The 72,089-nt window shown below is 41.8% G+C and overlaps 1 protein-coding gene and 1 long non-coding RNA gene across 7 annotated transcripts; one reads left to right on the top strand and one right to left on the bottom strand.

Annotated features, from left to right (window-relative positions):
* Positions 1-15,337: 15,337 nt before the first annotated feature.
* Positions 15,338-34,543, bottom strand: LOC140739423 (uncharacterized). The gene is made up of 4 exons (XR_012101630.1): positions 34,431-34,543; positions 28,863-28,992; positions 28,579-28,627; positions 15,338-18,850 (listed from the first exon to the last, which is right to left on the bottom strand). It is a non-coding gene; the product is annotated as an uncharacterized lncRNA (long non-coding RNA).
* bod1 (biorientation of chromosomes in cell division 1) lies at positions 34,444-47,273 on the top strand. 6 transcript variants are annotated; one of them, XR_012101629.1, is made up of 5 exons: positions 34,444-34,700; positions 38,692-38,816; positions 40,072-40,271; positions 43,925-43,996; positions 45,469-47,273. XR_012101629.1 is itself a non-coding variant. In XM_073067710.1 (5 exons), exons 1-4 carry the CDS (start codon positions 34,581-34,583, stop codon positions 43,954-43,956), a joined length of 465 nt encoding a protein of 154 aa, XP_072923811.1. In that variant the 5' UTR covers positions 34,444-34,580; the 3' UTR covers positions 43,957-43,996; positions 45,469-47,273. The 6 variants fall into 6 exon arrangements, 5 of the variants coding, with proteins under 5 accessions (XP_072923811.1, XP_072923814.1, XP_072923810.1 ...); XM_073067710.1 differs by having other exon boundaries at positions 40,072-40,259; XM_073067713.1 differs by lacking the exon at positions 43,925-43,996 and having other exon boundaries at positions 40,072-40,259.
* The last annotated feature ends 24,816 nt before the right edge of the window (positions 47,274-72,089 follow it).

Genomic DNA, 72,089 nt, shown 5'->3' with positions numbered 1-72,089 from the left:
AGGTCTGTCTCTGCGCCGCGGTACCTGAACCTCAACCGGCTGCGCCAAGTCCACGTGGGCTGGTTTGAGTCGGTCCACCGTGAAAACCTCCTCTTTCCCCCCAATGTCCAGAACGTACGTGGACCCGTTGTTGTTGATCATCTTGAACGGTCCCTCGTACGGCCGCTGTAGTGGTGCCCGGTGTCTGCCCCTTTGTACAAACACAAACTTACAGTTCTGCAGGTCTTTGGGTACATGGGTCGGGGTCCGTCCGTGCTGTGAAGTCGGCACGGGGGCCAGGTTGCTGAGCCTTTCGCGTAGCCTGTCCAGGACTGCTGCGGGTTCTTCCTCTTGCCCCCTTGGGGCTGGTATGAACTCTCCCGAGACGGCCAGGGGCGCGCCGTACACCAACTCGGCCGACGAAGCGTGCAGATCCTCTTTGGGCGCTGTGCAAATTCCAAGCAGGACCCAGGGAAGCTCGTCCACCCAGTTAGGTCCTCTCAGGCGGGCCATGAGAGCCGACTTCAAGTGACGGTGGAAGCGTTCTACTAGTCCGCTCGACTGTGGGTGGTAGGCAGTTGTGTGGTGTAGCTGCGTTCCCAACAGGCTGGCCACAGCCGACCACTGGCTGGAGGTGAACTGGGCACCTCTGTCGGAGGTAATGTGGGCTGGTACCCCAAAGCGTGCTACCCAGGTTGCAACCAGTGCTCGGGTGCAGGAATCGGCAGATGTGTCGGTTAGCGGGACTGCCTCTGGCCACCTCATGAACTGGTCTACCGTAGTTAGGAGGTAACGCACTCCTCGGGACACTGGTAGGGGGCCCACGATATCCACATGAATGTGGTCGAACCTCCAGTGGGTGGGTTCGAACTGCTGTGGCGGGGCTTTAGTGTGCCACTGCACCTTGGCTGTTTGGCACTGCGCGCACGTTCTGGCCCATTCACTGACCTGCTTGCAAAGTCCTTGCCACGCGAACTTGCTGGAGACCAGCCGGACGGTTGTCCTGATAGATGGGTGCGCCAAACCGTGTATAGAGTCGAAAACTCACCACCTCCAGGCTGCCGGGACGATGGGGCGAGGTTGGCCAGTAGCCACGTTGCACAGGAGGGTCCTCTCACCTGGGCCTACGAGAAAGTCCTGCAGCTACAAACCTGAGACTGCGGCCCTGTAGCTGGGCATCTCGTCGTCTGCCTGCTGCGCCTCCCCCAGTGCTGCATAGTCCACCCCCAGGGACAGGGCCTGGACAGCTGGTCTGGAGAGTGTGTCCGCCATGACGTTGTCCTTTCCCGAGACATGCTGGATGTCCGTCGTGTACTCGGAGATGTAGGGCAGATGTCGCAGTTGGCAAGCCGACCAGGGATCGGACACCTTCGTGAACGCGAAGGTCAAAGGTTTGTGGTCCGTGAACGCGGTGAACGGCCTGCCTTCGAAGAAGTACCTGAAATGCCAGATTGCCAGATACAGTGCCAACAGCTCCCGGTTGAAAGCACTGTACTTGAGTTCGGGTGGTCGTAGGTGCTTGCTGAAGAACGCCAAGGGTTGCCAGCGCCTCTCGATGAGCTGCTCCAGCACCCCACCGACTGCTGTGTCGGATGCATCCACCATGAGGGTGGTCGGAATGTCCGTTCTGGGGTGCACCAGCATCGCGGCATCTGCCAAGGCTTCCTTGGCTTTAACGAAAGCGGCCACGGCCTCCTCGTCCCAAGTAATGTCCTTGCCTTTACCCGACATCAGGGTGTACAAAGGGCGCATGATACGGGCTGCTGAGGGGAGGAAACGGTGGTAGAAGTTCACCATACCAACGAACTCCTGTAGGCCTTTGACCGTGTTGGGCCGGGCAAAGTGGCAGATCGCGTCTACCTTGGCGGGCAGAGGTGTTGCCCCGTCTTTGGTAATCCTGTGGCCCAGAAAGTCGATGGTATCGAGACCGAACTGGAATTTGGCCGGGTTTTGATCGTGAGGCCGAAATCACTCAGGCGGGAGTAGAGCTGGCGGAGGTGGGACAGATGCTCCTGGCGACTACAGCTGGCTATAAGGATGTCGTCCAAATAGATGAACGCAAAGTCCAGGTCGCGTCCCACTGCATCCGCTGGAACGTCTGTGTGGCACGGGGTAGCAGTCTGGAGTTGTAGCCTCGTTCAGTCTGCGGTAGTCGCCGCATGGTCTCCAACCCCCAGCTGCTTTGGGCACCATGTGCAGGGGGGAGGCCCATGGGCTGTCAGACCTCCGTACAATCCCCAATTCCTCCATCCTCTTGAACTCCTCCTTCGCCAGGTGGAGCTTTTCCGGGGGGAGCCTTCATGCGCAGGCGTGAAGGGGTGGTCTCTGGGTTGGGATGTGGTGCTGAACCCCATGTCTGGGCATGGCTGTCGTGAACTGCGGTGCCAGAATCAATGGAAAGTCCACCAGGATTCTGGTGAATTCGTTGTCCGACAGCGTGATGGAGTCCAGGTGTGGGGCCAGTAACTTGGCTTCACCCAGGGAGAACGTCTGGAAAGTCTCGGCATGTACCAGTCTTTTCCCTTGCAAGTCGACCAGCAGGCCGTGAGCTTGCAAGAAGTCCACCCCCAGGAGTGGTTGGGCCACGGCGGCCAGTGTGAAGTCCCACGTGAACCGGCTGGCGCCGAACTGCAGCTGCACTGTGCGGGTGCCATAGGTCCGTATCGTGCTGCCGTTTGCGGCCCTCGGGGTGGGTCCTGGCTTCCTGTTGCGGGTGTCGTACCCCATCGGGGGCAAGACGCTGATTTCTGCTCCAGTGTTGACCAAGAAGCGGCGTCCTGACTGTTTGTCCCAGAAGTACAAGAGGCTTCTATGGTGGCCAGCCGCCATAGTCATTAGCGGCAGCTGGCCCTGGCCCTGGCCCCTGCAGGGCAGGTGACAACGGCTGGCTTTTGTGCCCCACCGCTGGTGGTAGAAACACCACTGTTCACTGGCCTCCTCACTCCTGCCTCTGTGTTGTCTGCGCCCCCCTGCCAATCCTGGTCTGGTCTGCTGTTGGGCGCGTGGCCTGGTAATCTGACCGACGGACGCCACGCTCTCCCTCTTGGCTTTCCACAGCACGTCTGCCCGGGCCGCCACCTTCCGGGGGTCGCTGAAATCTGCATCGGCCAGCAGCAGATGTATGTCCTCGGGCAGTTGCTCTAGGAACGCATGCTCGAACATGAGACAGGGCTTGTGTCCGTCAGCCAGGGCCAGCATCTCCTTCATCAATGCTGACGGCAGCCTGTCTCCCAAACCGTCCAGGTGAAGCAGGCGGGCACCCCGCTCATGCTGTGAGAGGCCAACGGTCCCAATGAGCAGCACTTTGAATGCTTCATATTTGCCTTCTTCCGAGGGCGACTGTATGAAATCCGCAACCTGGGCGGCCGTCTCCTGGTCAAGGGCGCTCACCACGTGATAATAACACGTGGAATCAGAAGATATTTGCCGAATCTGGAACTGGGCTTCTGCTTGGCTAAACCACACGCGTGGTCACAGCGTCCAGAAAGTTGGCAGTTTTAGCGAAACTGCGTGAACAGATGAAGAGTCGGTCATCTTTGGTCCAAATCTCGTTTGGACCGTCGGGGTCACCAATGTAGCGATGTGCTACACACAGCGCTGAAATAACGATACGCAGTCAGTAAGTCATTTTGAGACTAGTTTATTCAAACTTAGCGGCGCTGGCATTTAATCCCTAGCGCCTGCCCTCTCCAGGCGGAAATGACGTCAGAGGTGCATTACCAAAGTCTCTCCCCACACGCTGGCTATTTGTGAGCCGGTTCGCCTGCGCAGAAAGTGGGTCGCCAAAAAATCATGAATAAACTTGAAGTAAAAACAGAAAATTCTGCAAATACTTCACTAGTCTGTTAACATACGTAACAAGAGAAATATACACAGTGGCCACTTTATTAGGTACACCAGCTCATTAATGCACATACCTAATCTGCCAATCTTGTGTCAGGAACTCAATGCATAAAAGAATGCAGACATGGTTGAGAGATTCAGTTGTTCTTCAGACAAAACGTGGGGAGAATGGAGAGAGATGTGATCTTAGTGACATCGACTGTAGGTTGATTGTTGGTGCCAGACGGGATGGTTTGAGTATCTCAGAAACTGCTGATCCCTTGGGATAGTCATGCACAACGATCTTTAGAGTTTACAGAAGATGGTGCGATGAACAGAAAATATCAAGTGAGTGACAGTTCTGTGGGCAAAGACACCTTGTAACTGAGAGAGGCCAGAGGAGAATGGATGGACTGGTTCAAGCTAACAGGGAGGCCAGTAACTCAAATTACCACAAGTTAAAACAGTAATGTGCAGAAGAGCACTTCTGAATGCACAACGTGTTGAACCATGAAGTGGATGGGCTACAGCAGCAGAAGACCATGAACATCTACTCCGTGGCTACTTTATGAGGTACAGGAGGTACCGAATAAAGTTGCCCCGAGTGTAAATAATGTTTAGGGCAACAACCTTTCATCTGAACTGAGAAAAGTTAGAGATAAACAAAACATTAAGAAAAGTTGAGGGAATGGTGAGTAGGGGGAAATATCTGTAGTAAGATTAAATATTGAAACAAAGGGCAGAGCTATCTATAGCTGCACTGTAGACTCAAGGGTAAAGAAAGCAGCAATTCATCACAAGGATGATAGTCTACTGATAATGTCCTATATTGATCAGGAAGCATAGCAAGGTTTGAGAAGTCCAAGTGGAAAGGGCCAATGGTCTCAGGATGAGCTGTAAAGGATTTGGGAATGCAAAAAGAACTCAAACAAGGAAACTAGCTAGGGCGGCCACCTTTGTCTTGAGTAGGTTTTCACTTAGCTTTGTGGACATTTCCTATGTAATCATCTCATCACATGGACGGTAGCGTAGTGGTTAGCACCACGCTTTACAGTACAGGCGACCCGGGTTCAATTCCTGCAGCTGCCTTACAGCTTGTGTGCTCTTCCTGTGATAGTGTGGGTTTCCTGCCGCAATCCAAAGACTTAATGCTTGAAAGATGAATTGGTCATTGTAAGTTGTAGGGTGACTGGGCTAGGATTAAATCGGGGGTCACTGCGCGGCGTGGCTGGATGGGCTGGAAGGGCCTATCCCATGCTGTATGTCAATAAGTAAGTAATCAGGTGCATTAATTTGTTTATTTCTCCAGCAGCCTTTTTCCTTGTTATAATTAGAACATCCGGATTGGAACAAAGCCTAGATGGATTTGGGTCAAACTCAGACAATGGAAATAACTCAGGTAGACACTTGGGTCAGTTTGCATGAGTTGGGCCAAACGATCTGTTTAACTCTACGTCTCTATGATTCCATAATGAGTCATAGAAGGAGACAATTTATCCCATTCAAGTCCATGTCAAATCCCAGGAGTTCCATTTTACTTTTTCCATTCTGTTTGCAGCTTAGCCACTTCTTGTCCCTTGCACTTGCTCATCAATTCCTCTTTCAGCTTCTTTGCTTTTCATTAACTGACACTAAGGGGCAAACTGAAGTGGGCAGTCGGCCTATCACCATACCTTTGGGATGTGGAGGTAATTGAGGTCTCCCACACAGTCACAGAGAGAATGTGAAACATTGACACAGAGGCACCTGTGTTCAGGATTGAACCTGGACTAACTTCTGAAAGCCTGTCAAGAGTTATACCCAGCCGTGAAAAGAATTGTAACCATGGCAATAATATATCAAAGTACTGGGTGAGTTTTACATATTTGTTGTTTGTTAACAATGTGGCTGAGAATATTTATACACAGTATAAGAAAGAAGAAAGAACTGTTTCTGTCAGAAGTTCCCAAAGTATTGTAGAGTCAGTATTACGTGTTGGACATTTATAACAACAGCAATGTAAAACTGTGAAATTATGAAATTTTTGACAATGTCTTCTTTTGCTTATCACTGAATTGATTTTGATATTTCCACTGTTCCAACACTGGAATTTTTTTTGATGTATAAGTCTTGGAATGCCCTGAGGTTGTGAAAAGCACTAAATAAATTTATGCATGCAACATATAAAAACATATACATTTACTTAGTGCTTTTCACATAAAGTGAAATACAATATACTTCCAAGAGGTCCGCAACCTTGTCATGTTTTGGAGAGCTTTGTTGGCTTTATGCTTTGGCTCTTGGTAGCATCACCCATGGCAATCCAGTCAAAGCATAGAGGACAGACTAAGAGTGGTCCGCCAGTCTGCCAGGTTCGGGGGTTCAGCTCAAGGCTAACGACCCTGACTGGTAAAACAAAGTTGTTATGGAAACAGCAATAAAGAATCGTTCTACATCTGAGTGCAACGGTATTCCTGGGTCTCCACCCGGGTCTTGCATAACTGACAGTAGTGAAAACTGAGAGGAAGCTACTGACATGATGAAGGAAGCCCTGAACACAGCCCGAGATGGAGGCCCTTCATTGCTGCTCTGAACGCCAGTGGTGTAACAGGCAACCTCCACCTTATACAACATATAATGTACGTCAATGGTCAGAATATGCCCATCATAGGCTATTTCACATAATAAATAACATGTTAAAGAAATGACACGTCTATTTGCCGTACTGCATAATTACTTATTTAAGTAAATGTGTGTTTCTATTGAATCAAAAGTGTGTTAACGAAATTTTCCCACAATTTACATTTGTGTGCAATACAATGAAAGTACTGAACTGGTGTACTAGCTGCCATTGTTGTCAGAGTACTCATTTTTTTAATTGGAAATTGAGAACTCTGAATAGCTGAGAGCAGGAAAAGAAGAAAATTTTAGAAATCTTAGAATAGATCATAAAATCTTAGAATGGGTCTTAGAAATTATGGTCAAAAATACATAGTCCAAACATCACAAAGATTAATTTTATTTAAAAACATCCATTTTGATTCATGTAAGGGTTACCATTTTCAAAGTTCAGACTACATTATTAGAGTCACCACATATGTACACCAGTACGTACTCTGAGATTCTTTTTCTGTGGGCATACTTAGCAAATCTATAGAACAGTAACTGTAAACAGGATCTGTAAACTGTAAACATCAAGAACTGTGAACAGTAAACAAACTGCAAATGCAGATATAAATAAATAGAAATAAATAATGAGCATGAAATAACAAGATAAAAGAGTCCTTAAATGAGTGCAGTTTTCCCCTTTCATCCAAGTGGTTAAGTGGTTGTAGCTGTTCTTGAACCTGGTGATGCGAGTCCGGAGGCACTTGTACCTTCTATCTGATGACAGCAGCGAGAAAAGAGCATGGCCTGGGTGGTGAGGATCTTTGATGATGGATGCTGCTTTTCTACATTTCATGTAGATGTGCTCAGTATTTGGGAGTGTCTTACTCATGATGTACTGGGCTGAAACCATTACCTTGTGTGGGATTTTACTGTCAAAGGGATTGGTGTTGTGTTCCCATACCAGGCCGTAATGCAGCCGGTCAGCACAGTTTCCACCTCATATCTATAGAAGTTTGCCAAGGTTTTTGATGACATGCCGAATCTCCGCAGATTCATAAGGAGGAAGAGTTACTGTTGTGCTTTCATTGCTACTATATTTATATGATGGGTCCAGAACAGGTCCTCTGAGATAGTGACACCCAGAAATTTGAAGTTACTGACCCTCTCCACTTCTGATCCTCCGATGATTACTGTCTCACGGACGTCTGATTTCCCTCTTCGTGGTCTTATTAACATTGAGTGAGAGGTTATTGTTATGACACCACTCAGCCAAGCTTTCAATCTCCCTCCTGACTGCTGGTTCATCACCACCTTTGGTACAGCCCACAACAGTGGTGTCATCAGCAAACTTGCATATGGTGTTGGAGCTGTGCTTAGCCACACAGTCGTAGGCGTAAAACAAATAGAGCAGGGGACGAGGTACACATCTCTGTGGTGTTCCTGTGCTGATAGAGAAGGTGGAGATGTTTTTGCCAATCTGATCCAGCTGAGGCCTACAAGAGTTGAAATCCAGGATCGAATTGCACAAGGAGGTACTGAGAGCAGGTGTTGTAGCTTACTGATTAGTTTTGATTATGTTAAAGGCTGCGCTGTAATCAATAAGAGTATCCTGTTGTATGCATTTTGCTGTCCAGATGTTCCAGGGTTGTGTGAAGGAGCAACGAGATAGCATGTACTGTAGACCTGTTGCTTTGGTAGGTGAATTGGAGCAGATCCAAGTCACCATTCAGACAGGAGCTGATATGCTTCAACAACAGCCTCTCAAAACACTTCATTACTGTGGATATAAGTGCCACTAGGTGATTGAGCATTTTGAAAAATACTCAACGTTTCTCAGAATAAATAAGCCTAAGGAAATTCATGGATAACTTGCAAAACATCATACAGACTGGGGTAAATTAAAATACAATAACATCTCTCATTGTAATAAATCAATTGAAATATACTGTTATTGTAATTTATCCAGAACTAGGTTTAAATAAAATGTAATGTCTTGCATTAGAATTTACTAAGATGTGTTGTTAATTTTTTCATATTCTCAAAAAGAAAATCATAAACTTATATGTACACAGGCAGATTAGGTAACAGAGAGATGGAGGTACAATTTATTGCATACGGAAGATTCGGTCCTTTTATAGTTTCTTTCTATCCCTATAGCTTGCTCAGAACTCAATCATTATGAGGCTTTGTCTTTTTTTATGTTTACCTGTTCTTAAGTCCTTTCTGAGATTAGAATAAATTTATGTTGATCTATCAAACCAAGTTGAAAAGAAAGGTATTTTCATTCAACAGTTTCTGTGCACTAAGCCCTTCTAGATAGCTAACTAATCTCTATCATTCTTATGTACGTTAAAAGATTATTGGGTTTCAATATCCAACAGCCTCTTTGTCTTATTGCTACTGATTGTTAGGCCTATGGCTGTTTTGGCAGCAGTTTGAGTTTCCATGGGAACTGAACAATATGTATGTTTTATTTCACTTGAACAAAGCACACAGCTCACCTAAATTAGTGCGCTGTACATAAGTGGGAATTCAACATGAAGAAATATGATTAGAATTTTGAAAAATAAATTATTGTTAACTAATTTTGAAGAAATTAATTTTAACTAATGTAGCCCTTTGAAGTAATTAAATTCTGATTGTAAATATACTACAGTGCAAAATCAGAAGATGTCATTAAGACAAAATGTGATAGTCAAAAGTGAAAAAGAGTATGACATGTTTCAGTAGACTTTATAATTACACAGGTTGGTATACAAGTAATTCTACGGTGCTAATGAAAGAAAGCACGTACCCAGGAATCAAATTTTACCCCTCACCTCACAACCCAATGTTTTGGATTCATTCCCATCTTGGTTATCAAGTCAATGAAGAATAGAAGTAAATATTAAAGCATTGTCACAGAAGTCATAACTTACCTCCCCATGTGATAGGAATCCATTGTAGGATACACAAATATTACAACAGAATGACACAATATTCCATTATAACATTATATTCATTCACTTCTTGGGACATGGACATTATTGGCAGACAACATTTATTGCCCATTCTTCATTTGCCACATGAAGGTGACAATTAGTTGTTTTATTAAACCACAGCAGTCTTTCTGTTGGGGACCTGCATAATGCCATTGTGTGGGGAATTTTGAGAGTTAAACTCAATGATTATGAGAAACCAGTAATATAGAATAATTCTGAGTTATAGGGGAAACTCGAGACAACGATGTTTCCATTGTGCCATCCTCTATTTTGGCTGAGGTCACAGGTTGGGTGATAGGGTGTTAACATCCTAAATGCAGTGCATTTGGTATACTCTGCGTTGTAGCCAACAATGCAATAGCAACTTACATTGTTCTTCTTAGGCACCGGAATGATAGTGGTCTTCTTAAAGCAAATGGTATGGGAATACCAATGCCTTTGAGTGGAAAATCCTACAAAAGGAAGTGGATTCGGCCCAGTACATCATGGATAAAACCCTCCCAACCATTGAGCACATCTACTTGAAATACTGTCATAAGAAGCAGCATCCATCACCAAACATCCTCACCGTGCTCTTTGCTCGCTGCTGCCATCATGTAGATGGTACAAGTCCCTCAGGGCTCACACCACCGGGTTCAGGAGTAGTTATACCCCCCAGCCATCAGGTTCTTGAACAAAAGGGGATATCTACACTCATTTAAGGACTCTTTTATTTCGTACTCATTATTTATTGCTATTTATTTATATCTGCATTTGCAATTTGTTGACATTTTACAGTTCCTGATGTTTGCAGGTTACAGATCCTGTTTACAGTTACTGTTCTATAGATTTGCCAAGTATGCCCACAGAAAAAGAATCTCAGGGTTGTAGGAGGTGATGTGTATGTACTCTGATAATAAATTTTACTTTGAAATTTGAAGCAAGGAAAGGCTAAAACATTACTAAATATAATGAGGGATAAATATTTTGGGTAATGGATGGGATGGGCTGCTAATTTCTAAGATTTCTTTTGACCTATTTGAAACTGGGCACATTGGGCATTTTGTAGGGCTGCACTCATCTCGATAAAGTAAGAGTATTCCATCAGAATCAGGCTGAATATCATCGGCATATGTTGTGAAAGTTGTTAACTTTTAACTTTACAGCAGCAGTTCAATGAAATTGTATGATAAATAAATATAGAGAAAAAAATCTGAACTACTGTAAGTATATATATGTCTATTAAATAATCAAGTTTAAATAAGTAGTGCAAAAACAGAAATAAAAAAGTAGTGAGGTAGTGTTCATGGGCTCAATGTCCATTTAGGAATTGGATGGCAGAGGGGAGGAAGCTGTTCCTGAATCACTAAGTGTGTGCCTTCAGGCTTCTGTACCTCCTTCTCAATGGTAACAATGTGAAGCGGACATGTCCTGAGTGATGGGGATCCTTAATGATGGATGCCCTCTTCCTAAGGCAGGGCTCTTTGAAGATACTACAGAGGCCAGTACCCAAAATGAAGATGATTAATATTACAAATTTCTGCAATTTACTTCACTCCTGTGCAGTTGCACTCCCCCCCCCCCACCCCCCACATACCAGACAGTGATGCAGCCAGTCAGAATGCTCTCTATGGTACATTTGTAGAAGTTTTCGAGTGTTTTATTTGATAAACCAAATCTCCCCATACTCTGGAATGAAATACAGCTGCCGTCTTGCTTCTTTACAGCTGCGTCAATCTTGCTCCCAACTGATGGCTTATAGATAGTGGAAAGGCTTTTGGATGTAAGGAGTGAATCAATCACCACTAGATACCTCACCTCTGCCCTGCCACTGAATCTGTATCACTGGTTGAAGTTTATCGCCAGCAAATTGATGGTGTGGGAGTAAGTGATAGTACTATCATTGCCTACAGAAGGAACAATCAGTCTCTCCCTTGTTGGAGATCCTCATTGACTGGTAATTTTGTGGCACACATATATTTCATGTACATTTTCTAGCTCTAGCTTCATGTCAAATTATATTCTGCCAGTTATGAACTTCAAACTCAAGAAACAAGCTGCTGGAGGGACAGAGCTTCTCAGTCTTAAACACTTTGGTTAACAGTGGTCCTTCCAAGCCACTGTTGGTGAAGGCCATTGAATTCCACCTCCTAGAGTATAATTGTGTCCTCATTTCTTCCAAGTGTTGTTCAGTGAGGAGCAGATTGATAGATAGATAGATAGATAGATACTTTATTCATCCCCATGGGGAAATTCAACATTTTTTCCAATGTCCCATACACTTGTTGTAGCAAAAACTCATTACATACAATACTTAACTCAGTAATAATATGATATGCATCTAAATCACTAACTCAAAAAGCATTAATAATAGCTTTAAAAAAAAGTTCTTAAGTCCTGGCAGTTGAATTGTAAAGCCTAATGGCATTGGGGAGTATTGACCTCTTCATCCTGTCTGAGGAGCATTGCATCGACAGTAACCTGTCGCTGAAACTGCTTCTCTGTCTCTGGATGGTGCTATGTAGAGGATGTTCAGGGTTTTCCATAATCATCAGCGAGGGAGAGGACAGTCAGGAGGAGATTTCCTTGTCCATGTTTACCCTGATACTGTAAGACTACATTCGTCTGGAGTCAACGTTGAGCTCTCCCAAGGCTGGTGCCACTGCTGGTGAGTCTGTACTGTCCATGAGCTGTACCGAAGGACTGTGGTGGTGAAATCTAAGGTATAATTCTGATACTTCATTAGTCTATGGAACAGCTCTTCCAGTTGTGACACCACCTCCTCATGTTAATAGAGAAGTTTTTGCAAAGCTGAGTGGGCTAAGGGAGGGTCTCCTGTAAAAATGCTATTCTTTTCTCTCAGTTCTTTCATCTCCACCATATCTGTTATCCTGTCTCCTGTAAAAATGAAATTCCCTTTTCTCAGCTCCTGCAGCTCTGCCACATCTGTTCCCTGAATGAAGCTTTCTTTTCCAGGAAATCAGAGGTGTACTCCTTCTTCAAAGAACAGGGTTTCCCTTCCTGCATCATTGATGCTGCCTTCACTGTCGTCTCCCTTATATCCCGGACATCTGCACTCTGAATGATTTCCAGCTCATTTTCTGTCTGGGTCGCCTCCAACCTGAAACATCGATCTCTCCTTCGGGTATTTTTTTCTTTTTTCCTTTCTCCCTTCCCTCTTCTTGCACGCCATCTTGGACAATGACTCCCATCCACTCCATAATGTACAGGTTAGGCACAGAAGTACATTCAGCTAGAGACTCATTCCACCGAGATATAACACTGAGCGTCATAGGAAGTCATTCCTATCTGTGACCATCAAACTTTACAACTCCTCCCTCGGAGTGTCAGACACCCTGTGCCAATAGGCTGGTCCTGGACTTATTTCCACTTGGCATGATTAACTTATTATTATTTAATTATTTATGGTTTTATATTGCTATATTTCTTCACTATTCTTGGTTGGTGCGGCTGTAACGAAACCCAGTTTCTCTCGGGATCAATAAAGTATATCTGTCTGTCTGTTCTATTCTCCACTCTGGCCTCTTACCTCTTCTCCTGACCTGCCTTTCACCTCCCCCTAGTGCCCCTCATTCTTCCCTTTCTCCTATGGTGCACGCTTCTCTCTTATGCGATTCCTTCTGCTCTAGCCCTTTACCTTTCTCACCCACCTGACTTCACCTATCACCTTCTAACTTGCCCTCCTTCCCCTCCCCCAACCTTTTTACTCTGATGCCTTCCCCGCTCTAGGAGCATAAGGCAACCATGGCTAACGAGGGAAGTCAAAGACAACATAAAAGCAAAAAAGAGGTCATACAATATAGAAAAAAACAGTGGGAATTTAGGTGATTGGAAAGTTTTTTTAAAAACCACAGAAGGCAAGTACAAAGCCGTGAGGAGAGTAAAGATGAAATATGAAGGGAAGCTAGCCAATAACATAAAAGGATACCAATTCAGATATATAAAATGTGAAAGAGAGGCAAGAGTGGATATCAGATTGCTGGAAAATTATGCTGGAGAGGTTATAAAGGGGGACAAAAAAATAGAAGATGAACTTAATTAGTATTTTGCGTCAGTCTTCACTGTGGAAGATACAAGCAGTGTGACAGAAACCCAAGAGTGTCACAGGGCAGAAGTGAGTGTTGCTGTTATTACTAAGAATGAAGTGCTTGGGAAGCTGAAAGGTCTGATCTAAAACATTGTACAAGCTAAAACCACATGTCAGTTCAGTTTAGGTCCAAGTACATATCGTTCCTGCCTGAATTATTTATAAGGAGTAAACATAAAACCTCAGACTAGATCCAAATCGGTACCATTTCAGTTCCACTCTGAAAGATTGATGCTATGCAATGTATATTATACCAGTTTTACTTTTCCAATTTAAAGCTACTTATAAATTTTAACTTTACACCTGGGCGGTAAAATGAATCACTTTCTTACTTCTGGGATAGGGTAGTGGCACAGCGATAATGCCATTGGGACTGGTAACACTGGGGCCTGCACTAATCATCGGGAGATGTGAAATCAAATCTCACCATGCATTTTAAATTCAGTTAGCAATCTGGAATCAACGACATAAAAATCACTATTTTCTACAAAACGATTGGATATCCTAATACATAATCTCTTTTTCTCACACCTTTCAGACAAGGAGATCTGCCACCTTTGCCTGTCTATATGTGATTCCAGACATACAGTAACATGATTAACTCTTAGTTGCTTGCTCTCTCAAATGAAAACAAAACTATTCAATTGTATCATAACCTTTTTATTTATTTGGGACACTATGCTGCTTAACTGGGACAGGAGACCGTTGCTGAACAATTTGGAACTAGTGTCAGCCGAGTGCACTTGTGCAGCCATTGGACACTACACCAAGCTTAGAGCGAACAGTTTTTAAATAGCTACAGTTGCACATGTTTGTATTCAAAAAACAATGAGTTTTGTCACTGATAGTTGGCGAGAAAGAGGTAGTAAGAAAATTCAGATCTGTTTTGCTCACTGCGGTTTCAACCATTCAGGCTTGGAGATGAGAGAAGTGGCGAGGAGCGAAAATGAAATGATTTCCCTACTTCAGCAAATTAGGAACCACGAAGAATTTCAAGATATTGACAATCATCTTGAATGTTACAATGATAATGAAGATTTGGAGGGCGTAACAGTTTCCAACTAGCGTCAATCTTGTGCACTTGTGTGATTGTTAGACACTACACAGTGCTTAGAGCAAACAGGTTTTAAATAGCATCAGTTGCATGTGTGTGTTATGTTATTCAATTGTGCCAACCGACACCAAATTAAAAACCAGTCATTTTTGACACTACTTCATGCAGGAAGGCACTGACAGCAGTCCATTATCTGTACTAGGTGCTTGTGCTGATCTTGTTCATTTGCAGCCAATCAAAAGAAGACTGCAGTGTACGCTGTACGAATCTCTCCGTCGATAACAATTAGGAATAACACAGTTTTATAAAAGTGGTAATATTGATAGTGTTCTAATTTCTCAGGCTTTCAGCTGGGCACAGTTATCGATTATAACTGATGTTTCAATGACAAACTCTGCCATCTTCATCAGAGATCATCACCCCTGATGGAGATAGCAGAGTTTGTCATCGAAACATCGGTTATGATCAATACCTATACCCAGGTGGAAGCCCAAGAAGAGTTGATTTGTCATTAGCTCTTGGAAAGTACTAGATCTGAGTTCTAACTTGTCTGTATTTCATTTTAATACATGATTTGTTACACAGTTAAATGGTAGTTTGTCTTTTTTATATATTTTTAACTATTTCCTTGAAACTTTGGCTAATTGGGGCAGCTGCTTACTTAGGCCAAATGTACATATCCCAACGTGTCTAATTAACCAGAATCCACTGTATTCTAAAACAACATGTAATTATAATTTTTTTTTAACAACATAGCCTTCTCCATTAAAGGGTAAATTCAAAAATGAAAATAAAATCTTTCATATTGTTTAAAATACCTCTCAGAAACAACTTGGTAAAATTCTCTAAGGTATAGTGAAACTGTTTAAGAAAATCAGCAGCAAAATCTCATGAACAGGAATTGGATGAATGATTAATAAATCCCTTTTGATAATGATGGGTGGAGGAGCAATGTAAATCAGGCAGTCAGGAGAAGCCCCTGCCTTTGGCACATGAATTTTAATATTCCAGTGAAGTTATTTTGTTCCCTGACTGATTCGCAGCTTGTTTACCTTTAACACAAGGACACAGACAGTCGCAGTCAGAAGTCAGAAGAAGAGAGAGAGGAGCGAACTTGGAAAAGGTAGCGGCTCCAGCTTGTCAAAGCTGGGAATTTGGAACTCTGCTACAGCCACAAGGGTGGGTTGATTATCGATCCAGTGTGCATCGAATGTGTGGCTGTCACTTCATATAATCCACAGGAGTGGATTTAGGAATGTCCTGTGGGACCTCTCGAAGTTAACCCCTGCCTGGGTGTGTTATGCGCTAACCCCTTGAAGACAACATCCCCGTGACAGATCACTCTGGTGGGAATTCGTGTGTGGATTTGGAACAGCTCGACGGAGGATCTTCCACCACTGATATTATTAATTACCATTGTGGAACCTGGGGATTTCGATGTAATTGCCTTCTCTCTACGTTCTACCTTGGATTACAAATATCTCTCTCCCATCATTTATTCCGTGGATGAACTGAACTTCCATGCTTTCCCATCTCAAGACTCTAAGCCTTGTTCCCCCAAGCTCAGTAGTTTGGGAGTTATATTTACACACACACATACACATAACACTGTCAACTTTTGTTTATCTTGGTTAAGCTGATGCTACTAAAGATAGTGGTTTTAACATCAAAACCAAACTCCGTGTAAACTCTATTGCTGCTGGTTCGTTTCTAAATTGTTACAGTACATAAAAACGTGAAATTACAGTATTTGTAGCACACTTTTTGGAAATTTGTATCAACTACAACAATGCTTCACTTCCTAGGTCTCTAGTCTGCTTTAATTTATCATCATATTCCTATCTATTCATATTTTATATATGAAATTCTAGACCACTGTACAGGATGATATTTTCTTCAATATAAGTTGTCAGAATGAAAGTAAGGAAATTGAAATATCCTTTATAGAAGATCAAATTTGCTACTTGTTGGGGTTTGGTCACTATGTGATTACCTTATCAGTCAACTCAAAATCAAATACAGATAAGTATAATTTTAGGACTTAAATATTTGGATTGACTATAAATTCCAAACGGAACAAAAGCAGAATAATGTGTATTTAGCTGCTTTATTTCCCTACTCAGTTGTTTAATTTTGCTCCAACTGTTGGCAGTTATTATAGTATCACACCCATAAGGACAAGAAACATTAGTCATAAACACAAGACATTCTGCAGTCACTGCAAATCCAGAGCAACACAGACACAAAGCTGGAGGAACTCAGCAGGTCAGGCAGCATCCATGGAAATGAATAAACAGTCGACTTTTCAGTCTGAGACCCTTCATTGGAACTGGGGGTGGGGGGGGAGAAGCCAGAATAAGCAGGTGGGGGGAAAGTGTAGGAAAACAAGCTAGAAGGTGAAATGTGAAGCCAAATCAATGGGGGAAGGGGAATGAAGTAAGAAGCTAGGAGGTGACAGGTGGAAAGGGCTGGAGAAGGAATCTGATAGGAGAGGAGAGTTGACCCTGGGAGAAAGGGTAGGAGAAGGGGGAAGAGAAGAGGTAAGAGAGGAGCCAGAGTGGAGAACTGAAGAAGAGGGGAGGGGGTAAATTGATGTTCATGTCATCAGGTCGGAGACTAACCAGACGGAATATGAGGTGCTGCTCCTCCAACCTGAAAGTGGCCTCATCGTGGCAGGATAGGAGGCCATGGAGTGACATGTCGGAATGGGAATAGAGATTGGAATTAAAAGGGTCGGCTACTGAGAATCCTGCTTTCTGTGGATGGAGTGAAGGTGTCCGACAAAGTGGTCCCCCAATCTATGCAGGGTCTCAACAATGTGAAGAGGCCGCGCCGGGAGCACCGGATACCGACGGATTCACAGGCGAATTGTTGCCTCACTTGGTAGGACTGTTTGAGGCTCTGAATGGAGCTGAGGGAGAATGGGCAAATGTAGCACTTTTTTCTGCTTGCAGGGTTAAGTGCCAGGAAGAAGATTAGTGGGGAGGTATGAATGGACATGGGAATCACAGAAAGACTGATCCCAACAGAAAGCATAAAATTGGGAGGTAAAGATGTGTTTGATGATAGGGACCTGTCGAAGGTGGCAAAGGCTGTGGAGAATGAACTGCCGGATGTGGAGGCTCATGAGGTGGCATGTGAGGACAAAAGGAACTCTATCCCTTTTAAGGTGGCTTGAAGATGGGGTGAAGGCAGATGACTGAGAAATAGAGGAGATGTGGGTGAGTGTAGCATCGATGGTGAAGGAAGGGAAATTGACTCTTTGAAGAAGTGATATATCTATGATGTCCTGGAAAGGAAAGCCTCATCCTGTGAACAAATGCAGCGGAGACAAAGGGAGCGGCATTTTATAGGAGACTGGGTGGGGAAGCAGTCAAGATAGCCATGCTAGTTGGTAAGTTTGTTTCCAAAGATGGAGACAGAGTGATTGAGAAAGGGGAGAGAAGTGTCAGAAATGGACCAAGTGAATTTAATGGCAGTGTGGAAACTGGAGGAAAGTTGATGAAATTGACGAGCTCAGCACTGGTGTATGAAGCAGAACCAATGCCATCATCAATGTAGCACAGTAAGAGTTGGGGAGCATTACCAGGAAAGGCTTGGAACAGGGGACTGTTCCACATAGCCAACAAAAAGGCAGGCATAGCTGGGGTCATGCTACACCCTGAGCCTAGTAAAAGTGGGAGAAACTGAAAGAAAAATTGTTGATTTTGACTATATTTTATCAGTATTTAGACTACATTGAGTTTCATTGCACATTGACAACAGTTGGTTGGATAAATTACTTGGAGGTGCTTGTAAGTTATTGAACATAATATATGTTGGAGTGTCCAAAAGGGGATTCTTTCTCTTTGACGTGTTCTCACCTGCATAGGTCAAATCAATAGGGCAAGAGATAAAGTGCTATGAATTAACTACTTAAATTGTACTCTTCCTCCTCCCTCCAGTTCTGTTCTGCCCCCACTTCTCTCTTCCCCTTTCTCTCCCCATTGCCCCTCTCTCTTTCTGTCTCCCACTCTCCTGCCAAATGTTTTTCATTCTCGTTCTTAGTTCCCACTAAGTTCCGGACTGTGCCAGGTACTCATAGTCAGCATTGGCTGTTTCATTCCACAGCGGTGCTCTTCCACACGCCCAGCACTGAGTCATGTCTGATGGTTCCAGCATAGTGCCAAGTGTCCGTTCTTCTGTGGGTGTCCGTCTCAATTCTGCTGTGCTGTTGCTCGCCTCTCCTTCACTGCAGTTCCAGGCTTAGCCCTGTCTCACTTGATGCCCGGCTCTGACAGCAGGCACTTTGTGCTACCACACTTCCGCTGTTTTCTGTTGGCATGGAGCTTCACATTGCTACTTGAAGAGAGTACCAATCAGAATTAGGCACAGCAGCAGGTGAAAAAAAACATTAACTAAGAGTTCTTGTCTCATTGCAAGCAGCATCATGCAGTGAACCGAGAATGGAAAGGATGAAATATGAGGGGAGACTAGCCAATAATATGAAGCAGGATACAAAAAGTTTTATTTCAGTTATGTAAAGAATAAAAGGGAGGTGAGGGTTGATATTGGACCACTGGAAAATGATGCTGGTGAGGTAGTACTGGGGGACAAAGAAATGGCAGATGAACTTAAAGGGTATTTTGCAACTGTCTTCACTAAGGAACATACTAGCAGTGTGCCAGAGGTCCATGAGTGTCAGGGAGCAGGAGTGAGTGCTATTGCTATTACAAAGGAAAAGGTGCTAGACAAACTCAAAGGTCTTATGGTGGTTAAATCACCTGGACCATGTGGATTATATCCCAGAGTCCTGAGAGAGGTTGCTGAAGAGATAACGAATGCATTAGTCATAATCTTTCAAGAATTACTTGATTCTGGCATGATCCCGGAGGACTGCACTCTTTAAGAAGGGAGGAAGGCAAAAGAAAGGAAATTATAGACCATATGACCATAAGATACAGGAACAAAAGTAGGCCATTTGGCCCATTGGGTCTGTTCCACCATTCAATCATGGGCTGATCCAATTCTTCCAGTCGTCCCCACTTCCCTGCCTTTTCCCCATACCCATTGATGTCCTGACTAATCAAGAACCTATCTATCTTTGCCTTAAGTGCACTCAATGACTTGGCCTCTAAAGCCACTCATGGCAACAAATTCCACAGATTTACCACGCTCTGACTGAAGTAATTTCTCTGCATCTCTGTTCTGGATAGATGTCCTTCAATCCTGAAGTCATGCCCTCTTGTCCTAGACTCCCCTACCATGGGAAATAATTTTGCCATATCTAATCTGTTCAGGCCTTTTAACATTCGGAATGTTTCTATGAGATCCCCCCTCATTCTCCTGAACTCCAGGGAATAGAGCCCAAGGGCTGCCAGATGTTCCTCACATGTAACCCTTTCATTCCTGGAATCATTCCTGTGCATCTTCTCTGAAACCTGTCCAATGTCAGTATATCCTTTCTTAAGTAAGGAGCCCAAAACTGCACACAATACTCCAAGTGCAGTCTCATGAATGCCTTTTAGAGTCTCAACATCACATCCCTGCTCTTATATTCTATACCTCTAGAAATGAATGCCAACATTACATTCGCCTTCTTCACAACCGACTCAACCCGAAGGTTAAACTTTAGGGTACCTTGCACAAGGACTCCAAAGTGCCTTTGCATCTCTGCATTGTGAATTCTCTCCTCATCTAAGTAATAGTCTGCCTGTTTATTTCTTCCACCAAAGTGTATGACCATACACTTTCCAATATTATTTATTTGCCGCTTCTTTGCCCATTCTCCTAAAGTATCTAAGTCTCTCTGCAGGCTCTCCATTTCCTCAACACTACCCGGTCCTCCACCTATCTTTGTATCATCAGCAAATTTAGCCACAAATCCATTAATCCCATAGTCCAAATCCTTGACATACATCGCAAAAAGCAGAGGTCCCAACATCGACCCCTGTGGAACTCCGCTGGTCACTGTCAGCCCGCCAGAATAGGATCCCTTTTTTCCACTCTTTTTCTGTCAATCGGCCAATGCTCCACCCACGCTAGTTACTTCTCTGTAATTCCATGAGCTCTTATCTTGCTAAGCGGCCCCATGTGCAGCACCTTGTCAAAGGCCTTCTGAAAATCCAAGTACACCACATCTACCGCATCTCGGTGGTTGGGAAAGTATTGGAGTCTATTATTAAGGATGACGTTTCAAGGTACTTGGAGGCTAATGATAAAATAAGTCAAAGTCAGCATGGTTTCTGTAAAGGGAAATCTTGCCTGACAAATCTGTTAGAGTGCTTTGAGGAAGTAACAAGCAGGGTGGACAAAAGAGAGGTAGTGGATGTCATTTACTTGGATTCCCAAAAGGCGTTTGCTAAGGTGCCACACATGAGGCTGCTTAACAAGATAAAATCCTATGGTGTTACAGGAAAGATACTGGCATGGATAGTGGAATAGCTGACAGGCAGGAGGCAGTGAGTGGGAATAAAAAGGGCCTTTACTGGTTGGTTAGTGGTGTTCAGAGCCAGTGTATTGACCACCTTCCTGTATGGCTCCGAGTCGTGGGTCACCTACCGTCACCACCTATGACTCCTTGAGTGTTTTCACCAGCACTGCCTCCGCACCATCCTTAGCATCCACTGGAGTGACTTTGTCACCGACATCGAAGTCCTCGAACAAGCAGAGGTCACCAGCATCGAGGCCGTGCTGTTGAAGATGCAGCTGTGCTGGACAGGGCACGTCTCCAGGATGGAGGATCATCGCCTGCCCAAGATTGGGCTTTGCCCAGGCTCTGGCTCGAAAGGCTTCGGCAAGCAGAGGCTGAGGACGAGCTTCACTCCAGGTGAGGTGAGGCTGGGTAAGCTCCTTTAATTGATCTAATTAGCTTAGGAGTAGGTAACGGAGGCAGCAGGTAGGGCAGTCGAGTGCTCCGTTTGCAGTATGTGGGAAGTCAGGGTGAGCACAATTGTCCCTGATGACTACACCTGCGAAAGGTACATCCAGCTGCAGCTCCTGACAAACCGTGTTAGGGAACTGGAGCTGGATGAACTTCGGATCATTCAGGAGGCAGATGCAATAATAGACTGGAGTTTCAGAGAGATAGTCACCCCTAAGAGTCAAGAGACAGGTAGCTAGGTGACTGTCAGGAGAGGGAAGGGGAATAGACAGAATGAGCAGAGCACCCCTGTGGCTATTCCCACCAATAATAAGTATATCATTTTGGATACTATTGATGGAGACGACCTACCAGGGACAAGTTGCAGTGGTTGCGTCTCTGGCACCGAGACTGGACCCTCAGCTCAGAAGGGAAGGAGGGAAAAGTGGAGAGCAGTAGTGATAGGGGATTCGATAGTTAGGGGGACAGATAAGAGGTTCCGTGGAAGAGATCGAGAATCCCGGATGGTCTGTTGCCTCCCTGGTGCCAGGGACTGTGATATCTCGGATCGAGTTCTCAGTATTCTCAGGAGGGAGGGTGAGCAGCCGGATGTCGTGGTCCATGTAGGGACCAATGATGTGGAGAGGAAGAGTGAGGAGGTCCTGAAAGGTGAGTTTAGGGAGTTAGACGCCAAGTTAAAGGTCAGGACCTCCAGGATGGCAATCTCAGGATTGCTACCAGTGCCACGTGCAGGCGGGTTTAGAAATAGTAAGAGAGCGCAGATCAACACGTGACTGAAGACATTGTGCAGAAGGGTTTGGCTTTAGATTTATAGATAATTGGGCAGTTTTCCAGGGAAGGTGGGACCTGTTCCGGTGGGACGGTTTACATCTGAACTGAAGGGGGACAAATATTCTTGCTGGTAAGTTTGCTAGAGAGGCTCCAGTGGATTTAAACTAGATACAAGGGGGGCAGGGAACCTGAGTGTAGGAACAGATGTATGGGAGAAGGAAGAAAAAGGAGATAGTAAAGTTGTTTGCACCGTTAGTGATAAACAGAGAGTAAGAGGTGGAGAATTCCTTAAATGCATTTATTTTAATACTAGGAGCATTGTAAGAAAGGTGGATGAGCTTAGAGCATGGATTGATACCTAGAAATATGATGTTGTAGCTATTAGTGAAACATGATTGCAGGAGGGGTGTGATTGGCAACTAAACATTCCTGGATTTCGTTGCTTCAGGTGTGATAGAATCCGAGGGACAAGAGGGGGAGGTGTTGCATTTCTTGTCAGAGAAAATATTACAGCGGTGCTCTGGCAGGATAGATTAGAGGGCTCGTCTACGGAGGCTATTTGGGTGGAATTGAGGAATGGGAAAGATGTAGTAACACTTATAGGGGTGTATTATAGACCACCTAATGGGGAGCGAGAATTGGAGGAGCAAATTTGTAAGGAGATAGCAGATATTTGTAGTAAGCACAGGGTTGTGATTGTGGGAGATTTTAATTTTCCATACACAGACTGGAAAGCTCATTCTGTAAAACGGATGGATGGTTTGGAGTTTGTAAAATGTGTGCAGGATAGTTTTTTGCAGCAACACATAGAGGTACCAACTAGAGAAGGGGCAGTGTTGGATCTCCTGTTAGGGAATGAGATAGGTCAGATGATGGAGGTATGCGTTGGGGAGCACTTTGGGTCCAGTGATCACAATGCCATTAGTTTCAATATAATTATGGAGAAGGATAGGACTGGACCCAGGGTTGAGATTTTCGATTGGAGAAAGGCTAACTTTGAGGAGATGCGAAAGGACTTAAAAGGAGTGGGTTGGGACAACTTGTTTTTATGGGAAGGATGTAATAGAGAAATGGAGGTTATTTAAAGGTGAAATCTTGAGGGTACAGAATCTTTATGTTCCTGTTAGGTTAAAAGTTTGAGAGAGCCATGGTTTTCGAGGGATATTGGAAACTTGGTTCGGAAAAAGAGAGATATCTACAATAAATATAGGCAGCATGGAGTCAATGAGGTGCTTGAGGAATATAAAGAATGTAAAAAGAATCTTAAGAAAGAAATTAGAAAAGTTAAAAGAAGATACGAGGTTGCTTTGGCAAGTAAGGTGAAAATAAATCCAAAGGGTTTCTACAGTTATATTAATAGCAAAAGGATAGTGAGGGATAAAATTGGTCCCTTAGAGAATTAGAGTGGACAGCTATGTGTGGAGCCGAAAGAGATGGGGGAGATTTTGAACAATTTCTTTTCTTCGGTATTCACTAAGGAGAAAGATATTGAACTATGTCAGGTAAGGGAAACAAGTAGGGAAGTTATGGAAACTATGATGATTAAAGAAGAGGAAGTCCTGGCGCTTTTAAGGAATATAAAAGTTGATAAGTCTCCGGGTCCTGACAGGATATTCCCTAGGACCTTGAGGGAAGTTAGTGTAGAAATAGCAGGGGCTCTGACAGAAATATTTCAAATGTCATTAGAAACGGGGATGGTGCCGGAGGATTGGCATATTGCTCATGTTGTTCCATTGTTTAAAAAGGGTTCTAAGAGTAAACCTAGCAATTATAGGCCTGTAAGTTTGACGTCAGTGGTGGGTAAATTAATGGAAAGTATTCTTAGAGCTGGTATATACAGTTATCTGGATAGACAAGTTCTGATTAGGAACAGTCAACATGGATTTGTGCATGGAAGGTCATGTTTGACAAATCTTATTGAATTTTTCGAAGAGGTTACTAGGAAAGTTGATGAGGGTAAAGCAGTGGATGTTGTCTATATGGACTTCAGTAAGACCTTTGACAAGGTTCCACACTGAAGGTTAGTTAGGAAGGTTCAATCGTTAGGTATTAATATTGAAGTAGTAAAATGGACAAAATGGTCATATACATTAATGATCTGGATGATGGGGTGGTAAATTGGATTAGTAAGTATGCAGATGATACTAAGATAGGTGGTGTTGTGGATAATAAAGTAGGTTTTCAAAGCTTGCAGAGAGATTTAGGCCAGTTAGAACAGTGGGCTGAAAGATGGCAGATGGAGTTTAATGCTGATAAGTGTGAGGTGTTACATTTTGGTAGGAATAATCAAAATAGGACATACATGGCAAATGGTAGGGCATTGAGGAATGCAGTAGAACAGAGTGATCTAGGAATAATGGTGCATAGTTTCCTGAAGGTGGAATCTCATGTGGATAGGGTGGTGAAGAAAGCTTTTGGTATGTTGGTCTTTATAAATCAGAGCATTGAGTATAGGAACAACAACACACACAAAATGCTGGTAGAACACAGCAGGCCAGGCAGCATCGATAGGGAGAAGCACTGTCGACGTTTGGGGCCGAGACCCTTCGTCAGGACTAACCGAAAGGAAAGTTAGTAAGAGATAGAGTATAGGAGTTGGGATGTAATGTTAAAATTGTGCAAGGCATTGGTAAGGCTGAATTTGGAGTATTGTGTACAGTTCTGGTCACCGAATTATGGGAAAGATGTCAACAAAATAGAGAGATATAGAGAAGATTTACTAGAATGTTACCTGGGTTTCAGCACCTAAGTTACAGAGAAAGGTTGAACAAGTTAAGTCTTTATTCTTTGGAGCATAGAAGGTTGAGGGGGGACTTGATAGAGGTATTTAAAATTATGAGGAGGTAGATAGAGTTGTCGTGGATAGGCTTTTTCCATTGAGCGCAGGGGAGATTCAAACAAGAGGACATGAATTGAGAGTTAGGGGGCAAAAGTTTAGGGGTAACACGAGGGGGAACTTCTTTACTCAGAGAGTGGTAGCTGTGTGGAACGAGCTTACAGTAGAAGTGGTTGGGGCAGCTTCGATTTTGTCATTTAAAGTAAAAATGGATAGATATATGGACAGGAAAGGAATGGAGGGTTATGGGCTGAGTGCAGGTCGGTGGGACTCGGTGAGTGTAAGCATTCGGCATGGACTAGAAGGGCCAAGATGGCCTGTTTCCATGCTCTAATTGTTATATGGTTATATGGTTATTGTGCTGTATGGCAAACTCTCCACTGGCTACCGTGACAGAGGGGCACCGAGGAAGAGGTACAAGGACTCTCTGAAGAAATCCCTTGGTGCCTGTCATTTTGACCATCGCCAGTGGTCTACTCTAGCCTCCGATCGCGTGGTCTGGTGACACACCATTCACCAATCTGTCTCCTCCTTCGAGAACGCACGCAGGGCTGGCCTTGAGGACAAAAGGAGAAGGAGGAAGAACCGTGACACAGCAGCACCAAACCCAGAACAGATTTTCCCTCACAGCCGCTGCTGCCGGGTCTGCCTGTCCCATACTGGCCTCATCAGCCACCAGTGAGCCTGCAGCAGACGTGGGCAGCCCCCTTCCTAAATCTTCATTCGCGAAGCCAAGCCATGACGATGATGAGTGGTGTTCCTCAGGGGTCAGTATTGAGACTGTTGCTTTTCACGTTGTTAGCAATGATTTGAATAATGGAATTGGTAGCTTTGTGGCAAAGTTTGCGGATCATACGAAGGGGTAGGTAGTGCTGAGGAAGCAATGCGATTGCAGCATGTCTTAGACAAATTGGAAAAATGGGCAAAAAAGAGGCAGATGGAATACAGTGTTGGGAAATGTATGATAATGCAACTTGGTAAAAGGAACAATAGTGCAGACCATTACCTAAATGAGAAGAAGGTTCAAACATCAGAGGGACTTAGGAGTCCTCGTGCAAGACTCCCAAAAGGTTAATTTACAGGTTGAGTCTGTGGTAATGAAGGCAAATGCAATGTTGGTATTTATTTCAAAGGGAATAGAATATAAAAGCAAGGGGATAATGCTGCACATGGAGTATTGTCTAAAGTTTTGGGCTCCATATCTCAGAAAGGACATGTTGTCATTGGAGAGAGTGCAGAGGAGATTCACGAGGATGATTCTAGGAATGAAGGTGTTAACATACGAGGAGCGTTTGGCAGCTTTGGGCCTGTACTCAATGAAATTTAGAAGAATGCGGGGTGGGGGGGGGGGGGATCTCATTGAAACCTACCGAATGTTGAAAGGACTACTTGGGGAATGTGGAGAGGATCTTTTCTATGGTGAGGATATCCAGAACTAGAAGGCACAACCTCAAAACTGAGAGGAGACCCTTTAGAACAGAGGTAAGAAGGAATTTTTTTTTAGCCAGGGAGTAGTAAGTCTATGGAATGCTCTGTGGTGGAGCCCAGGTCCGTGCGTACATTTAAGGTGGAAGTTGATTGTTTCCTGATCAGTCAGGGCATCAAAGGATATGGCAAGAAGGCAGGTGTATGTGGGATCTGGGATCAGCCATGATGGAATGGTGAAGCAGACTCAATGGGCTGTATAGCCTAATTTTGCTCCTATGTCTTATGGTGTTACGGTCTTAATAAAACTAGATTATCTAAATACTGTGTGTTTTTCCATTGACCTCTTCTTAGGCATCTATCTACTTTCCTGATCCTTGGCAGAGCTACTGGTAGCTATTCTAAAAAAGCTGGGAGAAGGATAAAAGGTGGTAGAGATACTGAAGGAGAGAAGGCGTAGGAGTACAGAAGGATTAAAGGGAGAGGCAGCAAAGGAGATAGCATGAAGTGGTAACAAAGGCAAAAATAAAGCAAATATCTTCACAAGGGCCTTGGCAATTTTCTCTTTCACATCTAACAAAGTCTGCGAATGCACTCAGTCAGACCCTGGGGATTTATACGACTTAACATATTGTAAGGCTATTAGAATAACATATGACTCAGTTACATTTGTAAAAGCAGAACATTGGTTTACAATTTTTGGAACTGTTTAGTATAAGAAATATTGGCTGAAAACAGCAATTGTTATTTACAGGTTTCACCCATTAAGGATTGTGTGTTCTGATTATCTGCTCAATTGGTTGCAACAATATTTTATAGATAGCTCCAGAGATAGTCTGGATAAACTGCCCATTATCCTCATGTTTAATGCCCATATTCCCTCATGACTTAGTAGCTCTATTCAGCCCATCAAGTCTATGCCAGCTTTCAGATGATTCCAATTCTCCCATTAACCCATTCTCTCTCATACGCTCAACAGGCACATCCTGATATCTTTTACACCCTCTAACCAAACCATCTTCACCCCGCAAAAGAAACACACACACGCACGCACACACACACACACACACACACACACACACAACTTTACAGTTGACAAGTATGTTTTGTCTCTGGAATAAGAGGAAGCAGGAGAAGCCGCTGGAATCACAGCTGCATACAGGCAGCACCAGAGGTCAGGATGGAACTGTGCACCACCTGCTCTCCTTGCTGTGCTGTTGCGCCACCAGATGGGTCTGCGGTTCTGCAATGGTCAGGAACCCACAGAGCTCAAGGTGGCACCAAAGAGGAGATTCATCAGGATTGTTGTGCTGGAGCGTTTCAGTTATACGGAGAGTCAGAATTTGACTGAGTTTGTTTCCCTAGGAACGGAGGAGTTTGAGAAGTACCTGGCAGTTATAAAAAATTATGAGGGGCATAATTCATAGAATTTAGGAAATTCCCCCCCCCCATAGCATAAGTATCTAAAATGAAAGGGCATGGTTTCAGGGTAAGGGCGAGCAGATTCTGAGGGGAAATAAGGAAAAATATAAGGTTGGAATCTGGAACACACTTCCTGTATAGATTTGTTTCTTTTTTTTAGTGATATTGATTGAGATATAAACATTGGTCAATATACATAACAAGAAAGAAGGCAATGATTTAATTGGAAGTGGCAGAAGTTATTGATATCAAAGAAATGTGTTGTAATTGGGGCAAATTTGAGATAAAAACCAAAATGATGGACACATCAAGCCCCATCTGTTGAAAAATGTTTCTGTCTTCACAGATGCTATCTGACCTGCAGAGGATTTCTAGGAATTGCTTACCCTTGCACTAGGACTAAGTTTGCTAAAAGGTACTTCAGAGGTGAGTAAGACCACCAAGGCTGTGTATAAAATTAGCTTTACTATTGTAATTAGTTTGATCATTGATAGCTTTCAAACTGTAATTGATCCCAGTCTGTCACTACTGACTATTTACTGTTATATTTTCAAAATAGCAACATTTTCATTTTTGATCTTATGATATTAATGACTTCATCTTGCAGTGTATTATTAGTAAAATATTTTCAACATTGATATCAGTAGCACTTTGATATCTGCTAGGTATAATTAAATTACTTGAAAAGGTTGTATTATAAAGTAATATACAAAGATTCTATGGAGAACAATTGCCTTTTGTCAAACATACCTCATCCTGAACATTCAATCTTGAGTCAGTCACCATCAATAGTCTGAAACTGAAGCATAGAAATATTGTGGCTACAAAAGTAGGGTATGTTCTGGCAAGTGACTCAACCTCTGACCCCAATGCCATTCCACTATCTACAGGCTACACCAATTATCTTGATAACTACAACTCCAACAGCACTCAAGAATATCATATCCATTAAGCAGAAGGCTGCCAGGTTGATTAGTTCTATATCTACCACCTTTCATTCCCTCCCCCACCAACAAAATACTGTGTGGACTCACAGAACCAGTTCTGACAGCATCATCCTAGTATGTTTTACTTTCCCACTAGAATCAGCATCAGGCTTATTATCACCGGCATGTGACGTGAAATCTGTTAACTTAGCAGCAGCAGTTCAATGCAATGCATAATCTAGCAGAGAAAGAAAAAAAATAAAACATGAAATAATAAACAAGTAAATCAATTACGTATCTTGAATAGATTTTTTTAAAAACGCGCAAAAACTGAAATACCGTATAGAAAAAAAATGAGGTAGTGTCCATTTAGGAATTGGATGGCAGAGGGGAAGAAGCTGTTCCTGAATCGCTGAGTATGCGTCTTCGGGCTTCTGTACCTCCTACCTGATGGTAACAGTGAGAAAAGGGCATACTCTGGGTGTTGGGGGTCCTTAATAATGAACACTGCCTTTCTGCGATACCGCTCCCTAAAGATGTCCTGGGTACTTTGTAGGCTAGTATCCAAGATGGAGCTGACTAGATTTACAACCTTCTGTAGCTTCTTTCAGTCCAAGGACAAGAACTTCAAGCACAGGGAACGCCAACGACTGCAGGTTCCCTACCAAATGAAACAGTGGCTAATTAACCTAACACTTCGCACTCTTCAGGAAGACACAGAGGAAAGCCATATAGTCATTTGGAAAACATACAAACTCCACAGAGACAGCACCAGAGGCCAGAATCAAACGTGGGCCATTGGAGCGGTGAGACAATTCCACCACCTACACCACCACTGTCCTGCCTCAGAAATGGCCTGTAAATGCCTGCTGTGCCTGCAATACCCACATCACAAAACGACAAGTGAGGAGCAGTTCCAACAAGTCTAATTTTAGGAGCTCCTACAAGTGACTAAGAGATCTTAAAGCAAAAATGCACCATATTAACACACAGTCCCTTGGGGATATCATAGAGCATTTGAATGATTCTGTTCAACAGAATCCTATTAGTATGCCTGGCAGCATATTTTGTTCCTGCCAAGATCTACCTCTTCTAGACATCCACTTGGTAATGGATGAAGTAATAAAACTGTTAGAATATGCAGTAAATAATTGACTTTTTAATCTTGCAGTTAATGGTTGTTTGAACATTACTATACACAATGTCAACTATTCAATGGATAAGCTGTACAAAAATTTCACGGAAACAAGCCATTAGTCGCTCTTGGTTGTGTTTTTATCTCCATTGCACTTTTCAGTACTTACTGGCATATCCACTATCATAAATTCAATATTTATTTCACATCTCATGCAAAAGGTTACTGATATTTTATTGTCTAGTTTCTCTCTTAGCATTCCCAATAACAGTTGTTATTTATTGCCCTGACCACAAAGTGACAAAGACGGTGTAATGTACAATTGCACCTCGTGACATGATCTGCTTCAAACAGATTTGGAACTTCTCAGATCGTATTACTGCTCTGTGAGAAGTCAGCTGATGTTAGCTGCAACATTCATGGATACAGTCAATTGCCCTCAGAAGCTTGACTAAAATTAGTACAAAGTTCACTAAGACTTGCTCACTGGAACTTCCTCGACTCACTGCAACTAAAATTAGACATGTCTGCATGTGAGGGTGAAAGTAAAATTAAAATTGGCTGCAGGGATTCAAATATTTATACTTCAGCATTAAATCAGCTGTAGGCAGAGAAAAGGATCAAATGTGTGGCATTACTGCCTTTTCACTGTTGGCTCTTGGTTTGAAACTACTATAGGTTAATAAACTGAAGGCACCTACTGATGCCTGCCACATTACCTCCTGGAATCAGCGATTAATCCCCAAAACTCTGCTGTGAACAATCCACAAGAGAAATTACTGCGACCTTTGTGCTACTAATATTTTCTTTGAGTGCTATTACTCATTATAAAAATACTGCAGACGGGCACAAGTAACTATTTGACCATGTGAGGCAAGTGGGGGCTGAATGTTTTGTATGTTCAATTTTAAATTCAAATTTATTGTTGGCACAGGCATAAATACATAGGATATAAATAACATGAAAATTAGCTTTTGCAGCCGCAACGTCATTACAAGGGCAAACACAAGTTAACATAAACTTAACTGAACATGAATTATACATAATTTACACATGTAAGTCCAACTAATATTGACATGACAAATAGATCCTGTATCCAAATCCACATTCTGATGAAGAGTTTTTGAACTGAAATGTTAACTGTTTCGTGTGTGTAGCTGCTAACCAACTTTCTAGATATTTCCATCTGGATGTTGTGTTTATTCTGCCTTTTAATGGTCAAATCCAACGCTCAAGAATATCCAAAACTTCTATCTGTTCAATAACACAGCTACAGGAAGAGCAAGAATGGAAATAACAAGTAATCATGTACAGGGCACTGATCAGTTCTGAAGATGGAGGAAGAGTAATGTTCTACATTTACTCCTGTCTGAACCCTAGCTAAATCATTCTGACCACATACGGAATTAAAAATTTACTTGTGATTGGAATGTACGTATATTTATTTGGTTAATTCACAGGTTGCATCAGTGGTAAAGAAGGCAAATGCAATGTTGACATTTATGTCAAGGGAAATATCAAAACAAGGAGATAATGCTGAAGCTTTACAAGACACTAGTCAGGCTTCACTTAGGGTACCATCAACAGTTTTGGGCCCCATATCTCAGAAAGGATGGATTGTCATTGGAGAGAGTCCAAGAGGATGACTCCAGGAATGAAGGGGTTAACATATGAGGAGCCTCTGGCAACTTTGGGCCTGTGCTCTTTGGAATTTAGAAGAATGCGTGGGGATCTCATTGAAATCTACCGAATGTTGAAAGGATTAGATAAGGTGGATGTGGAGAGGATGTTTCCTCTGGTGAGGATATCCAAAACTAGAGGGCACAGCCTCAGGGGCAACCTTTTAGAATAAAAGGAGGGAGGAATTTTCTAAGACCAAGAGTGGTGAATCTATGGAATGCTCTGCCACAAACTGCGATGGAGGCCAACTCTATAGGTATTTTTAAGCAGAGATTCCTGATTGGTCGGGGCATCAGGGGATATGGTGAGAGGGCAGGTGTATGGGGTTGAGTGGGATCTGGGATCAGCCATGATGAAATAGCGGAGTAGACTCAATGGGCTGAATGGCCTAATTCTGCTCCTATGTCTTATGGTCTTATGACCGCTGTCATAGGCTGGATCAAAGTTGGTGATAAATCAGCATATAAGAGGGAAATTGAAAATCTGGCTGAGTGGTGCCAAAACAAAAACCTCTGGTTCAACGTCAGCAAGACCAAGGAGCTGATTATTGACTTAAGGAGGCGGAAACCAGAGGTCTATAAGCCAGTCCTCATTGGAGGATCAAAGGTGGAGAGGGTCAGCAACTTTAAATTCCTCAGTGTCATCATATCAGAGGACCTCTCCCCGGGATCAGCACATGAGTACAGTGACGAGCAAAGTACAGCAGTGCCTCTACTTCCTTAGGAGTTTGCAAAGATTCGGTATAACACCTAAAACTTTGACATTCTTCTATAGGTGTGTAGTAGAGAGTATATTGACTGGCTGCACCAGCACCTGGTATGGAAACACCCAATGCCCTTGAATGGAAAATCCTACAAGAAGTAGTGAATTTGGCCCAGTCCATCACGGCCCAGTCCTCCCCAAAACTGAGAACATCTACACAAAATGTTGTCACAGTAAAGCAGCATCCATCGTCAGGGACCCCCACCACCCAGGACTTGCTCTCTTCTCATTGCTGCCACCAGGAAGAAGGCACAGGAGCCTTAGAACTCAGACCACCAGGTTCAGGAACAGTTATTACCCCTCAACCATCAGGCTCTTGAACCAAAAGGGAAAACTTCACTCAACTTCACTTGCCACATCACTTTTCATGTTCCCACAACCTATGAACCCACTTTCAAGGTCTCGTCATGTCATGTTCTAGATATGAATTATTTATTATTGTTTTTTCTTTTTTTTATTTGTACAGTTTGTTGTCTTTTGCACACTGGTTAAACACCCAAGTTGGTGCTTACTTTCATTGATTCTATTATGGTTATTATTCTCTTTTGTATTTTTGAATATGCCCACAAGAAAATTAATCTCTGGGTTGTATATGGTGAGATATATATCTATCTATCTATAAGAGGAGGAATAAAATGATTAAGCAGCTCTACTGCCACCAAGTGGACGATAAAATATAAATTCACACATTTTGTTTTCCAGAATTTCAACTTCAACAAGACATAATCATTTTGCACTATTCAATTACTTTGCCGATTGAGCAGCTTTTCAACTTTTCGAAAATGGAAGCAAGACCATCAGACATTGGAATAAAATTAGGCTATTCAGCCCATTGAGTCTGCTCCGCCATTCCATCACGGCTGATTTATTACCCCTCTGAATCCCATTCTCCTGCCCTCTCCTCATAACCTTTGACACCCTGACTAATCAAGAACCTATCTACCTCCGTTTAAAATACACTCAGTGAATTGCGCCTCCCCCCCCCCAGCAATGAATTCCACAGATTCACCACCCTCTGGCTAAAGAAATTCTTCCTTATCTCTGTTCTAACTGGACATCCTTCTAGTCTGAGGCTGTGCTCTCCGGTCCTAGACTCCCCCATGATAGGAGATATCCTCTCTACATCCATTCTATCTAGGCCTTTCAATAAGATCCCGTCTTATTCTTCTAAACTCCAGTGAATACAGACCTAGAGCAAGCCATCATATGATCCTCACACAAAATGCTGGTAGAACACAGCAGGCTAGGCAGCATCTATAGGGAGAAGCGCTGTCGACGTTTCAGGCCGAGACCCTTCGTCAGGACTAACCGAAAGGAAAGATAGTAAGATGAAGGGTCTCAGCCTGAAACGTCGACAGCGCTTCTCCCTATAGATGCTGCCTAGCCTGCTGTGTTCTACCAGCATTTTGGGTGTGTTGTTGTTTGAATTTCCAGCATCTGCAGATTTCCTCGTGTGTGATCATATGATCCTCGTATGTTAACCCTTTCATTCCCGGAGCCATTCTCGTGAATCTCCTCTGGACATGACCGTGTATGTTTTCTCCCACAGTCCAAAGACGTACCGGTTAGTAGGTTGATTGGACATTGTCAATTGTCCTGTGATTAGGCCTGGATAGGATCGGAGATCGCTGGGGTCGCACAGTTTAAAGGCCAGCTCTGCACTGTATTTCTAAATAAATAAATTATGACGGACCCTATCCAGGCTGCTCATGGACTGTTTGTCCCACTTTCATCAGGATGGAGGCTACGTAGCTATCTTATGTATTTATATTTATTGTGTTTTTAAATTACTGTGTTCTTAGTGTACTTTTTATGTGCTGCATCAGATCCGAATTGTTTTGTCCTCCTTTACACTTGTGCGCCGGAAATGACATTAAACAATCTTGAATCCACTGACTTTGGGAGAAGTTGAAGGGTTCAAAGCACAAAGTAGCTGGACGCTAATCGGATCTTAGCGAGTGCTCACTCGGAACCCAAGCACAAGTGGCGGTGGGGATGGGCACGAGTGGTTGCACAGCCACCTGGGAATTGGAGTTTACTGAGCTTGGCGAGCATCTGCAGACGTAAAACTACACTTCCCAGAAGGCACCGCACCTTACCGGTGCATGCTCGCTGTTCCCCCTCTCCCTCGGCTGCGGAGCGGAAGTAGTAAACGATCAGCGAGTGAACCGGAGTGGGATTCATGAACAGTTCACCCTGTCCGCACCCTTATATTTAAATCTGCATCGTCCATTCACCGCCCGCCTGCCATGGCCAAGAACCTGCCGCCTGAAGATCCGAACTTGATAGCCAAGATCGTGGATCACCTGAAGAACCGCGGCCTGTTTGACGAGTTCCGCAGAGACTGCCTGGCTGATGTCGACACCAAGGTGAGCACGGCAGCCCCCGGCCTAGGCCCGCTCCTCCTCGGCTGCCGGTCGCCGGTCGCCGGCGGCCTGTTGCGGGGCTCTCCGACCGTCGGAAGTGACGCCATCGCGGGTTGGGTTGTGGAGCGGCGGAGCTCGGGCGGTGCTGAACCTCCAGCCGCGCCAACGTCGGCCGTCGCCTCGCTGCCTTCACGTTAAACCCCTCCCCTCCAGCTGCCGTGCGGGTAGGGTTACGGAGCCCTCGGCCTCGGGGCGGCCCAGTTCGGCAGTCCCGTCCTTCACGTACAGCCTTCTCCCTCCTCCCATTGCCCTGGCCTCAGTCCATTGTCCTTTGGTCCCCATCCTTCTATTGTGGTATTTCCAGGTCGTGCGAGTATAAATTAATTTGAGCAGAACATATACGACCATTGAATAATTAAGTTTATGGCTGATCTGATGGTTGCTTCAACTCCTTACCAGTCCCTGGTAACATTTAACCCATTCGTCCATTCTACCTTAAATATACCATAAAATATAGGAGCAAAGTTATGCTATTTGGCCCATCGAGTTTGCAATGCCGTTCAGTCTTGGCTGACGTTTTCAGCCATATTCGCTTTCTTTCAGTAATCCTTAACCCCCATGCCAATCAGGAACCTATAATTCTCTGCCTTAAATGTACCCAATGACTTTGCCTCGACAACTCCCGGCGCCAGGAAGTTCCACAGATGTTTAAACACCCCATATCCCGCACTTCGGCCCTCACCCCATCCTCCCGTCACCACAACAGGAACAGTGTTCCCCTTGTCCTCACCTACCACCCCACCAACCTCCGAACCCTTTGCAACTTCTGCCACCTTCAACAGGACCCCACCACTAAGCACATCTTTCCCTCCCCACCCCTGTCTGCTTTTCGCAGGGATCGTTCGCTCCACGACTCCCTTGTCCACAAGTCCCTCCCCACAGATCTCCCACCTGGTACTTATTCCTGCAAGCATAAGTGCTACACCTGTCCCTACACCTCCTCTCTTAACACCATTCAGGGCCCCAATCAGTCCTTCCAAGTGAGGTAACACTTCACTTGTGAGACTGTTGGGGTCATCTGTTGCATCCGGTGCAGCCTCCTCTACATGGGCAAGAACGAATGCAGATGGGGGGACGGCTTCGTTGAACACCTCCGCTCCGTCCGCCACAACAGACAGGATCTCCCAGTTGCCACCCACTTCAGCTCTGCTTTACATTCCCATTCGGATATATCCATACATGGCCTCCTCTACTGCCATGATGAGGCCAAACTCAGGTTGGAGGAGCAACACCTCATATACCATCTGGGTAGTCTCCAGCCCCTTGGCATGAACATTAAATTCTCCAACTTCTGGTAGTTCCCTCCCTCTCCCTTCCCCCATCCCACTTACACTCTTCCTCCTCTTCTAGCTGTCTTATCACCTCTCTCATGATTCTGCCTTCTTTTACTACCCATAATGCTTTCCCCTTATATTCCTTCTTCACCTTTCCTGCCTATCCCCTCCCTGCTTCCCCTCCCCCGCCTCTTGATCTTTTCTCTGATTGGTTTTTCACCTGGTACCTTCCACCCTCCCCCACCTTCCTTATAGGGCCCCTGCCCCCTCCTTCTTCAGTCCTGATGAAGGGTCTCGGCCCGAAACGTTGACTGCTCGTTTCAACGGATGCTGCCCGACCTGCTGAGTTCCTCCAGCTTGTTTGTACGTGTTTAAACACTCGCTGTCCATTGCTTTTGAGGAAGAGAGGTCCTTGGGCCATTTCTCCCTGCTTTGTTTCCTCCATCTGTATTCAACTCCATGACTGACATTCTTGGAGAAAGAATATTAGAGATAGCCACCCCAGGGAACTTTCTCCCAATGCCTAGCAGTCAAGAAATTGTGATTGGGACCTAACAAACTGCTCTGTTGCATAAATTATCCAAAATAAAAGGAATTAATTTTACATGTCTTGTGACTAAAATGATAGCTGTACATATTTCTTTTAAACTTCGCTATTAAAGCAAGAATAGGATTAGTGCTGTCAGAATGTAATGATTCAATGCAAAGTTTAGCTGACAGTATAAACTGCTTTGCTTTTCTGATTTATCATTCTCCGAGGCACTGAATTGCTTTGCATCTCAGTTTGCTGATAACCATCCAGTCGACATCTGATATGAATTCTATTTGACGGTGAAGTTTTCCCAGCAAATAGTGGAAAATGTTCAGCAAAATGTTAAGGCCCTACATATTTTTAACAAGTAGAAATCCTTTTTATCGAAACAAATTTTTTAAAACTTGCAGGGTGCTGACTGAATTGTTTAAATAAGATGTAACAGCAGACACAATGTAACAAGCAATAATTGAACTCAGCAACGTGGGTTACTTGTAAATTGTTTGAGTAAATCTGAAATGGCATATGGGTGAATAAAATACGGTGCGAAATTTATTACCTTTTTTTTAACTTTCATATTTTACAGAAAGACTATTTTAAAATAACCCAAGAGAAATGCTGAATTGTGATTATTAAATCATATATTTAAATTATGCTACACTAATTTTCTGGATTGGATGGAATTTGGAATGAAATACATATTGTTTAATATTAGTAATTTTGCATCTTGTAAGTAGATTGATTTGTTAATTCTCCATTGCAGCCACCATAACAAGAAATGTGGTGTTCTCCCTTTCGAATGTTGTATTTATCCTTCTTTGACACTTTGTGTGTGTATTTTAAAAAAACACCATAAAATGATTTTGGAGCCACTGCATAAGTGTGTAAATCTCTCCCTGTATTTATTTACACTGCATGGCTTTTACGTCAAACATTTATAAAAGTTACTTGGTTAGTGAATTCGCAGATAAGATATAAATTATAAGAGTAAAATTTCTGTCTGGCATTCAGTTTTATTTCTAAAGCAGTGTTCAGCTCTGTTGCCCTTGTAGGAAGCTAGTCTGAATTTAAAGTCAGAACTTTTTTCATTTTAAAAAAGATAGCTTGTTTAAAGCAATGAGCACTTGAGAAGCATATCTGCAGAGAGCAAGATGTACGTTGTCTGTTGAGATCTTTTTTTGGGCAGATTTAAACTCTCACAAATAGTGAGCTCTGAGACTTGCTAGATGATTCCTGTGCTTTCCTCAGTTACGTTCAAGGTACCTTTTTGGATGCATTATTACCAAAGATGGAAAAATCCCTGTCTGTTTTTGATTGGGGCAGCCATGTCACCAGGCAGACCAGTATCCTTGCTGGACGTCAACCCAAGATTTAGAGCTGTCACCATTTACTGAGGATGTCTGAAATTTGACCTAAAGCCATCTGTTTTGATCTGATAAAGCTCACGCAACCAAGCTAGTGATAACATTGTGGGAATGTGAATATCCTGTTAAATCTTAGCCCAATATTTTCATCTATGTGGGAGGCACAAATATCACATATTTATAAAAATTCATCCAACAGTTCAAGCACGTTGCCAGATACGAGGAAATCTGCAGATGCTGAAGAGTCTCGGCCCGAAACTTCGACTGTACTTCTTCCTAAAGATGCTGCCTGGCCTGCTGTGTTCCACGTTGCCAGATGTTGAGTTTTATTTCCCAACTCATCTATTTCTATTAGATTAAAATGTAGAATAAGATGATTGTTGAATGCTGTCTGGTTTACATCTCTATTGGTCTCGGGCGACATGTGATATTTATACAGCTCAGAAACCGGCCCGAGTCATTATTTTCCCTCGACCACATCGACTTACTTCAGATTCTGCCACTCATCTCTACACACCAGGGGCAATTCACAGTGGCCAATTGACCTATTCATTAGGTCATCTTTGAGAGGTGAGAGGAAAGCAAGGCCCCCTAAAACCCTAAGAAAACTTCGCAAGTTTCAGGGAGAACATGCAAACTATGTGCTGTATGGGGAGGGGAAGGCTTTGTATTGGTTGTGAGTTTTCTAAGACTTTGGGAAGAAGCATGTTTGTGCATAAATAAATATTTGAACTATTAACATTTTTAAATCCAATTTTATGTAGCCAGCATATCAGAACCTCAGACAGCGAGTTGATAATTTTGTCTCCAATCATTTGGCTAATCATGAGTGGAATCCAAGCCTTAACAAAAATCAGCTGCGTAATGAGCTTCGACAAAGGGTCTGTAAGTGAGTACATTAATTAAGCTCTATAGAATTGTTAATTTCTTTTTAAGTTCAAAGCAAAACATGTTGATTGGTCCTGCCATCAAAGGTAATGCAGCAGTGTTTAGTTGTATTGTTATTCAGCGTAACAGGCATGCAGAATATCATCCATGTTTAAATTTCTGTAAGGGCTTAGCAGGAATTTTTAGGTTAATAGGAAAAACGCAACGGTTTTAAAGGGTTTACTGAACCTTTACTGAATTCAAAGTTTTACTTTTAATTGTTAGCACACAAATTACTTTGGTACTTTTTAATATTTTTTCTCATACAAAATTGATGAATCTTAAACATAGAGCTTGTTTGATGAAGGGTTGCTCATTTGAAACATTAACTGTTGCCACTTAACCTGCTGTGCTTTTCCAACATTTTGTGTTTGGTTTGTATTTCCAGCAGTACAGTTTTTGATTTGCTCCAATATCAAGCATCACAGTGGCATTTTTTTCCTTAAATTTCCTCGCTTGCATTTTTTGCTGTTACTTGTGCTGTAATGGTATCTGCACATTTTTGAGCTGGCTAATTACTTCAACAAAGGGGCATTTGTTGAGAGGGTTAAGGAATGGGGAGAGGAGTTAGATATGTAAAAATATATTATAACCTTTGACCAAATTAATCTTTTCATTGAATTGCTGCTTTTTGTACAAATGTACAAAGGAGTCAATTTTGAGTTTTATTATTTTTAAGCTTTGTCTAACCATGGTCTAGTTAAAACTTAAAGATTTATGTAGGCCAAATTGGATTTTGTTTTGAATTGTGCTTTTGAGATTAACTGCAAATTTTCTTTCTTTTAGTTGAAGTAGCATTTCTTTTTTTTAATCTGGTATTCAAAAGTAGAAAGTGTTGCTTACCATCTTGTGCCCTAATAACCTCTACTGAAAACTCCTTTCTTATAATTTGTGTATTATAATTTTTGTTTTGAATCCAGTTATGTAGATCTCCGACAGTAGCCATAAAAAGCACTGAGCTGGGTTTGATAAACTGTTGAATGCTTTTAGTTTCCAATACATCTTTATTATGTGCTCAGCTTTTTGCCAAAACTCTGTTCACAGCTACAAGAAGTTTTTGTAACATTGGTTTTGGTTGTGTGTTACAAATGACATGGTGATGTTAGGTATTTTAATTTTTCTGCATGGAATTGTCCTCATTCTTTCATATGAAAATTTGATTCTGAGAAAGTTTGTTTCATGAGTATACTAAAATTAATTACATTTGCATCTCACAGATCAGGAATGTTGGAAGCTGGCGTGGACAGAATTATTTCTCAGGTTGTAGATCCGAAGCTATATCACATATTCAAACCTCAGATAGAGAAGGCAGTTCATGAATTTATGGCGACAGAAATGAATGAAGAAATTGTGCCAAATCCTCCACAGGAGCCTGAAAAACAGGAGCTCTCTGCTCCAGCTTCAGGTACACCTTGAGGTCTTGTATCATGTTTGTTTTCTATTTATAATGCCTCACTTTTTGTCATTAAAACCCATTTAAAGCCTCTCTGCATCTTTATCACATCTCTCACTTTTAGTCCAACTTTGTATCACCAGTAAAATTGGAAGTATTATACTTGGTACCCTAATATAAATATAGATTATGAACATTGGCCCCAACATAGATCCTAATAGCAGCCAACCACTTTTAGCCTCCAAACTTGAAAATCGACTATTTACTTTGGATCTATATTTTGTCTTTAACTGCATACATAAAACCACAAATCCCACTTATTCTAAATAATAGCCACATGTGGCACTTTAAAAAAATAAAAATAAATTCCGGTTCTCATTTATCTACAACTAGTTCCAGCTTCAAGAAATATAATAGATATGTTTCCGATCAGCTACCATCAAGAATGCTTACCGTGCCAACCCACACCTGCAGTTTGGCATATCCGGTCACCTTGGCTATACTTCTCTTCATGGCATATAAGCAGAGACTGAGGACTGCAGTTCCATTGCTGAGGAGTGTAAATGTATCATCAAAGGAGGCAGAGGAGTGCTTACAGGACTGCTTTAAATTGTGGATTGGACCATATTTGGATCTGAATGAATATACCACAGTTGTTCTCTACTTCATCAAGACTTGTGTGGATGAATGTGTGCCTTCGAGAGCATACTGGACATGCCCAAACAGGAAGCTATAGATGAACCAACGGATTCACAGTCTGGTGAGGAGTAGATCTGTGGTGTTTAAGACTGGTGATCTACAAGAAGTTCAGGCATGACCTATGGAAGGCTATCTTAAGAAAAAAAAAGCAATTCTGAGTGAAGTTAGAGACAAAATCAGATGCATGTCAGCTATGACAGGGTTTGTAGACCATTACTTCCCATAAGGTGAAGCTTAACATCATGAATGGCTTTGATGCTTCACTCCCCAATGAGCTGAATGCCTCTTATGCATGCTTTGGAAAGGGAGAATAGAACTATACTGTGTGAATCCCTGCCACGTATGGCAACCCTGATGTATGTATCTCACAGGCAAGAGAGTGAAACATCACAAGGTGTCGGGCCCAGATGGTGTACCTGGTTGGGCACTGAAAACCTGTGCCAACCAACCGGCAAGAGTGGTCAAAGGACATTTTCAATCTCTCACTGTAGAAATTGGAGGTTCCCACCTGCTTCAAAATAGCATCAGTCGTACTGGTGCGCAGGAAGAGTAGAGTGAGCTGCCTCAACCATCATAGCCCAGTAGCACTGACATCTGCTGTGATGAAGTGCCTTGAGATGTTGATCATGACTAGAATTAACTCCTGCTGGAGCCACTGTGATTTGCCTACCACCATAACAGTTCTACAGTAGATACGGTCTCATTGGATCTCACTCATCTTTGGATCACCCACCCAACAGCTGTGCATACATTAGGCTGCTGTTTATTGATTACAGGTTAGTGTTCAACACCCTGATCTCCTCAATACTAATCAACAAATTTCATACTTCCCTCTATAGCTGGCTCCTTGAAATCCTTATCAGGATTCCACAGTATGTGCATGTCAGAAATAACATTTTACTGATAATCAACTCGCATAGCTCAAGGATGCATGAATAACCCGCTGCCCAACTCTCTACATTCGTGTCTGTGGCTGGGCACAGCTCAAATGTCATTTCTAACTTTACTGATGAAACAACTGTTGGCAGAATCCCAGATGGTGACAAGGAGGTGCACAGGAGTGAGATAGATCAGCTGGTTAAGTGGTGTCACAACAAAAGCCTTGCACTCCATGTCGTTTAGATGAAGGAATTGATTGTGGGCTTCTGGAATGGTAAATTAGGAGAACACAACAGTTTTCATTGAGGGGTCAGCAGTGGAAAGTGTGAGCAGCTTCAAGTTCCTGAGTGTCAGTGTCTCTGAAGATCTATCCTGAGCCCAACATGTTGATGAAGTTACAAAGCAGGCTTACCAGTGGCAATATTTCATTCGGGGTCTGTTACATCACCAAAGACTCTAGCAGATTTCTACAGAGTACAATGGAGAGCTATCAGACTGTTTGCATCTCCGTCTGATATGGAGGCAGCAATGCACAGGATTGGAAAAGCCACAGAAGGTTGTCAACTGAGCCAGCTCCATCATGGGTACTGGTCCTCCTCTCTTTCCCCCCCCAAATCAAGGACATCCTCAAAGGGTGATGCCTCAAGAAAGTGACATCCAACATGAAAGACTCGCACCATTTCGGACGTGCCCTCTGCTAGTTGTTACCATCAATGAGGAAGTGCAGGATCTTGCACACTCAATGTTTTAGGAGCAACTTCTTCGCCTCTGCCAAAAGATTTCTGAATGGTCCATGAACATTACCCCTCTACTTTGCTCTCTTTTTACACCATTTATTTATTTGTTTGTTTTTATATTTTAATTTATAGCGATTTTTGTGTAATACTTTGCACATTTGCTGTAAAACAACAAATTTCATGACATGTCAGTGATAATGAATCTTACTGGTCAGGGCATGAAGGGATACTGGTGGGAAGGCAGGAGATTGCAGCCGAGAGGAAAAATGGATCGGCAATGCTGGAGCAGATTCGATAAGCCAAATGGCCTAATTCTGCTCGTGTGTCTTATGGTCTGACTCCGATTCTGACCTTTGTACAGATATGTCCCACATTAACAGTTTGGAGCCTGTAATTGTTTCATGCCCTTACTGTTTCAGCAACCCACATGAGTTGTGCTTAGCTTTCCTAGTTAATATTCTTCCACTCTGATTTTTGTCCCATGTTCATGGTCATTCCTTTTATTTCACTTGGGATACTTCTAACATTTATGTATCCTGCTATATTTAATTCTAATCTTGTTGATTTTGCAACCACATCTCTGTAATAGCTATTGTGTTATATCCACTCATTTCTCTGTGCCTTTAATTCAGCTTTTTTTTTTAATGAATTCTGTGTGTTTTTAGTAAAAAAAAAAGTCTTCAATTTGCACTGACTCTAATTGGAAATGCTCCCTTTTTCTTTGGTACTCCATTCCTTCCTGAGTGGTTCTGGTTGTCAGTGGAGTCTGATATCTCCTTGTCTTATACCTCAGCAGAGCCCTAACAGCCATTTGGTTATCCCCACACCCCTACCTCCCACTTATCTACAGCCCTAGTGATCAGTTTCTCTAGGCCATAGATTGCAGCTGCATCTTTTTGTGAGAATAGCGCCAATGTCTATGAAATAAAAACAAAACAATTAAAAACACTGAGCAGGTCAGCTAGCAATCATGGAAAGAGAAAGAGATGTTTTCAATTTTGATACTCTCCATCTGAATAAATGATACTTGATGTACTGAGTGTTTCCAACATTTTTGTGTTTATGTCAGATGTCCATCATCTGAATTTTTTTTTTCTTTCCTGATGCTCGTGAATTACAACCAATTCCACCACAACAAATCTTTGAATCACACATGTAAAGCTTTTTTTTAAAATGCCATGACCTGGAAATTAATTGTTGAAATGTGTTAATAAGTAGGTTAACTAATTTTGACTAGTATACTAATTTGGTTTATCTTGATTAACGTGAATGTAAGAATATATGTCAACTTTTTAAAAAATAGATAAAACTCATATTTTAAATCTAATTGTGTATTTAATATTGATTTTTTTTCTTTTACAGGTAACTTTTCAAAGGCCCTAGCACCAGCATAAAAATGACTCGTTTCTACCTTCAACTGTAGTTGCACAATCAGTTAAGAATAAATTTGACTATGGGACAAAGATGCTTATCTAGGATTAACCAAGATAAATGTTGTTTATAGTTTACACTATCATTGCTACATCATTATATGGAATAGGAAGAGTGATGAGAGCTAAGCAATGAAGAAAAAGTATTATTTGATGGATTTAATTACTGTCACAGAATTTGGAGATGCTCAGATGCTTTTGGCAATGCTTGAAATTTTGAAGAGAAACTAGAGTGAATGAAGAAATAGCTGTAGTATAACTGGACTTTCATTGAAGGAGGACGTGTACTGAAGAGATTTTTTTTTTTAAAAAAATGAGAAATAGGCAACTTTCCCAAAAAGGTAGTTCACTTTTCTCAGAGCATATTGTGTATTTAACCCTTTGAGGGTGGCAACAATTTTTTATGGGTTCAAAGAGTGCTGAAAATATCTATACTGTGGTTTTGTTGTCATCTTTGAAATGCTTCTGCACTTGAGTTTCTATCTCCAAAGGATTGATGCAGCTGTTATAATTTATTCCCGGTATTTAAATTAGATTATTAAACATTGAAAAGTAGTTAAGTATTCAGCTGCATGACTTGTCCAGCACTGTACTTGAATTTTTTTTTCCTGTTACACATTTTTGTAAAATCCTTGAGGATAAATCGGGCGGTGTTTAATTACTACAGGTGACATACTTTTTCCTCTTTTGGTTCTGTTCAAAACAAGCACATATTGTCATATCATCTGGAAGGTTATAAGAGCAACAATTATTTTGAGACAATAATTATTCTCAAATATTTTGAGAGAAATACATCACTATATACTGGGTTCTGGTAGCTACAGCTTTCTCCATCCTTCATTCTATACCATAGCAAAAAGGTATTACCTCCCAGTTACCAGTTGAGTTTATGGAAGTACACACTTGCCGTGCCTGGAAATTTATTTTCTTCATAAATTTTTTAATTTATTCTTTCCTTCCTAATACATGACAGTTTAGATTTTATGCAGCTATTTCTGCCTGTTTTCCATTGAAGTGCATAATACTCCACATTCTAAATACAACAGCACTTTAGGCATGAAAATGAACCTGGTGCTTCATATTCATAAAGTAGTCTTGCAGCATCTGGGCATACCATCATGTTGTGTAACTATAATTTAAAAACTTGGCACAAGGATGAGACAATTAGAAAATTTCAAATTTGATTTCTGGTCAGTGGTAACTTGAATCTTTATCAGGATGGGCCATGCTAATTGTTTCCAAGATAAATATTAGTATGATTTCTGCTCCTGGCATTCTCAAGTTTACAGTGAAAACAAATTAGAATGAGTTATGCTGCTACATTGTCCAGACAAATTACAGCTGTTTGGTTTCATAGTTGCTAATTTTCCATATGCCAGTGAATAGTCTAATGTGATTTGGGGGAAAAGGCAAAGTTATAAGCCCTGAGTTGTATGCATCTTGTAACTTAATATTTTATTTTGGTTTGTTTTTCAGGATAGTTTTGAAGACTAATCTTGAAAACCTCCCTAGACATAACAGTTTTTCCCCCACCCCCTCCCCACACCCCTTCCACAGGCAATGAAATGTTTGTTCACACTTTTTGTGAGATTTCTACACTTTCATACTATCTTGGTTCTCACTGAGAAAACATCCATCTGAAAGAAGCTGTTGTACCTTTTTGCTGCAGGTTTTGCCTTGAATTTCAGAGAAAATGTCTTATTGTTTTTTAATGTACGGTAATATATACTCTGAAACGTTTTCTAAAACATCCGGAAGAGTCAGATTCAATTTGTTGTCCCTCTATTTTTAAGTATCTACTTTCAAGTAACTGGAATTTGAAGTCATATTTGGAATGTCCAGTATTTCAGTTTGGGATTTCCAAAGATAAAATACTGCGCTTAAGCATTTACCGGTAGTTCTTAAAATAAGAGATTCTCTGATGATTAGAGAAAGGAGTCGGTCTAGTTCATTAGCAAATCTTAAAAGTGCACACCTGGTTCTTGTATGGTTGTAGGCTTGAGTGTGCGAAATAACCACTAACTGACAATAGCAGGTTCTGTTGAACTATCCAGAATGGTTTTGGTCAGCAGCAGAAAACCAGTATAAAGAAAAAACAACACCATCAAATATGTGACATTTACAACATATTTTTGTCTTGTTACTGCTCCATAATTTTTAATCAAATCATTTGAAAAGTTCATGTTATTATTTTCAGACATGGATCTTGATTTCTAATAAGGCTAGAACTTCTAATGTGAAATAGAATATGGGAGTGAAATCCCAATATCTCAGGGGGTTTTCAGATTTTTTTCAACATATATTTGATCTGTGGCCAATGTGTTGGTTGTTCCATTTTATGAAGATAAAGATGAAGACATTATTGTTCCTCAAACTAAGTGGTTACTTGCATTAGAAAGAGCAGTACTACACTTTGACTGGGTTAGGTACCTCCTAGTGCTTCCAAAAAATTTTTACAACTTCCAAATTTAGTTGAATCACTGGATCACTAAGATTATGCTCTGAGAATTTTGCACACTGTAGTCTTTACTATTACTGGAAGTCATAACTATTCTTTCCATCTAGATTAAGAACGAACAGGGTATCCATTTAAAAAAAATATATTACAAATAATGTTGAATTATTGGTTCTAAACAAATTGTCGGGCTGGTCCCCTGCATATGATTGCACATAGTTTGGTTGTTATTCGTAGATGCACAGAGAAGCACCAGAGGTTCTAGGATCTAGTGGTTATGATTTAAATTGTAGTACAAACCAAACTCGTTCATTGGGTCGACTTGACCTATGTAATTGTGTTGCAAATTTTGTATGCGGGTTCTTTAATGCCCTGAATATCTTGTGACTTTGCTGTAATAGTTTACCTCCATAAATTTTCTACATAAGCTGCTAAAATTGTTAAAAGCAATGTTTCTGAGTCAAGTTCACTTTTTTTCTAGATAAGCTTCAGTTGAATTCTAGGTTCATTCATTCCACCCGGTAATAAAATGTTATACTGCTGTTGTACAAGGTTTATTGCTGAATCTTAACAGCTTTAATCTTTGAAGTTAAAAAATCTGCCTAAAAATGAATCTAGTATTGATACTGAAATGGAGTACTGTGAAGTTCAGTTAAGTTTGATTTGTTTTTTAGAACCTAATCAACATTCTTTTGTATTGTGAAAAAGATACCAAAATGTGATATTTGAATATTGTTATACTTTAAAAGTATATAGCTTTTCAGTAAATTCAATAACATTTGGAACAATGTAGGTTGTCTTTTACCAAATAAAAAATTTACACTTATGTGAATTGTTCTGTTTAATTGTAGACTATACCTAATAAGCAATGTGTTTCTTTGTCACAAAACCCTTAAATGTAGTTCATATCTGCCACTGTTACTGCTCAAGGATGTGCCAGGAATAAAATTTATACTGTGGAAATGGTGACAGGGTCAATTCAGCGGTGTTAACTAATAAACTGGAGATAAAAATTCATATTCCATTATGGACATCCATAAAATTTGCATTTGATTAACTAAATTTATATATTTTTAAATAGGCCAGTTTCAGGTGTGTTGATCAAGAAACTATTTGGATCTTTTTAAAGCTAGATTAATATCTGGGAAGGAAAGTGTAATCCATTCCACAGCAGTGTCCAAGCAAGATGCTGAATTGCTGTGTTAATGAATGACATGCTTTATCACCTTTTCCTCCATATATGAAGGACAGCAATGCTTGTCGTGAGAACAAAACCCACATTCTGTCACTAATTGCCATGATACAATAACCAAAGTGCCTCATTGTAGAACAAGCAAAATGTTAACTTTCTCATACTGTTGCTTAGGGATTTTCAATCAAGAAAAATTAAATACATTTTAATAGATCTCCAGCTTAAAATGTGCAGGCTGCATAAATGAAATTCTGTTTTTATCATAATTATCATTGGAATGCACAAAAGTAGAATTTTACTATAGTATATCAGATAAGTTACAAGCATTAAAATATGAACACGGAAAAAACCTAAAGAAACACTTTTCCATGTTAATAAGCATTTTGTTAAATATTTTAACATAAGCCTTGCTCTTTATAAATATTGCCCACACATTTTGTTATGGTTTGCATTAAAGAATGCTGTGGATGAACAGGACAGAGGGAGTAGCAGGGTTCTTATTAATTGATAGTGCTGAAATAAAATTGTTAGTAGCAAACTCAAAAGCCACAATATCAGCCCACTGATCCTCACTGGAATCCTGGATAATATGATTAACAGCTCATTCTGAAAAGAAAGGAATTTAAAAAATGGACTGGCTCTTGTTGATCATTTATAATTGGTGCTCAACCTAATATCTTGCCAACCTGGATTAGACTTCTAATTGTTAGCATTTAATAAAGTGTTTGACATGCTTGAGTTTTCAAGGTTTTAATTGAAAATTGTATTTTTAAGTCACCTCTGATCATATTTTAAACAATAACATTTTTACAATATTGATGCTGTCAGAGCTAGCAAATGCCTGCAAAGTTCAACATTTGACATTTGATGTAAAAATGAATCACTAAGTCAGTTCTCTGGCTTTGAGGCATTCGCTGTAGCTTTTGTAGTGAACGCACATTTGAAAATGCAAATGAGAAGCAGAGTGAGGGATCTTGTTTCCTGCAGACTTCTCTGTTCTGTAAAAATCATTGCTAATTTGCATTCAAGCTGATTAAAATGTTTGCCCACTAACTCCATCACTACTTTATTATTTCGTTAGTCATCTTATGTACAGCCTAGTATCACTTAACTATCTTGTGTTTTCATATTTTGTTGTTATTACTGTGTTCTTTATCTTTTGTGTGCTTTTTGAGGTGCATCGGATCCAGAGTAATAATTAATTTGTTCTCATTTTCTGAATACAAGTGTAAAGGACATTAACCAATCTTGAATCTATAAATCTAAGCCAACCAAAAATTTACCTAGCTCTGCCTTTTTTAAAAAAAAATAGAGGATTCCAATTAGTTGGGCCACACCAAGACCAGTACATTTAGATCTGAAGGTTCATGGAAATAGTTAAAAATATATTTAAATAAAATACAGAACAAATTAGAACACTACTGCAGTACTGTAAAACTGTATCAATTCCTAATATTTATCAACAGTGGAATTCCCATTCTTTTGGCTGTAAATGAACAAAATTGGTCCAGATAGCTAGTGGGGATAATGCACTGCTTTTATACAATTGCAGTTAATGATTGTGTCCTCCAATTCTTCATAATTTCTAACTTCTTGAAGCAGTGAAACCATTTCATTTTTACTCCCAGCTATTTCTGGCAACTCACAAGTATGAATGCTTTAAACTGCAGTGAAGAGAGCAAAACAATTCTAAATTGTCTGTTTTATTTCTTGCTAACTATAAGTGACAAAAATCGCTCTTTGAACACGCATACAACTGATACAATTTAAAAACTTTGCTGAAAGTGTGGTGGTGTGTCTAACGACCATGGAAGTGCACGCATGCAGCATGGTGTCCCAAATAAATGAAGGGAATCCCAGTTATTTTCTCAATTAGTTTCTGAGTTGTCCCAATAAGTGATTAACCAATGACCAATTAACTGGAATCAACTGTATTCAGTATTAATTCCACTCCCCTTTGATGAGAAGAGTAGAAAAGACATTTTGCCATATTTTTGCCTTAATGGATGATCTCTTTATACTTAAATGAGAGGTCTCTGTCTAAAATGTTGACTGTTCATTTTCCTCCATACCTGTTGTTGCCTTGCTGAGCTCCTCTAGTGTTTTGTGTGTGCTTCTCCAGATTTCCAGCATCTACAGTCACTCTTGGATGAGATTCTTTAGGACAGGGGTCCTCAACTGGGGAGCCATGGACTCCTCACTTAAAAGTATCGGTCCATGGCATTTAAAAAGGTTGGGAACCCCTGTTTTGGGGTGTCGCTCACATTTATTTAAACCCACTTTATGATAAAGTTCAAATCCCTTGACCAGTTGGGAAATGATAGCTTTCTTCTTCCTTCCTTCCCACTGCTCCCACAACAAAGTGAGCTATGGATTGAGGTTAGACAAAGCCTTGTTAAAGGTAATCTTTTAATTGACTGCAAACCATTCAAATTACTTGTCACAAGTTCAGTATGACAGGGCACTCAGAGAAGCAAAGGTTTATGCTGGTTGGAGATACTCTGGGGTTAAGCTGATGAAGGCTAAATTTAGGCTGGAAAATGGCGGTAGTCATGCAGAAATTCCTTCATAGGACATTGTATGATCTGAATTGAAGAAACATATAGGGAAAGAAATGGGTGAAGAAATAGCAGCAATATTTATTACCTGATATCTACCAGGGATTGTAGAAAATCTGACATATTAAGAAGCCATTTGTTCCAACATATCTGTTCAGGTCAAGAAGAGCTGCCCAGCCTACACTCACTCTCCTTCCAACACAGAGTCCATATCCTTTGAATATCGCAAGTACTTTGTAAATGTGATGAAGGTTTTTGTCTCTACTACCCTTTCAGCCAGCAAGTTCTAGATCTTTACCAAATCGCTGGATAATAAATATTTTCATTTAGCTCTTCCACCAATACATAAATGATATTGTTTGTGTAATCTTTCAATAAACTCTGTGTGATGTATTTAAAACATTATGAAAATATTATGAACACATACAATTTAATTTTGACAACAGATTTCATTGTTTATCTTCTATCTGCTTTTGGCTAAATTGCTCAATAATATATACAGCAAACAAAATCTATTACACTTTACAAAATGTTACCCTTCAATTTGGTGAGATTCTTCAGGTTTGTATGTCTGAAGACAAAATCCAACTAAAGCCTTTATATTCTACATAACTTAGACGAGGCCAAGTATTTTATGGTTCAACTGTAAAATCTTAAAATAGAATTAGAGCACATTTGGAAAGCGTTAAATGTCAATAGTTTACTTACCAATACAGACCCAGCTTATAAAGTCACATTTCATCAGCACATCCAAGATTATATTCCATCTTAATGTTGCAATGAACTTTTACTGGAATAGTATATTAACCTCTAGAAGTTGTCCTGTACTATTCCAAAGAGTTGAATGATGAGGCATGTAGCCTCATTCTTCAATTATTGTTAACATGTTTGCTGATGCATCTGCATCTACTAACTACTTGCTAATATTAGCAAGTAGGTCTTGGGAAATTTGCAAAGAACACTCTGTTAATTAAAATGTCAAACTTGTACACAAAAAGACGCACACCTATTTGATGTCAGCAAAGTGTAACAAGCAGTATGCCAGTCAATTTTCATGACGTGACGTGCCACAAAAGAGGTGACTTGATAGAGATGATAAGAGGGATAGATTGAGCAGACAGCCAATGACCTTTCCAGGGGCAGAAATGACTAATACAAGGGGGCATAATTTAAGGTGATTTGGAGGGAAGTATACGGGGGATGTAAGAGGTACGTTTTTTACACTGAGTGATGACTGCTGGGTTTGTGGTAGAGGCAGATGAGTTAAGGACATGGACCTGGATTGCATTGTAATATTCTATGTTAAATAAAATGGGGGTAACGCCATTTGGAACTATTGGTTGATAGATAAAGATCGCCAGAAGATGGTGGTTATCACCCCTACTTATTTTTTAATGGTGTCATGGGACTACGTGTTTGCACCAAGTACAATACGTGCACATGCTTTTTTTTATAAAACAAAATATTCAAAAATAAAATTATATACAATAACCATTCAAAGACTTTCAATTCTTTACAGTTGGTACCATTACTGTCTTTACAATTTCAAAGTTCTAAAGTTTTGCCACCCACGTGGCACTTTGTTCTTTCATATTTACATTCAGGGTGTATACCCCCAAGCCCCCTACCCCTCAACTCCCACGGGAGAAGAAACCTAGACTGTGGTCCTTCCCCACCGGGCCCTTGCGGTGGCTGCACCGAGTTTGAGTGCGTCCCTCAGCACGTACTCCTGCAGCCGAGAATGTGCCAGTCGGCAGCATTCCCCCACTGACATCTCCGTGTGGTGGTAGACCATCAAGTTTCAGGCCAACCAAAGAGCGTCTTTGACCGAGTTGATGATCTGCCAGCAGCACCGGATGTTGGTCTCCGTGTGCGTCCCCGGGAACAGCCCGTAGATCAGAGAGCCCTCTGTTACGCAGCTTCTGGGGATGAACCTCGACACTGCCCCTTCCATCCTCCTCCACATCTTCTCCACGAACCCACAGTGTGCAAAGAGGTGGGTCACCGACTCCTCCTCTCTGTAGTCCTCCCGTGGGCAGAGGGGTGTGGAGACGACATTCCGGGTGTACAGGAGGGATCGGACTGGGAAGGCCCCTCTCACCGCCAGCCAGGTGAGGTCTTGGTGCCTGTTGGTGAGGTCTGGCGATGAGGCATTTTGCCAGATGAACTGGACAGTCTGCACAGGGAACCACCCCACTGTGTCCATCACGTCCTTCTCCTGCAGTGCCTGCAGGACCTTACGTGCTGACCACTGCCTGATGACCCTGTGGTCAAAGGCGTTGACCTGAAAGAACTTCTCTACGAAGGACAGGTATGGTAGCAACGACCCGCTGACAGGGGTGTTGCGCGGGAAAGGGGCCAGACCCATCCTTTGTAGCCAGGGCGACAGGTAGAACCTGGGCACGTAGTGGTACTTGGTGCCCACGTACCTGGGATCACACACAACCTGATGCAGCCACACACAAAGCTGGCCATCAGGGTGAGGGCAACACTCGGGACGTTTTTGCCCCCATTGTCCAGGGACTTGTACATGGTGGTCCGTCTGACCCACTCCATCTTGGATCCCCAGACGAATCTGAAGACGGCTCGGGTGATTTCTGAGCTGAAGGAGTGGGGGAATGGCCACACCTGCACCAAGTACAGCAGCCCTGAGAGCACCTCACACCTGATGACCAGGTTCTTGCCCGCTATCGATAGGGAGCGCCCTCCCCACAGTCCTAGTTTCTGTTTCACCTTGGCAGTCCTCTCCTGCCAGTTCTTGTTGCACGCCTCGGCCCCTCCGAACCAGATCCCCAACACCTTCACGTGATCAGCCCTGATGGTGAAGGGGACGCTGGATCGGTCAGGCCAGTTGCCGAAGTGCATGGCTTCGCTCTTGGTGCGGTTGACCCTGGCCCCTGACGCCTGCTCGAACTGTTCGCAGATGCTGATCAGCCTGCAAACTGACCTCGGATCGGAGCAGAAGACGGTGACGTCATCCATGTACAGGGAGGTTTTGACTTGTGTCCCTCCGCTGCCTGACAGCGTTACCCCTCTTATGCCCCCATCCCTCTTGATGGCTTCAGCAAAGGGTTCTATGCAGCATACGAACAAGACGGGAGAGAGGGCAGCCCTGCCTGACTCCAGACCTGATGGGGAAGCTGTCTGTTTCCTACCCATTGACCTGGACTACGCTACAAATGTCCGTGTAGAGCAATTTGATCCAATTCCGGATTCCCTCCCCAAATCCCATTTTGGAGAGTACATCCGCCATGTACGTGTGCGATATCCTGTCGAAGGCTTTCTCCTTGTCCAAGCTGACCAGGCAGGTGTCCACCCCCCTGTCCTGCACGTAGGCGATGGTGTCCCTCAGCAGCGCGAGGCTGTCTGAGATCTTCCTGCCCGGTACAGCACAGGTTTGGTCCGGGTGGATCACCTGCTCCAGTGCAGACTTGACCCTGTTGGCGACAGCCTTGGACAGGATCTTGTAGTCCACATTCAGGAGTGAGATGGGCCTCCAATTTCTAATGTCTTCCCTCTCCCCCTTCTGCTTGTAGATGAGGGTGATGATGCCCTTCCTCATGGATTCTGACATGCTGCCTGCCAGGAGCGTAGTGTTGTACACTTCCAGCAGGTCGGGGCCCATCCGGTTCCACAGAGCCGAATACAACTCGACCGGTAAGCCGTCGCTTCCGGGAGTCCTACCCGACTCAAAGGAACGGACGGAGCCAGTCAGCTCGTCCAGGGTCAGTGGCTGCTCCAGACTCTCCCGCTTGCCGTCGTCTAAGACCTGTGTGATAGACGACAGGAAGCTGCGGGAGGCTGTGGAGTCTGTGGCCTTTTCTCCGTACAGACCGGCATAGAAGGACCTGCAGATCCTCAGTATGTCTGTCTGCGAGGACGCGACTGAGCCGTCCTCTTCCATAAGGTTGTGAATCACAGAGCTCCCCCTGTGCACCTTTTGGAAGAAGAATCGTGAGCACGTCTCGTCCTGCTCCACGGTTTGGACCCTCGATCGGAAGATGATCTTGGAGGACTCGGTGGCAAAGTGCTGGGCCTGCCGGCCCTTCACCTCCCGCAGTTCCTCCCTGACATCCACCCCCCTCGACTGCAGAAGAAGGAGTTGCTGCAACTGTGTCTGGAGTTTACGCAGTTCCCTCTGCCCCTGCCTTGCTCTCTGGATGCCCTTGCGGATGAAGAACCTCTTGATGTTCTCCTTGGTGGCTTCCCACCAGTGAACTGGGGAATCAAAGAAGGCTTTCAAGGTTCTCCAACCTGTGTACTCCTTCTCTAGTTCCTCGATGCTCTCTGGGGTCAGCAGCTTGACATTCAACTTCCACATCCCCCTCCCTGCCTTCCGGTCCTCCCGTAGGTGGCAGGTGGCTCGCAGGAGGCAGTGGTCAGAGAAGAACACCGGCGTGACGTGGGTGGTTCTGACCGTGAGGGGCTCTGACAGGAAGAGGAAGTCGATCCGGGATCGGGCTGAGCCGTCCGATCGTTTTACACTTACTTTCATCTAAAACGTGACGCCTCTGGCAATGTGACATTCCTTCAGTACCCTGAAGGATATTTGGAAATCATCTTGTTTAACTTGTAATGACTCACTGATGTGGAAAAGTATGATGTGTACATAATTTTGGATTACATAAAGGTTGCCTGTACTGGTTTGAATTAAATGAGTGTGATCTCAATGGATAAATTACGGTGGAATTAAACAGCTTGCTGATTCATAATGGCCTAGCTTACTTAGCTACTGAGGCTTCTATTGAAGAGACTGAAGAGTTGCATGTGCTGAATACATAAATGTCTGGTGTGGGTCACAATGGGCCACTTTGTTTCAGCTCCCAAGCTGCTTAATTATATAAGGAGACATAGAGCAGTAAGGAACAACAAATCTCACAGAAGTAAGATTTTAGACAGCTAGCACGAAGAGCTGATAAAAGTGAACTTTACAAGATTAGCTGACACAAACTTTCACTTATTTTGTCCATGCCTGTGTGTGCATCTGTGGTTGATTTGTGAAAGGGGTCTCTTGTTTGAAGTGCATCAGAGATGTTTTAAAAAGTAAGTCATTATAGATTATAGAAGGGAAATTACACTTGACTGAATTGAGAGCTTTTGATGATGAAAGATCATTAACGATATTGACACTTTATATGCAAATTAATTTTCAAAGTTTGTCATTTATTTAGATTTGTTAGCAGTAACATTAATTCATACGGGATTAAGGAACTGTGGAAAGCAGAACACGATTAGTTTTTTCATCCTGGAGGGACGTTTGCAGTAGCGTCGGAGTCTGGTTTGGGGCCAACTGTTCTTTTTGAAATGCATTAGTGACGTGAGTTGGGGAGTAAAGGGTGTAATGTCAAATTCTGCAAATTCAAATGAAGTTAGTAACAGGCTGCAACAATACAGAATGGTGAAATAGACAAGACGCCAGATGAAATTTCAAGCAGAAAAGTATAAAGTGAAATACGAGGGGTGATTAATAAGTTTGTGGCCTAAGGTAGAAGGAGTCAGTTTTAGAAAACCTAGCACATTTATTTTTCCTATATTTACACACTTCGTCCAGCGGTCGTGGAGCATACGGATCCCTTCTTTGTAGAAGTTGGAGTCTTGGACTTCTAGAAGTGGTCCACAGCATGGGGTGATTGATAAGTTCATGGCCTAAGGTAGAAGGAGATGAGTTATTAACTTCAGACTTTCAGCATTTTCACTCAAGAGTTAACTGCACGTGCATGTAACAAGAGCTGTATAACTGATCTCCCTCTACCCTAACTTATCAATCAGCCCTGCTGTGGACCACTTCTACAAAGAAGGGATCCATACGCTCCACAACCTCTGGACTAAGTGTGCACATGTAGGAGGGGACTATGTTGAAAAATAAATGTGCTCGGTTTTCTAACATTGACGTCTTCTACCTTAAGCCACGATCTTATCAATCACCCTTCGTACACTGGTGGGGAAAAAAGAGTCTTGTAATATGAACTAATTAGCTCAGTTTAAAAAGAGTTGCAAAAAATGGTTAAGGCATTCTTTATTTTAATATGCATGGAATAAAGTACATATGCAAGGAAGTTACAATAAACCGTTGGTAAACATTATTTATTTCCTTAGCTAGAACATTGACTTCAATCTGCAGATCTCTCCTGCCTTTCTCCAAGACCTTTACATTTAATCAATTAGATGAAGATGCTGAGGTAATTTTACTGAGTAGGTAAGGCTAAAAATGTGTTGGGAGGATTATTCTGAATAGTGATGTTATGGATAAAGGAAATAAGTGGCAGAAGGGTCAGTAACCAGAGGATATAAATTTGTGTTAATTAACAAAAGATCAGAGGAAACAAGACACATTTTTACACAGCTAATTAGTATGGGCTGGAATACAATGCCTGAAGGATGATGAAGCCATATTCAGTCGCAAAATATATTTGGATAGCTACCAGAAGCAAAAAAAATATACAAAGCACTGAGAAAAAATTCAGAGAATAAAATTTACTGGATAATCCCATCATAAAGTCAAGCAGTTTATTCTTATTTCCTTTATCCAAAGCATTCACCGTTCTGAATGTCGCCCCCCTATTAATCAATGTGGATATCAGCCAATCATATTATGATTTTCCAAGTGTCTTACTACTAATTAACATATGTCAAATTGACCTATTTTTTTCCCTCTTTCCTTTCTTGAATGGTGGGATTGAAAGTAATGAAACATTGGGTGTCTTCCAATCCATTGGGCCCATTGCAAAATCTGGAGAATTTTAGAAGATCAAAGCCAATAATTGCATTATCTCAGCAGCAACCTTCCTTAAAATCTTAGATTGTAAGTAAGCAAGTTTAGAAAAAATTTTCAGTTTTTAATCCCATTAATTTCTCCAGATAGTAGGACCACTACCTCTTTATCATCGGGCCCAGATGGGGTACCTGGCCAGGTATGAAAGACCTGTGCTGATCAACTGCCTGAAATATTCACCAATGTCTTTAACCTGTCTGAGGTACCCAGCTTGGCATTCAATACTATCATTCCCTCAAAATTAATAAGTTTCAAGACCTTGGTCTCAATACTTCCATGTGCAATTGGATCCTCAATTTCCTCACTTGCAATCCCCAGACAGTTCAGATTGGTAACAAAATCTCCTTCACAATCTCCATCAGCACAGGTGCACCACAGAGCTGTGTGCTTAGCCCCCTGCTCTACTCGCTGTACACTCACGACTTTGTGGCTAAGCACAGCTCCAATGCCATAGATAGGTTTGCTGATGACACCATGTCATTGGCTGAATCAAAGGTGGTGATGAATTAGCATCTAAGAGGGAGATTGAAAATCTAGCAGAGTGGTGCCACAACAACCTCTCACTCAATGTAGACAACACCAAGGCTGATTACTGACTTCAGGAGGAGGAAATCCGAGGTCCATGAGCCAGTCTTCATTGGGATGTCAAAGGTGGAGAGAGTCAGCAACTTTAAAATCTTTGGTGTTATCATTTCAGAGGACATGTCCTGGGCCCAGCACATAAGTGCAATTATGGAAAAAGAACATAGAACAGTACAGACCCTTCAGCCCATAATGTTGAGCCAACCCTTAAATCCTGCCTCCCAGATACCCCCCACCTTAAATTAGAGGCAGTGCCTCTACTTCCTTAGAAGTTTGGGAAGATTCGGCCCGACATCTAATACTTCGACAAACTTCTATCGATATGTGGTGGTGAGTATATTGACGGGTTGCATCACAGTCTAGAATGGAAACACAAATGCCCTTGAATGAAAAATCCAACAAGAAGTAGTTAATATGTCCCAGTCCATCAGGGGAAAAGCCCTCCCCTCCATTGAGCATATCTACACAGAGTACTAACTCAGGAAAGCAGAATTCATCATCAAGGACCCTCATCACCCAGGACATGCTCTCTTCTCGCTGCGGCCATCAGGAAGAAGGTACAGGAGCCTCAGGACTCACATCACCAGGTTCGGGAACAGTTATTACCCTTCAACCACAAGGCTCTTGAACCAGTGGGGGTAATTCATTCAACTTCAGATGCTCCATCACTGAATGATTCCCATAGCCTATGGGCTCACTTTCAAGGACTTCATTTCATGTTTCCAATATTTATTGCTTATTTTTTATTATTATTATTTTCTCTTTTGTATTTGCACAGTTTGAGGTCTTTGGCACATTGGTTATTTGTCCACCCCGTTGGGTGCAGTCTCTCATTGATTCTATCATGGTTCCTGGAAATACTGAGTATGCCTGCAAGAAAACAGATCTCAGGATTGTATATGGTGACGTATATGTACTTTGATAATGAACTAATTTCGAACTTTTGAACTTTCAACCATTCTTTATCCTCATAAGACCCTTGGTTTCCCATTATTTTCACAATTATCTTTTTGTCTTCAGTGGTAAAAACAAGAGAAAGTACTTATCCAATGTCACTATCATTTTATTATTTATTACTACACAACTGTTGAACTCTTTACAGACTGTTTTAGGTCTCTTGCAAGTTGATTCCCATATTCTGTTTTCTCCCATCAATTTATTGATCTAAAATCTGACCAAATGTTGTGAATTTTAAAATCCTACATAGCCTTGTGACTGTTCATTGAATGTGTAGTTCTCCCTGTTGAAGTTGACATAACTAAATTGTTCTGGGGAGTAAATGATTGCAAGTTCTTCATTGTGGGACTGTCATGGCCAAACTGTTATGATCAAATAATAATATGTTCTTGCTCTGGTGTTTATTTTCATATTCAACCATACTAAGATATAACTCAGTAATTGTACTTTTGCCAGTTACCAGTATTTGTCAAGTGCCACTTCAAATGATCGTTCGGAATGCTCACACCAATGCATAAAACAACTAACAACTGGAAAATTACAGTAATTCCATTTCAGGTCTGCATTATCTGATTTCTCCTTTTCTGTCAAGAAATACAAATCATTATTGTCTTCAAAGTTACTTACTTTCTTCAGACCGAATAGGAATATTGCATCATAACTGTGGGTGGCTCGACAGCGTAGTGGTAATCACAAATGCCTTACAGTGCAGGTGACCTGGGTTCAAATCTCGCTGCTGCCTATAAGGAGTTTGTACATTCTACCCGTGACCGCATGGATTTCCTTTGGGTGCTCTGGTCTCCTCCCACAGTCCAAAGGCGTACCGATTGGTAGATTAATTGTTCATTGTTAATTGTTCCATGATTAGGCTTGGTTTAAGTCAGGAGATTTGCGAGGTGGTGCAGATTGATGGGGCAGAAGAGCCTATTCCATGCTGTATTCCAAATAATAAATAATTCTTTGAAGAGTATGCCTCATAATTCTCTGAAGCTCTCTTTTGATCCTCTTGAGTTTTTCCCCACATTCCCAAACTTCTTGCCATAACACCAGGGGCTTTGCTCTCAATCATCTTGGATTTCTGGAATTCCTGCCCACTTCCCTCCAAAATCCTTCTGAGTGATCATATATTTAAAGCAGAGGTTGATAGGTTCTTGATTTGTAAGGGTGTCAAAGGTTGCGGGAGAAGGCAGGAGAATGGGTTTGGGATGGATAAAAACCAGCCATGAAGGAATGGTGGAGCAGTTTCAATAGGCCAAGTAGCCTAATTCTACTCCTATGTCTTATAGTCTAAAACTCGATCTTGTTTGGCTCATTTAAATGTATTTAATATGTAAATTTGTCATTAAAAGTGATTATATTTACATAAGGGAACATACATTTAATAGGAAATCATATTTCTGAAAAATGTTAAGCAAATTGAGATGTAGGTACTACAGCTAATGAAGTTGATACAACTTCTTGAACTACTTGCAAATCCTTCTTTATAAGATAAATCCACAATGCTGTTGGGTAGAGAGTTCCAGGCTGTAGAACTAGTAACAGTGATAGACTAGTGACATGTTTCCAAGTCAGGATTATTTGAAACCTGGAGATGATTCTACATGTGATTGTTTCTTGAAAACCCGAAAGGAATCTTGGTGCATTCCTGCAGTGTTACCTCTAGATGGCGAACTTGGCAGCCTCAGTTTGCTTCTCGTGGAGAGAATAAATACTTAGTGTGGAGATAAATCAGATGGACTCCATGATTTGAATTGTGTCAAGTTTCTTGAACGTTGTTAGAGCCATACTCAATTAAGTATAGGGAGAAGAGGTTTCTATTGCGTTCCTAATGCTGTGTGTGGAAAAGCTCAGAGAAATGCCTTGCAAGGATACCCAGCTTCTGACCAGCTCCTATGAACACATTATTTATATAATTAATATTACCGGTATATTTTATATTATATATAATTGGATTTACGAAGGGAAAATCATGCTTGACTAATCTTCTGGAGTTTTTTGAGGATGTAACTATGAAAATGGACAAGGGAGAGCCAGTGGATGTAGTGTACCTGGACTTTCAGAAAGCTTTCGATAAAGTCCCACATAGGAGATTAGTGGGCAAAATTAGGGCACATGGTATTGGGGGCAGAGTACTGACATGGATTGAAAATTGGCTGGCTGACAGGAAACAAAGAGTAGTGATTAACGGGTCCCTTTTGGAATGGCAGGCTGTGACCAGTGGGGTACCACAAGGTTCGGTGCTGGGACCACAGCTGTTTACAATATACATTAATGATTTAGATGAAGGGATTAAAAGTAACATTAGCAAATTTGCCGATGACAGAAAGCTGGGTGGCAGTGTGAAATGTCAGGAGGATGTTATGAGAATGCAGGGTGACTTGGACAGGTTGGGTGAGTGGGCAAATGTATGGCAGATGCAGTTTAATGTGGATAAATGTGAGGTGATCCACTTTGGTGGCAAGAACAGGAAGGCAGATTACTATCTAAATGGAGTCAAGTTAGGAAAAGGGGAAGTACAACGAGATCTAGGTGTTCTTCTACATCAGTCAATGAAAGCAAGCATGCAGATACTGCAGGCAGTGAAGAAAGCTAATAGCATGCTGGCCTTTATAACAGGAGGAATTGAGTATAGGAGTAAAGAGGTCCTTCTGCAGCTGTACAGGGCCCTGGTGAGACCCCACCTGGAGTATTGTGTACAGTTTTGGTCTCCAAATTTGAGGAAGGACATTCTTGCTATTGAGGGAGTGCAGCGTAGGTTCACAAGGTTAATTCCCGGAATGGTGGACTGTCATATGTTGAAAGATTGGTGCGACTGGGCTTGTATACACTGTAATTTAGAAGGATGAGAGGGGATTTGATTGAAACATATAAGATTATTAAGGGATTGGACACACTGGAGGCAGGAAGCATGTTCCCACTGATGGATGAGTCCCAAACTAGAGGCCACAGTTTAAGAATAAGGGGTAGGCCATTTAGAACAGAGATGCAGAAAAACTTTTTCACCCAGAGAGTTGTGGATATGTGGAACGTTCTGCCCCAGAAGGCAGTGGAGGCCAAGTCTCTGGATGCTTTCAAGAGAGAGTTAGATAGAGCTCTTATAGATAGCGGGGTCAAGGGATATGGGGAGAGGGCAGGAACAGGATACTGACCATGTATGATCAGCCATGATCACAGTGAATGGCGGTGCGGCTAGAAGGGCTGAATGGCCTACTCCTGCACCTACTGTCTATTGTCTATTGATCCAGTTTCTAGTTAACAATGATACCAGGAAGTTTGAGGTGGCACCTCTGCCACTGAATGCCAAGTGTAGATGGCTAGATCCCCCCTTGTGGAGATGCAGTTGTGTGGTGAAACTATTATTCCCTACACAGTCCTGAATGCTGTCCAGTTTTCACAGTATACAAGCATGGCCTGTTAAATTTCCTGATCAATAAGGATTCCCCTTCTGATGGAAGGAAGGTCATTATTGAAACCGCTGAAGCAAATACTTTGTGTGAGGTATAACAAGCTGGTGGAGAGCTTCCTCCTTGATGCCCATTGATTTTGACTTCCTCGCCCCCTCGATGTCACACTCAGTCAAGTGCAATCTTCATATTAAAGCCAGCTGATCTTACATCATTTCAGAAATTCGGCTCTTTGGTCCAATCAGGCTACAATGAACTACAATTAGTGATATTCTCCAATCTCAAACCCAGCATCAGTGAGCAGGTTGTCGATAAGTGAATGCCTTTTGATTGCATTGACAAGAGCAACCTCCAACACAGCATATGTTCACTTCAGCCTTCATGTTGGAAAACCATGAAAGGTAATGCATCTAAGAAATATTGTTTTGGAATTTTATTTTCCACTCTACTAAATCTAGTAATGATGATTTTATTGTGTTATGGCACAAAGGACAATACCTTGTACATTATAATAATTTTTGTGTAAACACAATTTCATTTTCCTATCTATCTCTCTATTCACTGACCCGTCAGTTGAGGACACTAGGAATCCTTCAAGCAGCATCGATATCATGTACAGAAACTACTGTGGATAGATAGATAGATGTTTTATTGATCCCAAAGAAAATTACAGCATCACAGTTGCATTACAAGTGCACGGAAATACAAATATATAAATATTAGAAGAGAAGTAAGAAAGAATTAACAAAAATAAGTTACCTCAAACTGTCTAACAGGAGGGGGTCATCACTTCCCCATCTACAGGTTGACACGTAATAGACCCTAAATGCCAGCATAAGAATGACCTCATATAGCGTTCTTTGGAGCAGGGCAGTTGTTTTTAGTCTATTACTAAAGGTACTTCTCTGTTCAGCCAAGGTGGCTTGCAGAGGGTGGGAAACATTGTCCAAAATTGCCAAGATTTTCCGCAGAGCCCTTTGTTCTACCACAGCCTCCAGTGTGTCCAGTTTGACTCCTATAACGGAGCCAGACTTTCTAATCAGTTTATTGAGCCTGTTGGCATCACCCGTGTTGATGCCATTGCCCCAGCACACCACCATATAGAAGGTTGTACTGGCAACAACAGACTGGTGGAACATGTGAAGGAGAGGCCCGCATACTCCAAAGGACCTCAGTCTCCTCAGAAAGTAGAGGTGACTCTGCTCCTTCTTATACAGTGCATCTGTGTTGATGCTCCACTCAAGTCCATCATCCAGGTGCACTTGCAGGTGCTGACCACATCCATGTCCTCACCATCAACAGTAACAGGGAGCAGTGCAGGCTTAGTCTTCCTGAAGTCCATCACCATCTCCATCTTACTGACGTTGAGCTGCAGATGGTTCAGGTTGCACCATTTGACCAAGTCCTCCACCAGAGTCCTGTATTCATCCTCCCGTTCTCCCTTTGTACACCCAACTTATTGCTGAGTCATCAGAGAATTTCTGCAGATGACATGACTTATCTAAAGTCCGAGGTATAGATGGTAAACAGGAAGGGAGCCAATACAGTCCCCTGTGGAGCCCCAGTGCTGCTTATAGCCATGTCTGACACACAGCTCTGAAGCCACACAGACTGTGGTTTGCCAGTCAGGTAGCCCATTATCCAGAACTTAATGGAAGTGCCAACTGGAATTGCTGCCGAAGGGTTTCGGCCCAAAATGTCGACGGTACTTTTTTCCATGGATGCTGAGTTCCTCCAGCATTTTGTGTGTATTGCTCAGATTTCCAGCATCTGCAGATTTTCTCTTGTAATGGAAGCGCCAACCTGCATTGAATCGAGCTTCTCCCCCCCCCCCCCCCCCCACAGCGATGAAAACTGTATGGTATTGAAGGCAATTGAGGAATAAAATGAGCATGATCCTTACAGAGCTGCCCTGCTGATCCAAATGGGAGTAGCTCTGTTTAGCAGGTAGATGACAGCATCGTTGACCAATGTGCTCCTGGTAGGCAAACTGCAGGGGATCAAGTGCTGGGGTCAGAGGTGAGCCAAGACCAGCCTCTCTAGGGTGTATATACTTGTTAGTCAGGCAATATCTGTGGAGAGATATCAGAATTAATGCAATATTAGCATAAAACAACTATATACTGTTTCTGTAATATAACATGATTCATGTTCCAGTAGTAGGTAGTATTTATATATCTTGACTTCAGATCCCTTATCAACCTGCACAATGACACAAGTCCAGATTGAATGGTAGATGAGTTAACTATTTCTCATGTGGTAGCCTAATGAAACCTACTCTTTATTCCATTAGTTACAAAATAGAAAATCCGAAGGAAGCTACTTTTCTATCACTTTCAAGTCAATTTCCTTTATTTCATGATGTTAACAGAACCTCCTGTATAACTATTACTTTCCTCACCTTGAGGACAATCATGTGGCACAGTAGTATAGTGGTTAGCACATCTCTTTACAGTAGTACAGATGACCCAGATTCAATTCCCGCCACTGCCTGTAAGGAGTTTGTACATTCTCCACATGACCGCTTAGGTTTCCTCCGGGTGCCCCGGTTTCCTCCCACAGTCCAAAGACTAACCTGGTAATTGGTCATTCTAAATTGTCCTGTGATTAGGCCAGGATTAAATCAGGGGATTGCTGGAAGGGCCTGTTCTGCACTATATCCCAATGAGATAAAATAAAGTAGGGTGATGACCTGGCAGTGTCTGTAGTAGTTTTAATGTCACAGCAGTCCAACGAAAAATCAATGATGTCAACCAGCTGCTACATCTTCTTCTTCTCTTTGGCTGTCCATCGATTTTGATGCTGACTGTGCTGAGAGTTTTTTTTTTACTCCAACACGCCTTGCACAGTAATAAGACAGACGGTGTTGTGCCCCCACCATACAGTCTCTCTGGGCTTCCAAGTCTGATGCTAAGTGGTACACAGGAGTGTAACAGACTTAGCGGATAAGGAAGCTGCCCCGCAGTGACAACTAACTAGTCTGGTGATGCCATCCGTTGACCAGCACTCTGGTTCCTCCGCATGCCACCAAGGTGGCTGTACCATCGAGCCTTTGGGATTCATCTGCCACAGACACCATCACACGCCCTGCTGCCGGTGTCCTCGTTGGGTGCAGCCTTTGCCTGAAGAGGCATAACCTACAAAGTAGCAAAGGCATGCTTACCTCCTTGACTTAGTCAGCCACGATCCTGCTACTAGATCTAGTCTGGTAGTATACCGATGGAACATCACCTTCACGGCTGGGTTAGACCTGCCAGAGAACGAATCTCCACCGTACTTCGCTGATGTTCAGCCAGTGTCACTCTTACGCCACAGTGAGGTGCCAAGTTAGGATTTTGTAGCTGCTACATACCATACAAATGAAAGAGGTGCTAAGCACTGATAATGTTATTTCATCGTAAAATTCAACTTCATCTTTGTTTTACTTAAAAACAAAATTAATGAGGAAATATATTCAGTATGGTGGGTGGAGTGGGGTGGGGGGAAGGGGATATTTCTTGATAAATGAATAATTTAATTAAAATTATTATTCATTTCCACTAACTGTTCCCCTGATACGTGTCAGCAATACTATTGGGATGGAAGGGATATTTCATGTTTTAAAAGCAATTTGATTTAAATTAAGAGTGTTATCTTCCTACGTTATCTAAAAGCATCTATTTCAATAAACATTAGGCACAGATCATAAATACTTTTTCAAACCCCTGTTAAATAAACCATAAATTTCTCTTCTTTCACTGATGAAATGTTACTACCGAAGAACTGTTCCATATTTTTGCTGGTACCCGGTGTATGGTGCATTGATTAGAAACGCCATCCTTTGGATAAACTAAATGTTGGAATTGTCAGAATAAAGATTGTCTAAGTGGAGAATTAGTCTGATGTACAGGGTGCTGAAGCTGAAGATCGTAAGAGCACGGGTAGAATATGAGTTGTGGAGAAGAGGATGAGGTATTTAATTTTATTGTCATTGGGAAAAGGAAACCAGGGTATTTAAGCAATGCAATGCAAGGAGCTGAGTGGCTGGAATAGATAATAATATATAATGTTTATGTAGATTGTATACTGCGATCATAAGTGATGAATTTAGCATATGTCTATCCAAAAGCACATTGTATTTTTGTTCAGTAATACAGTAGGTACACGTTGAACATGTTACATTTTGGATCTTCACAAGATATCTATGTGAATTCTCCCTTGGGCAGTACATTGTAATTTTGTCTATAGTTTTCAAAATTAATGCTAAATGAAAAAAAACATTCAAAGATATGGGAAAAAGTCCTGCAGAAAGGCCTCGGCCCAGAATGTTGACTGTACACTTTTCCATACTTTCCATACTTTTCCTGGCCTGCTGAGTTCCTCCAGCGTTTTGTGTGTGTTATATGGAATAACTACCTACTTCTACAACTAATCAGCATAAAGAGCTCATGTTGTAAAGTGAGAGTTGATTTTTTTTAGGAACAGGAAGCAGTAATTCAATCCCAATATATCCTGTAACTTAAGTCTTCATACACATCTTACTCACACAAGAAATTAATGTTTTAGGCTGCACTCCTAAGTATTGGGAGTAATATGTCTTATTAAAGCAAAACAAAGATCTGCACTTTTCTAGTTGGAAGTTTTAAATAAGTAATTTTTGATAACAAATCATCTTATTTAAGTATGCCATAATTTTTTTGTTAGACTTACTTTAATAGTAATTTCAAATACATTTGATGCACTTCTTGAACTTTTTTTCAGATCTGTAGTAACATATTTTGGCCAGTTGAGGTCAGTGGGATACATTCACCAGTCTTGTTTCCAGTTGGAAATGCGAACAGCCCAATAAAGATGCTGGTGTTTTCCAATATACAGGTCTGAATCATTTTAAAGAACTTTATTTTATTTTAGAGAAAAGATGAAGAAGTATACTATAGTGGTCCATGTTCCTGACTAAGCGGTTTGATTAATGATGTGCTTTTCTTCATAAAACTTCATCCGATTTAGTTTTAAATAATTATCCTGGCCACTTGTCCCTTAACCATTTCCAGGTAAATTGCTCTAAAATTTCACCACCATCTGAGTTATTTGATGCTTTCCACACATTTTATCTTTAAAGCTTTTACTGATATCTCCCTGTTCTACCATCTTTAAATGAATCAAGTTCCTCTACCCTGATTGTGCATACTTCCAACTTCTCTCAATTCTTTGTGTTCCTTCGTCCAAGCCAGCAACGTCTTTCCTGTAGTGTTCCCAGAACCATACCCAGAATTCCAGGTATTCTTTTTAAAACTGAACCAATTAGTTCATATTATAAGCCACTTTCCCACCAAAATATTTCACCTTATATTTTTCTGCTTTAAACTTTATCTGGCATGTTGCTTTTTTGTACTAGGCTGTATTGCTACAGTCCATTACTGTCATCATTTGAATTTGCAGACTTTTATATTGTGCCCTTTATTTCCAAATTCACATCAATAATGCATACCAAAAAGAACTGTTGTCCCCAGAATAGCTCATGAGCCTACTGCATACTTTCTTCCAGGATGAAAAGCTAATCACCTGCTTTCTGTGCCTTGCTTCCACAGTCCCTTAATCCTATAAAATATCTCCTTGCTCTACCCTACCATAATCAATCAAGTTCTTGTACTCCTTTGAACACTTCCAACTTTTCACATGTGTTTGTGCTCCTTTTTCTAAGGCAGCATTATCTTTTCTATAGTGCTTCCAGAATTACACCCAGAATTCTAGGTATCAGATGAACAAATCCCCAATCGTTGGCTGGTTAATCTTCTACAATAAATAATCTACTTTGGCAATTCTCCTGAAGTTTTTACATTATTTAATGTTCCATTTGCCTCTTTTGACAGCAGCTGGACTTTGACATCTTGATTCCCTTACATACCATGAATCCCAGAGGCTTCTCCAGTTCATTCATCATTATTTGCCTATTCCTGTAATAGTTGTATTTATTTACTACCTCTAACATCTGCACTCAGAGCATGGTTTAATTTTATCGATTTTATTCTGGTTATTAAATTACACCATGCAATATATCCATGCAAATTATATGAAATGGATTTCTGAGGATTCTTGATACACCAAGGGTGAGCATATTCATAACTAAACGTTTAACCATGGAATACTATCAACCTAAGCTTAAGAATGAAAGAAGCCTAACGGATGATTTTCTGGTCTTGTGTTTCAAATACTGTCTGCTCAGACCATACACTTTGTATAGGCTTTTGAGCTTGTGCAATGTACCAACATTAAGTCAGGCTATTTCAGAACTGTTCTTTCTTCACTCATATCAATTGTTTAAAAATATCCTTTACTTTGCTTAGAATTTTTTGTTTTTGAAAATAATATGCGGTTGCATCCAGTTTTCATTGAAAGTTGCAAACAAATCTTTGCTTAATCCTTCTTCGGTGTTTTGCTTTTCTCTGTCACTTTCAAACCTCTTTGCATGTTACTAATATATTCTGACAAGTTTTTATGGCTGGAGAAAGGCCAAGCAGTGCCAAGTTGTGTAATCACAGTTATCAAGTTATGAAACTAAATGAAGAGTCGTCTGCGGATTATGTTTTTTATCCCACAGGTTTCAGTCACCTAATCATACCCGTCATGTGCCTTTTCATATTTTCCTTTTTTTACTCAATAACTTGAATAGGATTGTTTATTGTTAAACATGCAATGGCTGCGAGTCAACATAATTGACTCATACCAAAGAACCATACATATATCAACCACTAAAAGAATAACGGTCAATCGAGTATATTCCGGCAACAGTATCTTTTTTAGTAAAAGGCATTATGTGCATTCCTAAATAAAGTTAATTCTCTCAGTGATAGTGCTGGATCATTTTAATTAGAATGAATTAGGGTTTCATTAGGAGTTTTCTGTTGAAACTACTGAACTTCAGGTTTGGATACTCAAAGTTTTGTGCAAGAGACCACTTGACTGGTTGTTTATCATTATATTGCCTTATTGTATTTTTGACCTATTTTGCCCATAGTTAGGGAATAATTCAATACCTCTAGCATCCCTTTAGTTTTTAATTGCTAAATTAAAATTTGATTACTACCTTCTGTATTTAGGAGTAGATCTGGATTAAAATATTTTCAGAATCAGGTTTATTATCACTGTCTTGTCGTGAAGCTTGTTTGGTGGCAGAAGTGCAGTGCAAACACAGTATATTACTATAAATTACAAAGTAAACAAAGGGGAATAATGAGGGAATGTTAATGTACTTTCAGAAATCTCAGAAGCTGTTTCTGAATCGTAGAGTCTGGGTCTGCAGACTTCTCTACCTTCTTATTCTGAAGGTAGTAACCAGCAGAGGGCATGCCCTGGCTGAAGAGGGTCGTGAAGGTGTCCTCAGTGGTGGGGAGGGTTGTGTCCATGATGGAACTGGTTGAGTCTATAACTCTCTGCCACCTCTTGTACATTGGAGGCTCCATACCAGGCTGTGATTCAACCAGTCTGAATGCTTTCTAACGCACATCTATAGCAATTTGCAAGAATCTTTCATGACGTACCAAAACTCCTCAAACTCTGAATTAAGTAGAGCCACAGGGGTGCCTTCTTCATGATTGGATAAAAGTTTTTGGCCCAGGACAGACCCCTCAGTGAATTCTTATGTCTTCCCCTTCCTGAAGCCCACAATCAATTCCCTAGTCTTGCTGCCATTTGGTGTAAGGTTGTTGTTGCAACACCATTCAACCAGTTAATCTACTTCACTCCTTTCTGTATCCTTGTTGCCATCTGAAATTTAAAATTAAATAAAAATATTATTAATTAGACTTTAACTCATTGAAAGGAAAATGTCACTTACCAATTTGGTGTGCACAGTAGCATGGCAGGTGTTATCATAATGAGAAAAAAATCAATTATCACCATGGAATATATTGGCTCTTTAAAACTTTTAGAGCACAGGTCACTGTGAGAATGTGCATCACATGTAACAGAACCATTAATAATTATTTGTTAAATTGCTTATTTTAAACTAGGGATGTCGAATGATTGGAAAATAATTATTTTGCTGTTAGATGCCATCAATAAATTTGCTGATGATGCAATCATTGTTGACAAAATCTCATATGGAGACGAGAGGTTATATAGGAGCAAGATACATCAGCTAGTTGAGTGATGTCACAGCAACAACCTTGCATTCATTGTCAGTAAGACCAAAGAGCTGATTGTGGAATTCAGGCGGGGTAGGATGAAGGAACACGAGCCAGTCCTCATAGAGGGATCTGAAGTGGAGAGAGTGAGCAATTTAAAGTTCCTGGGTGTCAATATCTCTGAGGATCTAACCTGGTCCCAACATATCAATGCAGCTATAAAGAAGGCAACACAGTGGCTATATTTTATTAAAAGTTTGAAGAGATTTAGTTTGTCTACTAAAACACTCAAAAACTTTTGTAGATGTACTGTGGAGAGCATTCTGACAGGCTTCATCACAGTTTGGCATGGTGGGGGGGGAGCCGAGAAGGGGGAGCTACTGCACAGGATTGAAAGAAGCTGCAGAAAGTTGTAAAATTAGTCAGCCCCATCTTGGGTATCAGCCTCCGTAGTATCCAAGACATCTTCAAGGTGCGGTGCCTCAGAAAGGTGACATCCATTATTAAGGACCCCCATCACCCACAATGTGCCCTCTTCTCATTGTTACTGTCATAAAAGAGGTACAGAAGCCTAAAGGAACACACTCAGCGATTCAGGAACAGCTTCTTCCCCTCTGCCATCCAATTCCTAAATGAATATTGAACCCATGAACACTACCTAATTTTTTATTATTTCTGTTTAGCACTACTATTTTTAATTTAACTACTTAATATACATATATATTTACTCTAATTCATTTATTTATTCTATATTTATCATGTATTGCATTGTACTGCTGTTGCTAAGTTAATAGTTTTCATGACATATGCCAGTAATACTAAATCTGATTCTAATTATAGCTTTAAGGACACTGGCTCTTGTTGTGGGGTTAACACAAGGTTGGAGTTAGCAGGCAACACAAAGTTCCATAATATCTCAAGATGGTTTGCAAATGACCTGAATATTTGGGCCATATTTTTGTTGTTTGTTAAAATCAATTATTCTTATCATTTATCTCTTCATTAACTATGTATGTTGATGTAAATGAAATGATTGATATACTTCAATTCTCATTATACTATCTTGCTCACTCAGTGGCCACTTTATTAGGTACACCTGTACACCTCGTTAATGAAAATATCTGATCAGCCAATTACATTGCAGCAACTCAATGTGTAAAAGCATGCAGACATGGTCAAGAGGTTCAGTTGTCAACAGATCAAACTTCAGAATGGGGAAGAAATATGACCTGAGTGACTTTGACCGTGGAATGACTGCTGGTGCCAGATGGAATGTTTTGAGAATCTCAGACACTACTGATCTTCTGGGATTTTCATGCACAACACACAGCACTCTCCAGAGTTTACAGAAAATGGGGCAAAAAAGCTGCAGTTCTGGAGGCAAACATATCTTGTTGATGAGAGGTCGGGGAGAACGGCCAGAAGGTGACAGTAACTCAAATAACCACGCATTACATCTCTGAACATACTGTTTAACACATTGAACCTTGAAGCGGATGGGCCACAGCAGAAGAAGACCACGGACATAAACTGAGTGGCTACTTTATTAGGTACAGAAGGTACCTAATATAGTGGCCACTGAGTGTATCTTCAAACATGAAAGATGCAGTTTTTTCAATATCTATGTGTTTCTAAGGTGATTGTATTGAGTAGCAGAGTCACCCGGTGTGGCTCCATCTCAAACCCTGAACAGTGTCACAGACTTCTGGAACAGGCAGTTTGCTGCAAGTCTTAAAAGCTCAACATGTAGGTAGTGTGGTGTCTTAAAAACAAACTCCAGCCCATTTTATCTATGCTTACTGTGTCCCAACGCAATCCTGAAGGCATTACAAACACTTGAATCCCGTCATTAAACCTCTTCACTTCTCAGGGTCTCTTATTACACCTTCAATATGCTTTTTAAACGGAACTTATGACCAAATCTATTCTGATTTCCTCTGTGGCTTAGAGACAAATTTTAATTAGAAATCCATTACCGGAAACAGTGGATTCCTTTGCTACATTAGACACAGTGCAAAGGCAAGGTTATTTTATAGTTTGTGTGAATATCTGAATCAAATGTTCTGCGAAGAACC

This window comes from Hemitrygon akajei, chromosome 15, assembly GCF_048418815.1.
Source record: "Hemitrygon akajei chromosome 15, sHemAka1.3, whole genome shotgun sequence".
In the NCBI taxonomy this organism is placed as follows: domain Eukaryota; kingdom Metazoa; phylum Chordata; class Chondrichthyes; order Myliobatiformes; family Dasyatidae; genus Hemitrygon; species Hemitrygon akajei.
This window is presented reverse-complemented; position numbering and strand designations above follow the sequence as displayed.

Coding starts and splice junctions, on each gene's coding strand:
- bod1 (XM_073067710.1), top strand. CDS start 34,581: ATGGCCAAGAACCTGCCGCCTGAAGATCCGAACTTGATAGCCAAGATC. Junction 38,817..40,071: donor CTTCGACAAAGGGTCTGTAA/GTGAGTACATTA, acceptor TGCATCTCACAG/ATCAGGAATGTTGGAAGCTG. Junction 40,260..43,924: donor GCTCTCTGCTCCAGCTTCAG/GTACACCTTGAG, acceptor TTTCTTTTACAG/GTAACTTTTCAAAGGCCCTA.